General features: G+C 44.9%; 1 protein-coding gene across 1 annotated transcript; it reads left to right on the forward strand.

Annotated features, from left to right (window-relative positions):
- The first annotated feature begins 15,604 nt into the window (after positions 1 to 15,604).
- LOC311106589 (dual specificity protein phosphatase 10-like) lies at positions 15,605 to 29,375 on the forward strand. The gene is made up of 4 exons (XM_084148971.1): positions 15,605 to 15,880; positions 17,791 to 18,661; positions 26,284 to 26,670; positions 28,088 to 29,375. The coding sequence occupies exons 2-4, from the start codon at positions 17,839 to 17,841 to the stop codon at positions 28,351 to 28,353; spliced, it is 1,476 nt and encodes a 491-aa protein (XP_084005097.1). The 5' UTR covers positions 15,605 to 15,880; positions 17,791 to 17,838; the 3' UTR covers positions 28,354 to 29,375.
- The last annotated feature ends 42,714 nt before the right edge of the window (positions 29,376 to 72,089 follow it).

The raw sequence follows: 72,089 nt of genomic DNA on the forward strand, positions 1-72,089 counted from the left end.
ACCAGGTTCTGCCGTGTAGTTCTGGGCTGATCCCTCACCTTCCTCATGATCATTGATGCCCCACGAGGTGAGATCTTGCATGGAGCCCCAGACCGAGGGTGATTGACCGTCATCTTGAACTTCTTCCATTTTCTAATAATTGCGCCAACAGTTGTTGCCTTCTCACCAAGCTGCTTGCCTATTGTCCTGTAGCCCATCCCAGCCTTGTGCAGGTCTACAATTGTATCCCTGATGTCCTTACACAGCTCTCTGGTCTTGGCCATTGTGGAGAGGTTGGAGTCTGTTTGATTGAGTGTGTGGACAGGTGTCTTTTATACAGGTAACCAGTTCAAACAGGTGCAGTTAATACAGGTCATGAGTGGAGAACAGGAGGGCTTCTTAAAGAAAAACTAACAGGTCTGTGAGAGCCAGAATTCTTACTGGTTGGTAGGTGATCAAATACTTATGTCATGCAATAAAATGCAAATTAATTACTTAAAAATCATACAATGTGATTTTCTGGATTTTTTTACAGACCTCTACATGCTTTGTAAGTAGGAAAACCTGCAAAATCGGCACTGTATCAAATACTTGTTCTCCCCACTGTATATATATATATATATATATATATATATATATATATATATATATATATATATATATATATATATATATATATATGTATACAGTGGGGGAAAAAAGTATTTAGTCAGCCACCAATTGTGCAAGTTCTCCCACTTAAAAAGATGAGAGAGGCCTGTAATTCTCATCATAGGTACACGTCAACTATGATAGACATAATGAGGAAAAACATTTTTTTATGAATTTATTTGCAAATTATGGTGGAAAATAAGTATTTGGTCAATAACAAAAGTTTCTCAATACTTTGTTATATACCCTTTGTTGGCAATGACACAGGTCAAACGTTTTCTGTAAGTCTTCACAAGGTTTTCACACACTGTTGCTGGTATTTTGGCCCATTCCTCCATGCAGATCTCCTCTAGAGCAGTGATGTTTTGGGGCTGTCGCTGGGCAACACAGACTTTCAACTCCCTCCAAAGATTTTCTATGGGGTTGAGACCTGGAGACTGGCTAGGCCACTCCAGGACCTTGAAATGCTTCTTAAGAAGCCACTCCTTCGTTGCCCGGGCGGTGTGTTTGGGATCACGTTTCATCTTCAATGCCCTTGCTGATGGAAGGAGGTTTTCACTCAAAATCTCATGATACATGGCCCCATTCATTCTTTCCTTTACACGGATCAGTCGTCCTGGTCCCTTTGCAGAAAAACAGCCCCAAAGCATGATGTTTCCACCCCCATGCTTCACAGTAGGTATGGTTTTCTTTGGATGCAACTCAGCATTCTTTGTCCTCCAAACACGACGAGTTGAGTTTTTACCAAAAAGTTCTATTTTGGTTTCATCTGACCATATGACATTCTCCCAATCCTCTTCTGGATCATCCAAATGCACTCTAGCAAACTTCAGACGGGCCTGGACATGTACTGGCTTAAGCAGGGGGACACGTCTGGCACTGCAGGATTTGAGTCCCTGGCGGCGTAGTGTGTTACTGATGGTAGGCTTTGTTACTTTGGTCCCAGCTCTCTGCAGGTCATTCCGAGGTCCCCCCGTGTGGTTCTGGGATTTTTGCTCACCGTTCTTGTGATCATTTTGACCCCACGGGGTGAGATCTTGCGTGGAGCCCCAGATCGAGGGAGATTATCAGTGGTCTTGTATGTCTTCCATTTCCTAATAATTGCTCCCACAGTTGATTTCTTCAAACCAAGCTGCTTACCTATTGCCGATTCAGTCTTCCCAGCCTGGTGCAGGTCTACAATTTTGTTTCTGGTGTCCTTTGACAGCTCTTTGGTCTTGGCCATAGTGGAGTTTGGAGTGTGACTGTTTGAGGTTGTGGACAGGTGTCTTTTATACTGATAACAAGTTCAAACAGGTGCCATTAATACAGGTAACGAGTGGAGGACAGAGGAGCCTCTTAAAGAAGAAGTTACAGGTCTGTGAGAGCCAGAAATCTTGCTTGTTTGTAGGTGACCAAATACTTATTTTCCACCAAAATTTGCAAATAAATTCATAAAAAATCCTACAATGTGATTTTCTGGAGAAAAAAAATCTCAATTTGTCTGTCATAGTTGACGTGTACCTATGATGAAAATTACAGGCCTCTCTCATCTTTTTAAGTGGGAGAACTTGCACAATTGGTGGCTGACTAAATACTTGTTTTCCCCACTGTATATATACACATACATACATATATACATACATACATATCCTCTAAAAATATATATATTTCCCTTTATTACATTCCAACCCCACCATCCCCTCCCTAATTGGAGTAAACTAGTGAACAACAATGCTTAGGCCTTTACTTCATGCTTATACATACTATATACATTTTATGGACACAGTCACTAATTATATTTTGTCTGTTTTTACTCCTGAACTTCCTTTGATCATTTTCATGATGTCCATCTGGCATGCTTCTATATGCCATATCTTTCTAGTTGTGCTCTTTCACAAAAGCTCACAATATATAACCTATATACTTATTATGGACACAGCATGTCTTACACTAGTTATCTTGTTGTTATTAGTTGTTGTTATTAGTCCCATCATTCAGCTCCATTCAACACCTCCCATCTATCTCTTAACACCATCCATATTGGATTTCTATTTGCCATATATTTTTCAACTGTACTGTGATGTTTTACAAAAGTTCTGAACCTGTCTATTCTCATTGTTTCTACAGTTTGTGAATTGAAAATAAACATCTTTGCTAAAAGTATTATTATATTATTGATCGATTGACTATGACTTTTCAGATCACCCAGTAGTGCTATCTGCAGGGTCAGCTCCATGCAAATATTGCAATCCTTCATCCATTCCTGGACCTGTGTCCAGAAACAAGCTACAAATGGACAGTACCAAAACAAATGATATAATGATTCTGTCTCTTCACAGCCAAATCTGCAGAGCTGGGAAGATTGTATCTCCCATACAAATAACATTATATTGGTAGCAAGAATTTTATATAATAATTTAAATTGAACAATTCTAAGTTTTGAATCCGGCGTCGTTTTGCGTATCAGTTCATAAACACTATGCCATGGAATCGGTACGTCAAAAATCTCTTCCCCTTGAGCATGTTTGCGATGCTCTGGATCGACGTGTACGACAGCGTGTTCCAGTTCCCGCCAATATCCAGCAGCTTCACACAGCCATTGAAGAGGAGTGGGACAACATTCCACAGGCCACAATCAACAGCCTGATCAACTCTATGTGAATGACATGTGTCATGCTACATGAAGCAAATGGTGGTCACACCAGATACTGACTGGTTTTCTGATCCATGCCCCTACCTTTTTTTTAAAAGGTACCTGTGTTCAACAGATGCATATCTGTATTCCCAGTCATGTGAAATCCATAGAGTAGGGCCTAATGAATTTATTTTAATTGACTGATTTCCTTATACGAACTGTAACTCAGTAAAATCTTTGAAATTGTTGCATGTTGCGTTTTATGTTTTTGTTCAGTGTATATATAGGCAGTGATGACAGACCATACAGCCTTGGTGTTCCCTCTGTATCTCCAGTTCAGTTACACTTGACCTGCTGCTTGGAGAATGTGCTCTGGTCCACACAGCACACATACCTCAACATGGCTGCCATGTCTCCCCCTATGGCGTGGTTCCATATTGTAGTATTGGGTCTTGTTCATTAGGGCACACTGTAGCAAAATGTTTCAAGATGATTTTATTAGACAAATTGAGATAATCCCTCCCCGTTTAACTACATTTTCTTCCATTTTGGTGCCTTCTGAACACGATCCTGGTGTGCTGTAGAGGAGGAAAGCTAACAGCTGCTAGGCTAATGCTAATGCTAAAAGGGGCTAAGCCCTGAGGGTCCCTTGGAGAGATGGAGTAAGAAGGCCCCTGGCTCCCTCTCAGGCCTGCAGCAGGTGACCCCCTGTCATAGAAACAGTTGCTGTTTTTAGGTGATTAGCATTAGCGACGGCAGCGCAAGGAGAGAGTCATTGTTATTTATACTGTGCAGAGTTACAGTGCTGCTGCAGAGCCAACATCTCCCTGTGTTTGGTCCGTACGGCGGATGTGGTGTTTGTCGGACTGGTTTGAACTAAAAGTAAATACTAATATCTAATTAATGTTAAATGTAGCTTTTTTATTGGTAGGGATGAGTATAAGTATTAAAGTACCTCATGTAATATAATTAAGCAGTATGGCCCGAGGGGATGTGATATATGGCCAATATACCACAGCTAAGGTCTGTTCTTAGGTACAACGCAACGTGGATACAGCCCTTAGTCGTGGTATATTGGCCACATACAACAAATCCCAGAGGTGCCTTATTGCTATTATAAACTGGTTACCAACATAATTAGAGCAGTAGAAATATATTTTTGGTCATGCCCAGGGTATACAGTCTGATATACCATCAGCATTCAGGGCTCGAACCACCCGGTTTATAAGTACTGTTAATGCACCCATGTGTAAGATATGCTTCCATTCTGGGACCAGGTTACCATTAAAATGAGGTTTCCAATGTAGGCCGAATGATAATATTTGCTATTCTTAAGATTATTATCTTGTATTTCAACGGGGCATGAGCTAAAACAATATTGCACACCCAGATGTCATGGTATATACAGTATCCGTCCCTATATCAAGAGTCCATTTTAGGGCCCCATGCGTCATGGGCTTCATGCAAGCATGTGAAAGTGTTCGTGTGTGCGAGAGAGTGAGTCTGTGTGAGTGAGAGAGAGAGTGAAAGTGTTTTTTATTTTATTATAATTAACCAAACAATATTTAGCAGTTGCTAAGTGACTGTAAGGATGATTCACCCCCACTTCGGGCTAAAGGACATGCCAGCTTGAATGAATAATACTGAGCAGACCATGCCAACTCATTGAAAATAGGGTTGTTATGAATACAGTGATGGAGCTGCCTGGCTAAATGTAAACCATGCCTTTTCTCTGAAGTCTGTCGCAGACGTTGGCCTCTGCTCACAGATAACGTGACAGTGAAGCTCCGGGGGAGACATTTTATCCTTCAACAATAGCAAATTATTCATTACAGTTTTGTTTGAAACAAGAATGCTCAGCCACAATTCTGGGAGCTGCCAATACCACCTTATTCTCTGTTATCATTGGTGGTGATCTGATACAGCTTGGCAGTTATGGATCATGATTGATTGAGACTTGTTGTAAAGCCAGAACCTTACAAAATACTGTACATCCTAGTTTTAAACAGTGAAGGCCACAACCAAAGTGCTAATGAAAAGCCATGTCAAAACAATAGGTAGGATCAGATCTTTCTACAGTCAAAATGAGAGAGAGAGAGAGTCAGTGTGAATTAAGGATTTTGTTATCTAATAATTAAACCTATTAATTAAGGCTATAAAATATCTGACGTTGAAATATGATGAGGACCTGTAAGTGAATTGTTTGAGTGTCTGTAATAATTTGATTTCTCATATTTGTAGGTTTTGAAATGGATTGGAAACTACAATAAAATGGATAATGACCCCCATCGAGTTTCAGTAGGTTAGGTCATTTTTTGCCCGACACCCCTCCTCCCCACGACTCTCTTTCCAAATCCATTATCTGCCTCTTTACAGGAGTGCTGTGCTGTGCTATGTAAATTGAGTCTAATCGGATGAATATGCAGAGAGTTATGGGGCCATAGGTCAACAGACTGTTGAATCCTTGGCGCTCTCTCTCTCCCATCACTAGACATGTTGCTTTTCAAGCTGTCGAGTCTGCAGTATGTCCACCTGTGCCATTTTCTCCCAGCAACCCAAAAGCAGGAGAATCTTGCTATCTTTAAAAAATATAAGTTGGTGTTTCATGGCCAAAATATGTATAAAACATTTCTTAATTGATTTTGCCTTTAAATACATCTCACATTACACCATATACTTGTTTAGGCGAACATAAGGAGGATATACAGTAAAAAAAAGCAATGTAAGAAAACCTGTTTCTCGGGTTAACTAAAGAAATGGATATGTAGGACAACCTATTTCCAAGGTTACAAGAGGTTAAGTAGTGACAGAGCACAGGCTGCTCTTTAAGTGAACACAGGAAGTGTTTTAGCTTCTTCCTGTGCTTCAGAGCCAGCAAATACCACACGGTGAGCCTGCTGTCAGATTCTCCATACACAGAGCGAGTAACACGAACAACCCCACGTCGCCCTGTTCAGCATCAAAGTTTTGACATGATCCGGTATCATACGTGTCATCGGTCAACGAAGGAAACCTGTGAGTTAATTTTATCATGCGTTCCAAGCCTTGACATTAACAAAGCTCCCATTGAAGTAAGACACAGACTGAACCATATCTGCAGCCAAAGGTGATTTGGGCCTGAGAAATTGAAGATACAAGATACAGGAACATTCTTCTCCCAATGGGGACCTTCTGACATCATATGGTACATGGGCATTTCTTTAGTGCTGCTGTGTCAAATCATGGATCATCTATGTTCAGGACACATGAAGATTAGTAAATAGATGTACACTTAAATATAAATAAAATAATGTGAGTTGTCCTAAAAGCTAATGAAGTTCCCTTCCTAAAGATACTGAATACTGTATGCCATAGCGCTACTGTAAAAAAAAAAAAAACTCCATTTAGATATCTCCATTGTAAATTCAAAATTCCTGTCATGTAAGTATTATTATTTATGGAAACCAAGGTACATTTCGTTCTACAACATACACACTCATTTTTGTTGTTGTTGCTAGCTTACAGTGCAAGTCAAACTTTGGAATGAAAAGTGGGGTGAAATTCTCAAGATAAACTAGTTGAACAACTAAATGAAAAAAAATGCATGTTAACATATCAAGGACTTTCCAACATTTCATTTAAATGTATGTACATAAAGATATGGTCATAAAAATAGAAATGGGAACGCTACTCTCTTTTGGTTCAAACAACACATTATCTGAAGAGTAGGCTTTCAAATTGAAAATGAAATACCATGAATGTGTCTGATTTATGCAATCCTTTTTTAAATGTAATTTTTCAACATGACATTAGGTAATGTGACTAGTGTGACATATTTGTTTTACAAAAAGAACACAGACGGCATACTGAATGAAATGCTACAATAAAATGCACTGGCAATAAATAATTGAGTGATCTTTCAATGTCTGGTTAAATCATAGGACTGCGGTTCATCATGAAAAGTGACAAGACGCGAAACGCTACACACTAAAAAATGAGGGTTCCTCAAGGGTTCTTTGGGAAGGGTGGTGGTTCTATGCGGAACCATACTGACCCAAAGAACCATTTGAGCCCTTAACTTAAATGGTGATAGTGATAGTTAAAATGTAGGAGCGGTGGTACATTAGAATATTTTGGGGTGTGGTTTGTGCATAGCTCTTTTTGTGCAACCATGAGTGAAAGTGTCATTTCAGTTTATCTTATCTGTTGTGTTATGCTATTTCATATTATATACACTGTATGACTATGGCCAGTGATGGTGTTTTTGTGAAAGACTCACATATGGCCTCGTATCAATTGAGAACACTTGACTAAGTCAGTAGTTCTCAATTCTCTCCTCAGGGACTCCTAGCTGTTCCAGAGCTAGTACACCTGATTCAACTTGTTAGTAAACACAATAATAAAAGCTATTGAAATTTAACAATATAATATGGCTATTAAACCAGAATGAAAACCCTCTATGGTTCTACAAAGAACCTTTGAGATTGAACGAGGTTATTTATATAACCATTCTCCATAAAGGTTCTATAAAGAACCATAAAAAAGGTTAAATATACAGATGTAGGATCTTAATTTGATCACTCTTTTGTGCAGGAAATACAAACATGTAGCGTATTCAAGGCTATTTTAGGCTTCTAAAGTTTACAATTTCCACTTTAAAATGTCAGACTTCATTTACCCTAATGAGAAATGTATCAACCCCTACAAAGCATGTCCATTAATTATAATCCACATATTTATTGACATTTTCTGTTGCTGCAGGATTATTTCCAGCTGTAGAAAACTGGCTCAAATTAAGATCCTACATCTGTAGTCCTAAAAAGGGTTGTAGCCATAGCGGAACCCTTTTTTGGTGCTATATACAGTTGAAGTCGGAAGTTTACATACAACTTAGCCAAATACATTTAAACTTAGTTTTTCACAATTCCTGACATTTAATCCTAGTAAAAATTCCCTGTCTTAGGTCAGTTAGGATCAACACTTTATTTTAAGAATGTGAAATGTCAGAATAATAGTAGAGAGAATTATTTATTTCAGCTTTTATTTCTTTCATCACATTCCCAGTGGGTCAGAAGTTTACATACACTCAATTAGTATTTGGTAGCAATGCCTTTAAATTGTTTAACTTGGGTCAAACGTTTCGGGTAGCCTTCCACAAGCTTGCCAGAATAAGTTGGGTGAATTTTGGCCCATTCCTCCAGACAGAGCTGGTGTAACTGAGTCAGGTTTGTAGGCCTCCTTGCTCGCACACGCTTTTCAGTTCTGCCCACAAATTTTCTATAGGATTGAGGTCAGGGCTTTGTGATGGCCACTCCAATACCTTTACTTTGTTGTCCTTAAGCCATTTTGCCAAAATTTTGGAAGTATGCTTGGGGTCATTGTCCATTTGGAAGACCCATTTGTGACCAAGCTTTAACTTCCTGACTGATGTCTTGAGATGTTGCTTCAATATACAGTGGGGAAAAAAAGTATTTAGTCAGCCACCAATTGTGCAAGTTCTCCCACTTAAAAACATGAGAGAGGCCTGTAATTTTCATCATAGGTACACGTCAACAATGACAGACAAATTTAGGAAAAAAAATCCAGAAAATCACATTGTAGGATTTTTAATGAATTTATTTGCAAATTATGGTGGAAAATAAGTATTTGGTCACCTACAAACAAGCAAGATTTCTGGCTCTCACAGACCTGTAACTTCTTCTTTAAGAGGCTCCTCTGTCCTCCACTCGTTACCTGTATTAATGGCACCTGTTTGAACTTGTTATCAGTATAAAAGACACCTGTCCACAACCTCAAACAGTCACACTCCAAACTCCACTATGGCCAAGACCAAAGAGCTGTCAAAGGACACCAGAAACAAAATTGTAGACCTGCACCAGGCTGGGAAGACTGAATCTGCAATAGGTAAGCAGCTTGGTTTGAAGAAATCAACTGTGGGAGCAATTATTAGGAAATGGAAGACATACAAGACCACTGATAATCTCCCTCGATCTGGGGCTCCACGCAAGATCTCACCCCGTGGGGTCAAAATGATCACAAGAACGGTGAGCAAAAATCCCAGAACTACACGGGGGGACCTAGTGAATGACCTGCAGAGAGCTGGGACCAAAGTAAGAAAGCCTACCATCAGTAACACACTACGCCACCAGGGACTCAAATCCTGCAGTGCCAGACGTGTCCCCCTGCTTAAGCCAGTACATGTCCAGGCCCATCTGAAGTTTGCTAGAGTGCATTTGGATCCAAAGAACACCATACCTACTGTGAAACATGGGGGAGGAAACATCATGCTTTGGGGCTGTTTTTCTGCAAAGGGACCAGGACGACTGATCCGTGTAAAGGAAAGAATGAATGGGGCCATGTATCGTGAGATTTTGAGTGAAAACCTCCTTCCATCAGCAAGGGCATTGAAGATGAAACGTGGCTGGGTCTTTCAGCATGACAATGATCCCAAACACACCGCCCGGGCAACGAAGGAGTGGCTTCGTAAGAAGCATTTCAAGGTCCTGGAGTGGCCTAGCCAGTCTCCAGATCTCAACCCCATAGAAAATATTTGGAGGGAGTTGAAAGTCTGTGTTGCCCAGCAACAGCCCCAAAACATCACTGCTCTAGAGGAGATCTGCATGGAGGAATGGGCCAAAATACCAGCAACAGTGTGTGAAAACCTTGTGAAGACTTACAGAAAACGTTTGACCTGTGTCATTGCCAACAAAGGGTATATAACAAAGTATTGAGAAACTTTTGTTATTGACCAAATACTTATTTTCCACCATAATTTGCAAATAAATTCATTAAAAAATCCTACAATGTGATTTTCTGGAATTTCTTTCCTGATTTTGTCTGTCATAGTTGACGTGTACCTATGATGAAAATTACAGGCCTCTCTCATCTTTTTAAGTGGGAGAACTTGCACAATTGGTGGCTGACTAAATACTTTTTTCCCCCACTGTATCCACATACTTTTCCTTCCTCATGATGCCATCTATTTTGTGAAGTGCACCAGTCCCTCCTGCAGCAAAGCACCCCCACAGCATGATGCTGCCACCCCTGTGCTTCATGGTTGGGATGGTGTTCTTCGGCTTGCAAGCCTTCCCCTTTTTCCTCCAAACATAACGATGGTCATTATGGCCAAACAGTTATATTTTTGATTCATCAAACCAGAGGACATTGCTCCAAAAAGTACGATCTTTGTCCCCATGTGCAGTTACAAACTATTTGTTTATAGTGTGTAGGTTGCACAGCATTCATGCAGTATCTCTGAGCCATTTCTAGGTTTGACAAACATAGAATCTATACACATAAAGCTAAACCATTATATAGGATAAACTAGCCTTTCAAAAGACCTCACTAACATCAGTGTGACATAATCCTCCAACCAACGTTGACCTGTACTTTTATTCCACGGTTCGCAACCAGACTAAACCGGTTTAGTTTGCAAAAGCACATCAGCCACGCTGTCAGTGTTTGCATGGGTCTCAATGGGGGATGTAGATGAACCTGCTATGCTAAGTAGTTTGTTGTGGATTTTTCAGAAATCCCAGAGTACAACCGTGCTTTAGAATAGAATAAAATAACTTAATTTTTACCAGAGGAAACAGTTGTGGCTTTCACTAGCTCCTGACAAGTAGGCTGCATAGCCTTTGCTGTTCTGAATGGTGCACACAACAATGGGAGATCGTCATCATTAAGAATGGTCTGGTGATATTATTTAGGTTACTATTGGAAAATGTGACTAAGACGAATATTGATACATGGTTGGTGATTAATTGCTATGTTTATTCAACCTGGGACAATTACTATAAGTGCTTTCCATTAACATTAAAGGGGAATTTCACCCTGGCTCTGCCACAGCCTATAGTCATTATTATATTGAGAACATTAATATTTTGTCATAAACATCAACATTATCCAAACCAAAAGCTAGAAAGAGTACATTTTCATTTTAATGGTAGAATCGGGAAGTTTCAAATTCCTGTGTATTCGTCGGCTCATTGTGATCCACAGAGTTTTAATAACTGAGCGCTTTCTAAATTCAAACTGACCCCCTGCAACTGGACATGGACATTTTATGAGACTCCTGTTTCCACAAATCGAGAACAAAGACCTCATCAAAAATGTTGGGCTACACCAAACAGTACCTATCCTGTAACTCCCAGTAATGGATACCAAAAATCTTTGGTAAAATCACATTATCTGGTGTAACAATTGTGATCAGCAGATCATGGGAGAGGTGGTCATGATGAAATTGCCATTCCAAAGAAACATACAGTAAGTTCAGGGAACTAATGTACAGCTGTGGGAGGAGTGTGGTCATGATCAAACTGCCATTCAGCTCCTCTTGAGTCATCTTCTGCTTGAAATCCAGCATAATGTCCAATCCATCGAGAGGGATACAGTTCACAGGAGTCAGTTCTACAATGACACACGCAGGCAAAGGAATTATTTTTCTCTCTAAGAATCCTCTCTAGAAAGAAGCACAGTCACCACACGGTATTGTCTGTACGACAAAAAAGAAAATAAATTATACTCCATTGCACAGTTTAAATGACAGTTGAACTGTGCCAGTATAACACCATTAGGGTAGACTAGTTGAACATGCATACTGTACATGTGCATAGGCACAGCGATTACATTTAGAACAATATCTAGCCTAATAGAAAGAAATATGGCATAACCTTCAACCTTTGCACAGTGACCAGACAGTACAAATGTACCTAGGTAGTTAAGCAGACAGTATCTAGCTACAGCCATGTCTATTATAGTAAAACCGGCTTATCATTTTTAGAGATTTACAACATTTAAATTGCTGTATTATTTTTATCCTCACTGTTAGCTAGTAAATTTAGCTAGCTAGCATGCTGGATAGCCAATCATTGTTATTTACATATGTTTGGAATCCTATCTTGCGTCATGCCTATAATTTTGTGATTTTGAAATGTATCCACGGTCATTATCATAACCAATGTCAACCCTTGTCAATGATGTTACATAGCTAGCTAGTAAAGCTATTTACAGTTGCTGATGTTACACGTTTGCTAAAAAGTTACAAACGGGAGGCCTGGTGCATGGTAACAAGTTAGCAGGTGCCAGGCTAACTAGCTAGCCAACTCCAGTCACGTGCTAACGTTTTTTTGGTAAACCTAGCTTTAGGTGGCTGGTTGTAACATTATAGCTTGCTGTTTAGTAGCCATATCTACGACTAAAAAGAGAAGAGGTTTTACAATCGAGATACAATAGATCTCTAATTGTAAAACTCTTCTATTTTTTTTGTCATGGATATGACTACCTGTATTGTTTAGCTAACTTAGCTAGCTAGCTAAGTTAGCAAACAGAAAAATTATTTGATTTCCCCACTCGCACTAGTATGTTAGCCAGCAATACACAATATGGGTTTCAGTAGATAAACTAAAGTTAGCTAGGTGGCTTGCAGGAAAAACAACTTACTTAGCTAGCCACCGTATTTGTCATCTGCCCTCTTGGTGCTGGAATCGGCTGTAGCTGAGCTTTTAGCTAAATCTAACTCTTTGTTTCGAATCCTCCTTGCTATATTCCAGTTGAAACATGTATGGTTGAATGTCACCATGTAGCTAAAAAAAATGCTCCATCTTCGATGAGAGGAATCAATTGAAGCCATTGTGGTCTGGTCAGTTCTTTCCGTTTTGCCCAAAGGATTGTGTCCGCCTCCCTTTCAAAAAAGTCTGCCTTGGGGAGGGAAGGGGGCAGAGCACGAAGCACCGCCCACACGAGTTGTAGTCTTTCAGAGACTGGAAAAAATTTGTCAGCTTGTATATTTAGCAATGAATCTGCTGATAGGAACATCGCTGAAAGCTGTCCAATGGCTCCATCGAACAAGGACAACCATATCTACATGCACAAAAACGTATATTGCGATCAGCATCACATAGAGCCTTTGCGAAATGCCAAAAAGCAGGACTACATTTATTTTCAGATCTTGCCCCTCCCATCAATACACCGGAAGCCGTCATAGGTTGTATCATTCAGCGTGCGAAGCCCAGACCTGCCTTCCTCCTGGGCAATTATGTTTGAAACACATCTCACTGACCTAGAAATGCCTCGGACATGATGAAAAAAAGCCCAGATTCCCCCAGGGTGAAATTCCCCTTTAACAGTGACACATATTCAGAACAACACAACCTGGCTGTGATCACACCACCATCACCAAAACTGCCGATGCTATTTTAGCATTGACTATTAGTATTCATTTGAACGTTATGTAAATCTGAACATGTTGCATTTCCTGTATCTACACCTGCATCCATTTTTTGCACATTCAGCAACAACAATAACACCCAGAGTAGGTTACCTCCTTTAAATGTTGAGCATAATGTCAGGTGAAATAGTTTATGCGATCAACATACCATAACATAACATAACATAACATAACATAAGAAAACATCAACAACACCAATCACGCTCTCTATCAAACCATAATACCATGCACTGAATTGTGGACATTGACACGATTATAGCAGGGTCTTGCGATTCTTCATAGCCAGGGTCAAGCCTTAATTATGGGCAAGGGAAGCCTGTCCTTGCACCCTTCCTCCAAAATTATTCTGGAGTCTCAGATAATTCAATTTTGGATGGGACTTTGATCAGCTCCAACCACACATTATAAATACACCCACTGTGCAGCTGCTAAGAATAGAAGCAATAATAAATGTCCTGCATTGTTCAAGGCTGCCGACGGGTATAAATAGAGAGTCTCAGATGTTCTTTGGGCATTGATAGCGGTGAGACCCTCTCCCCACGACATGTGTCCTGTCATATGGGAGCATGTGTCTCAGCCAACTTGGCACTTTCTCAACTTACTTACCCCACCAACAATATTACCTCACATTTTTTACAGGCTTCAGGGGTCACTTTTGTTTGTTTGTTTGTGTGAGCAAGCAGCACCATAGCCCTATTTTCTTGGACAGGTTTTCAAAGTCTTTGCGTCGTTGAGCTGCTATCCCTTGTCAGAGTTGACTGGTTGGTATGGGCAGCCAACTTTGTGTAGTTAATCAAAACAAACTTAAAAAAGTTATTCTACTGTAATAACCCCCCAGCCTCAATTTGTTGGTCATGGTCTCTACAAGGTGTTGAAAGTGTTCCACATGGATGCTGGCCTATGTTGACGCCAATGCTTCCCACAGTTGTGTCAAGTTGGCTGGATGTCCTTTGGTGGTGGACGATTCTTGATACACACAGGAAACTGTTGAGTGTTCTTGACACAAACCGGTGTGCTTGGCACCTACTACCATACCCTGTTCAAAGGCACTTAAATATTTTGTCTTGCCCATTCACCCTCTGAATGGCACACATACACAATCCACATCTCAATTGACTCAAGGCTTAAACATATTTGTTTTACCTGTCTCCTCCCCTTAATCTACACTGATTGAAGTGGATTTAACAAGTGACATCAATAAGGGATCTTAGCTTTCACCTGGTCAGTCTATGTCATGGAAAGAGCATACTGTTCATAATGTTTTGTACACTCAGTGTATATCCCAGAAGAATGTATACAGGCTATAATGAACAAGTATATGTCCATATAACCTAGATGTGCAAGCCACACATCACAATATCTTGAGTAGGGTATTGGTTCAGGGTCATATATGCAGAGACATGAGCCTTGTCATACTATTTCTACTAGGGAGAACCCAGGCACGGCTATTCTGGAGCAGGACATCACATGACTATAATTATCCATGATACATCCCTAAATGAGCAATTTGTCAAGAGCATTTCCAATGAACATGTATCACAGACAGGCTAATTGAAGGCACCTGTGGCCATAACCGCATATAATAGGCTATTGTAATATTATGCATTACTATTGTAATATCATAGCCTAGCTGCATAATATGAATCACTATACATCAGTTTCCCCTGAAAAAACAATACCATGCATAATTATTAAACAATTCAATTGCACACAACTACTAGTTATTATGACTGCATTTTCTGCATAAATAGGCGGAGAAGAACGCATTAAAGACGGCAGGGGGCAACGAAACAGGATGAACGAATTTCTAATCTGAGAATGTTGTCGTCACAGTCTACGCTTGCTTCGCTCTTGCTCGTAGCGGCCTTTTGATTGGTTGCCAGTGACATCACCCTACTCTCATACATGGGACTCTGAGAATTGTTCATTCGACAGCTTTAGGATGAATCTCAATTATATTCTACTCGCGTCCTGTCTCCTCCCGCCTCGCCTCCTTCTCAAAATCCATTGGATGAGAAAGCCAGATGTCCCGCCCCTCTGATTTTCTCCTCCAATGGGTTTTGAGAAGGAGGCGAGGAGAGAGGAGAGAGGACACGAGGATAAATAATTGAGATTCACCCGTAGTCGATTTTTAAGACCCGCCGCGGAACACACGCTACGCGGTTGGCTCTCGCTACGCTCTCACTGTACAAAACGAATTAATGTAATATTAATGAAGTCGTTTATTGGCTCATACACGCGCCAATCCTAAAGTGCTACTTCTTTAGGTTGGCTGAACCCCTTGTATATTATTACTGGGGACCAGGCTAAAAGTAAAAATGTTGCGGATCCACGGCACTGGGAAAGGCTGAATGGAGTCAACATTGAGCGCAAATAAAATCCGTCTACATTCAACCGGAGCACACCAAATATTGTCTTACAAAAATGTAAGTAAACTTTTTTAATTCCTTTATTAGGCGACACTTCACGGTGTATATAGCTTACAAGTTGTATAGAAATGACCACCACGCTGACGTTATCAACATGAACAGACCATACTCAGCAATTTCAAGTCATAACAGTGCTAAATATGAACGATTTCAGATATTGGGAATTTCACATGAAACTATAGGCTATTTGATGTCTTACCATGACATTATCCTTTATATCGTTGTATGAACTAATTTCCTTCATGTAAACCTCTGACAGATGATAAACTGCTCTTCAATATCACTGTTAACAAATATCTCTGTTACCGGCTACAATGTTGCCAAAATTATCCATACTAAACTATCACTACAAATGATACAATGTTTCACTATATGAGATACATTTATGCAGTCCAACCGCGGCGTCTTTGAATTGAAGTTACATTTTTAATCTAATCAAACCGTGTCTGTACCGCCGAAGCCCTCCATACTTTTATTCTCAGCACGTCCTCATGCCGGTCTCTTCAATTAATGTACACCCTGTGATTTATTTTTTCCTTACCAGCCAGTTGAAACAGCTGGACACTAAATGCACTGGCCAGACGGCGCGACCATGAGCGTCTTTTGATGTGAAGACATGGCTTATTACATCGTTATTATTACAACGTTTGATGAAATTTAAGCAGCCTCTCGCGCACCCCATGACTGTCCCAGATGTGATTTGGAGGGAGAGCCCAAACTGCGGCGCAGCTCTACTACAGGTTGATGCAGTATTCCAGTCTTTTTGTCACACGAAATTCATAGGTTTATTGCACTGCAATGTGAAATTGACAGTAGCCTAGCTGCCTAGTCCAGACATTTGCTCTGTGAATTTCAATCCCCATGTGACCTGCACATATTTGTGAGGATTATATTATTTGCTCACAATATTCTCCACATATATCATACAGTCTATGGTTTATATCCACACTCACTAAATGGTCAGGAGGCTCTCTGTTTTACCTGCTTATTCCCATGACTGTGGAAGTTGCCCTGCAGATGTTTACATAGCAGATATTTGATGACTGTGTAGCTGTTTAGTACTATGCATGTTTGATTAAACATATACTTATGCATGCTATTTTCTCATTCACTGACCCCAGAGTCAGTGGCATTGGTCATCAACAAACCTCCATGTTATTCGATAGATGCTGTGGTTATTATTGATTCTGCACACGTCATAGTAGTCTATAGTAGAGGTCTTCTCGGGTCCAAAAAGTTGGACCCGGACCTGAACGGACCCGAGGACAATCAGACCCAGACCCGAATGGACCCAATCATTTTAAGAAAAGGGGGAACCGGACCTGAATGGACCCGAGAACAATCAGACCCGAACCCAAATGGACCCTGCAACAACTATATCAGACCCGATTGGACCCTAATGGGAAAATCCCCCCAGAATAGGTCTTTATATGTTGGCTAGGCCTTCTATAAGTGAACAAATTCACCTTATTACTGTCAAATACATATGCTATAGGCTATGCAGAGCCGTGGCCGGGTCCACTCGGGTCTATCAATTGCAGTTACATAGACCCGAGACCCGATGACAATCAAACAGGACCCGAGCCGAACCTGAGGGAAAAGTTAGAATTTTGGATCCGGGCCCGCTCGGGTCCTGGGTCTGGGCTCGGGTATTCGGGTTAGGGTGGACCCATGAAGACCTATAAGTCTATAGTGGAGTCCGTTGGTGCACTCACAATCTTGATCTAGGCCCGTATTCATAAAGCGTCTCAGAGTGCTGGTCTAGGTTCAAACCCCAATGTCAATGTAATCTTATTTATTATGATCTAAAAGGCAAAACGGATCCTAGATCAGCAGTCCTACTTTGAAACGCTTTATGCATACAGGCCCTGACCTTTTGTTTCTTCTGTCAATCTTTCCCCATGTAGACTGGCTTCTTGTAGTTCTCCGTAGACGTCCCGACCCTCAGCCTCCCCATGCCTCCATCTCCCCTTGACGACAGAATTGTGGTGGCGCTGCCAAGGCCGATCCGACCTCAGGAACTCCGACTGTGCCTGGACACCAGCTACCTGGACACCACCGTCACCAGCCCCGGCAGCAAGACGACGGTCATCAGCACCACGGTGGTGAAGATCCGGGCGACCAACCTCACGTATATGCCCTCATCCAACGGCTCCACGCGCTCCCTGTCGTGTGGATGCAGCAGTACCAGCTGCTGCTCGGTCACCACCTACGAGAAGGACAGCCAGCACAACCAGCGCCACCAGCAGAGCCACGTGAGCCAGGTTAGTGCCAGCAGCCCCAACCTCAGCTATGCTGGACCCGCCTCTTCCTCCTCCAACCCAATGGGCATGGTCCACCATGAGGCCTTTAGCGACCCCAGTCTCACCTCTGTGCCACCCAAGGCTCTAGGGTCCACCGTGCGGGTCATCCACCCCAATGAGCTGGCCAAGCGGATGGCCAGGTGCCCCATGGGCCACCCGGTCGGGCCAGTCCCGGTCATCATTGATTGCCGACCGTTCATGGAGTACAATAAGAGCCACATCCAGGGCGCGGTGCACATCAACTGTTCGGACAAGATCAGCCGGCGGCGGCTGCAGCAGGGCAAGATCACAGTGCTGGACCTCCTGTCGTGCCGCGAGTCTTCCGGCAAGGACTCCTTCAAAAGCATCTTCTCCAAAGAGATTGTGGTGTACGACGAGAACACCATGGATCCCCAGAGGGTGACCTCCTCGCAGCCCCTCCAGGTGGTCCTGGATTCGCTGAGGAGGGAGGGCAAGGACCCCATCGTTCTCAAAGGTAGGACGAAGTTCAGTGCTCATATTCACAAAGTGTCTCAGAAAAGGAAGTGTAGGAGTGCTGATCTAGGATCAGTTTTGCCTTTCAGATCATAATCTTGAGGTTCTCCGGAGGTTGTGTCGAAGCTTCAAAGAGTCAAAGTAGAAACACCAGGGATGTTAAATGGAATGGTTGACGGATGAGGGAAGAGGATGAGGTCTTTCATATAAAAAGCCTACAGGACTGTTTTAATTTTATTAATTTTTTTAGCTTTGGTTTGTCTCTGAGAGGATGAGAGAGATTGGTTTACATAGCTGTAAGTTGGTCCGTCCAAGTCCTTTTCCAGAGGCTAGTCTTTATGCTTCTGTTGTGAAGGAGATAGAGGTTTAGATGGCAATAGGCAATGAAGTTGGTAGAGGTGCAATGGTGATATTTGCTATTGAATGTATGTCCCTGATGAATAGGCTCATGTTAGGTGTAAAGTAGATGTAAGGACTTTGTCTTGTCTCCATTGTGTGTAAGCCTCTTACACTGTAACTCACACTGTCATTTACTGTGTACTACCCATATAAACCACAGTATGAAGCCCTAAGCTGACACTTCACACACGCACGCACGCACGCACACACGCACACACACACACACACACACACACACACACACACACACACACACACACACACACACACACACACACACACACACACACAGAGAGAACTTAATTCGGCAGGCAGCTCTAGTCCTGCCAGGGTATGTAACATGCTTTGGCTGTTGTGCAGAGACTAGGAGGCAGCTGTTAGTAAATACTGAGCCCTGTTGAGGCAGCAGCCTCTGGGTTAGTGCCATGTTTTCTATCTTCGGTTTGTGTGTGTCTGTGTGTGAGTGTTTGTGTGTGTGCAGAGCTGGAGCAGCAGCAGGCTGTGTTCTGGGTTGGGGGCTGGGACATGTGTGTCTGCCGTCTTGCAGGGAGATCATACTGTAGCACCTTGATGCCATCCCATCCTCCCACGGCTCTACTGTCCTCCCTCCTCTCCTCTTGACTTGATGGCTTCCTCCATTCCTTCCCCCTTCCTTCCTCCCTCGCCCTCCCTCTGCGTCCGTCTCTGTCTGCGGCGGTGGGGAAACGGGGAGCGGGCTACAGCCGAGCAGAATGTCTTGGTCTTTTTTTCTGATTTAATTCCCCTGAAAAGCAGGCATCTGCTGCTGCAGGAATCCAACGACTCAGCCTCAGCCCTGAGCTCCATCGACCCTGTATCTCCTGATATGTATGACTCTGTCTCGGCCGGTCTCAACCCCCACTACCGTACAGCAGAGAACACTGTGTGTGTGTCCGTGTGTGTGTGTGTGTGTGTGTGTGTGAAGGAACAGTGGTCATGTGGGTTTCCCAGCGTCAGTGTAATTTATAACCAGACATGATTAATTCTAATATTGATCATGGAGGGTCTTAGTGGTGAATGGGATGAATTGGATCCTGTAGAAGAGAGGCCTCTAACCATAGACATAGGATGCATCCCAAATGGCACCATATTCCATATATACTGGAATAGGGTGCCATTTGGGACGCAGTCCTAGTCTTTTTAGAGCCTTGAAAAATAAAAGGAACATGTTATTTTCTTCATCTTCTTTCATTCCTCTTCATTCCTCTTTTTTTTTTTTTTTTTTTTTTTTAAACTTTAGTCAAGTTTTGTTGGATCGAGAACTTGTGGGCATTTTTAATCAGTTATGACCCTGCAATCAAAAGCCAGAAATACACTACATGGCCAAAAGTATGTGGATACCCCTTCAAATTTGTGGATTCGGCTATTTCAGCCACACCCGTTGCTGACAGATGTATAAAATCGAGCACACAGCCATGCAATCTCCATAGACAAACATTGGCAGTAGAATGGCCTGTACTGAATAGCTCAGTGACTTTCAACGTGGCACTGTCATAGGATGCCACCTTTCCAACAAGTAAATTCTTCAAATTTCTGCCGTGATAGAGCTGCCCCGGTCAACTGTAAGTGTTGTTATTGTGAAGTGGAAACGTCTAGGAGCAACAACAGTTCATCCACAGGCCACACATGCATACAAACACACGATAACATATGCACTATACACACATGTACACATGGATTTTGTGTTATAGATATGTGGGAGAAGAGTAGAGGCCTGAGGGCACACACTTAATAGGTTGTGAAATCTGTTATGAATGTATTGTAATATTTTTCAAATGTATAATTAATTTTGCTGGACCCCAGGAAGAGTAGCTGCTGCCTTGGCAGCAGCTAATGGGGATCCATAATAAATACAAATACAAATACACAAGCTCACAGATTGGGACTGCTGAGTGCTGAAGTGTGTAGCGCGTATAAATGGTCTGTCCTTGGTTGCAACACTCACTACTGATTTCCAAACTGCCTCTGGAAGCAACGTCAGCACAATAACTGTTCGTCTGGAGCTTCATGAAATGGGTTTCCATGGCCGAGCAGCCGCACACAAGCCTAAGATCACCATGCGCAATGCCAAGCGTCAGCTGGAGGGGTGTAAAGCTCACCGCTATTGGACTCTGGAGTAGTGGAAACGCGTTCTCTGGAGTGATGAATCATGCTTCACCATCTGGCAGTCTGACAGACGAATCTGACCTGCCCCAATACATAGTGCCAACTGTAAAGTTTGGTGGAGGAGGAATAATGGTTTTTCATGGTTCGGGCTAGACCCCTTAGATCCAGTGAAGGGAAATCTTTACGCTACAGCATACAATGACATTCTAGACAATTCTGTGCTTCCAACTTTGTGGGGAAGGCCCTTTCCTGTTTCAGCATGACAATGCCAATGTGCACAAAGCGAGGTCGATACAGAAATGGTTTGTCGAAATCAGTGTGGAAGAACTTGACTGGCCTGCACAGAGCCCTGACCTCAACCACATCGAACACCTTTGGGATGAATCGCCCAACATCAGTGCCCGACCTCACGAATGCTCTTGTGGCTGAATGGAAGCAAGTCCCCGCAGCAATGTTCCAATATCTAGTGGAAACCTTCCCAGAAGAGTGGAGGCTGTTATAGCAACAAAGGGGGGACCAACTCCATATTATTGCCCATGAGTTTGGAATTAGATGTTCGACGAGTAGGTTTCCACATACTTTTGGCCGTGTAGTGTACATAGACTATGAAACAAATGCGATTGATATTTTTGACTTATAGTACTTTTTGGATTTCCTGAGAATTGTTCGTGAATTTTACAAATGGTATTTAATTTACCCTTAAGGAGGGATACCAAATGTTAGTTGCGATTTACTCATACATTAATGACATGTGAAAAACTGTTTTTGGATGCATCCCAAATGACATTCTATTCCCTAGCTACTTATTGCACTACTTTTGACCAGGGCCCATAGGGCTCTGTTCAAGAATCAAAAGTAGTTTACTACATAGGGAATAGGGTGTCATTTGGGACACAACCTCAGTCTCCGGTTTAATCATTGGTCTTTCTCCAGAAGAATAAGTAATGAAAGGCATATATCAATATGGTTGTTGGAACTTGGATGGCATATTTTGATGCAGAAAACAGCAACATTTCTAGTCCTGACTGACTAGTGACCCAGACCTAAATGTAGTAATGAGTTGTATACAGTGGGGAAAAAAAGTATTTAGTCAGCCACCAATTGTGCAAGTTCTCCCACTTAAAAAGATGAGAGAGGCCTGTAATTTTCATCATAGGTACACGTCAAATATGACAGACAAATTGAGAATTTTTTTCCCAGAAAATCACATTGTAGGATTTTTAATGAATTATTTGCAAATTATGGTGGAAAATAAGTATTTGGTCACCTACAAACAAGCAAAATTTCTGGCTCTCACAGACCTGTAACTTCTTCTTTAAGAGGCTCCTCTGTCCTCCACTTGTTACCTGTATTAATGGCACCTGTTTGAACTTGTTATCAGTATAAAAGACACCTGTCCACAACCTCAAACAGTCACACTCCAAACTCCACTATGGCCAAGACCAAAGAGCTGTCAAAGGACACCAGAAACAAAATTGTAGACCTGCACCAGACTGGGAAGACTGAATCTGCAATAGGTAAGCAGCTTGGTTTGAAGAAATCAACTGTGGGAGCAATTATTAGGAAATGGAAGACATACAAGACCACTGATAATCTCCCTCGATCTGGGGCTCCACGCAAGATCTCACCCCGTGAGGTCAAAATGATCACAAGAACGGTGAGCAAAAATCCCAGAACCACACGGTGGGACCTAGTGAATGACCTGCAGAGAGCTGGGACCAAAGTAACAAAGCCTACCATCAGTAACACACTACGCCGCCAGGGACTCAAATCCTGCAGTGCCAGACGTGTCCCCCTGCTTAAGCCAGTACATGTCCAGGCCCGTCTGAAGTTTGCTAGAGTGCATTTGGATGATCCATAAGAGGATTGGGAGAATGTCATATGGTCAGATGAAACCAAAATATAACTTTTTGGTAAAAACTAAACTCGTCGTGTTTGGAGGACAAAGAATGCTGAGTTGCATCCAAAGAACACCATACCTACTGTGAAACATGGGGGTGGAAACATCATGCTTTGGGGCTGTTTTTCTGCAAAGGGACCAGGACGACTGATCCGTGTAAAGGAAAGAATGAATGGGGCCATGTATCGTGAGATTTTGAGTGAAAACCTCCTTCCATCAGCAAGGGCATTGAAGATGAAACGTGGCTGGGTCTTTCAGCATGACAATGATCCCAAACACACCACCCGGGCAACGAAGGAGTGGCTTCGTAAGAAGCATTTCAAGGTCCTGGAGTGGCCTAGCCAGTCTCCAGATCTCAACCCCATAGAAAATATTTGGAGGGAGTTGAAAGTCTGTGTTGCCCAGCAACAGCCCCAAAACATCACTGCTCTAGAGGAGATCTGCATGGAGGAATGGGCCAAAATACCAGCAACAGTGTGTGAAAACCTTGTGAAGACTTACAGAAAACGTTTGACCTGTGTCATTGCCAACAAAGGGTATATAACAAAGTATTGAGAAACTTTTGTTATTGACCAAATACTTATTTTCCACCATAATTTGCAAATAAATTCATTAAAAATCCTACAATGTGATTTTCTGGAATTTTTTTCCTTATTTTGTTTGTCATAGTTGACGTGTACCTATGATGAAAATTACAGGCCTCTCTCATCTTTTTAAGTGGGAGAACTTGCACAATTGGTGGCTGACTAAATACTTTTTTCCCCCACTGTAGCTGTCAAACGTGTCGTAAGCAAACATCATTATTGATTTATGACTGTGGACCTTACAGTTGATGGATAGCACTGGAAAGTGGAAACTGTGAGAAGCCCTCAGAGCTTCAGAGAAGTGGTAATTTATGATTGAGGAACTGTGCTGGCGGCTTCTAAAAGTGAGAGACACTTGAAGGTACTTTCTTCCATGAGATTGTCGAAAGACACTTCACAGATCTCATCTCTCTCCACAATGTGCCAGAAAATTCTTCTGCCTTTCGTTCTCACTCTCACCTCTCAAAATAAGCTATTTACCAATTGAGCGCATCTTCACAAGAAAGGCGCCGCTTGAATATGTGCAATAGAAGAGAAGTTAAATTTTTTCAAAGATGATTTTGGTTGAACAGTTGGATTTGTTAGTTTGTTGAAAAATCCAGAAAGAGAAAGATATTTAATGCATCATTAGAGAATCTCGCCACACACACACACACACACACCTAGTAATGTCATAACAAGGTTGTGGTGGTCACTATGATTTATTCAACTGTAGTAATCTTCAACGCCTTTAGGACTCGTGTGAAGAGACTCTCATTGCATTATTTACTGTTGTGTAATTATTATAACAACATCCCCCTCAGAGCGAGCGTGAGAGAGTATTAAAAAAACGTTACTGGAGAAACATACCAGTTTAATTTGTTTGTTTAGTGTGGCCCTATCAGTTGGACTTGTTTTATGACCCTTTATGATAGACAACTGTCAGAAACAGCGACAGTGAAATGCGGTAGGCGAAGTCACACGCAGGACACGGAGCTACTGGAAATCGTACTTTAATATAAGTCGCCAGTGAAATGATCAGTCTCCAAACAACGGAGAAAACTAACAACCGGTACACCGTCGAAGACACAAAACAATACACACAACACACACACCAATGCACGACACAACATAATAGGGAATACAATACAACCACCCCCCCCCCCCCCCCCCCCCCCCCCCCCCCCCCCCCCCCCCCCAATAATCCAGCTAGTACTCCGGGGACGACGACCCCCCCCCCCCCCCCCCCCCCCCCCCCCCCCCCCCCCCCCCCCCCCCCCCCCACCCCCCCCCCCCCCCCCCCCCCCCCCCCCCCCCCCCCCCAACACAACAACCCCCAAGTTGACAGTTGATAGGAGATCAACACCCCCCCCCCCCACCCCCACCCACAACACTTGGTGCGAAAAGTACAAATACATTCCAGAACAACAGCAAAGGACCTTGTGAAGATGCTGGAGGAAACAGGTTCAAAATGATCTATATCCACAGTAAAATGAGTACTATATCGACATAACCTGAAAGGCCGCTCAGCAAGGAAGAAGCCACTGCTCCAAAACCTCCATAAAAAAGCCAGACTACAGTTTGCAACTGCACAAATGGGGACAAAGATCGTACCTTTTGGAGAAATGTCCTCTGGTCTGATGAAAGGAAAATATAACTGTTTGGCCATAATGACCATCGTTATGTTTGGAGGAAAAATGGGGTTGCTTGCAAGCTGAAGAACACCATCCCAACCGTGAAGCATGGGGGTGGCAGCATCATGCTGTGTGGGTGCTTTGCTGCAGAAGGGACTGGTGCACTTCATAAAATAGATGGCATCATGAGGAAGGAAATGTATGTGGATATATTGACGCAACATCTCCAGACATCAGTCAGGAAGTTAAAGCTTGGTCGCAAATGGGTCTTCCAAATGGACAATGACCCCAAGCATACTTCCAAAGTTGTGGCAAAAGGGTTTAAGGACAACAAAGTCAAGATATTGGAGTGGCCATCACAAAGACTTCAATCCTATAGAAAATGTGTGGGTAGAACTGAAAAAGCTTGTGCGAGCAACGATGCCTATAACCCTGACTCAGTTACACCAACTCTGTCAGGAGGAATGGGTAAAAATTCACCCAACTTATTGTGGGAAGCTTGTGGAAGGCTACCTGAAACGTTTGACCCAAGTTAAACAATTTAAAGGCAATGCTACCAAATACTAATTGAGTGTATGTAAACTTCTGACCCACTGGGAATGTGATGAAAGAAATAAAAGCTGAAATAAATCATTCTTTCTACTATTATTCTGACATTTCATATTCTTAAAATAAAAATCCTAACTGACCTAAGACAGGAAATTTTTACTAGGATTAAATGTCAGGAATTGTGAAAAACTAAGTTTAAATGTATTTGGCTAAGTTGTATGTAAACTTCCGACTTCAACTGTAGATACATCAATTGGATGGACATGGAATTTTTTTGATAGTTTAACACAGTAATATTTCCCTCCAATAGACACGTAGCAGACGTGTTCCTGTCAAACCTCCCCAACTGACCGTAGTAACCTGCCATTATACCTGCAGGCATTACGTTTATTGTCACATTTAAGTGTATTTGTGTTTCGCTGACTCATCCTGTTGTTGTCTGTTCTTTACCCAGGGGGCCTCAGCTCCTTTAGACAGAACCATCAGAGTCTGTGTGACCACTCCCTCCACCTCCACGAGAGCCTGGATGCCGGCATGGGCGTCAGTGGGGCCTCCGGCCACACGGGGGCGCTACCTCACTCCATGTCCCTGCCCTCCACGCCGGACATCGAGAATGCCGACCTGACGCCAATCCTGCCCTTCCTCTACCTGGGCAATGAGCACGACGCGCAGGATGCCCACACGCTGAAGCGCTACAACATCGGCTTCGTGCTTAACGTTACCACCCACCTGCCGCTCTACCATTACGACACGGGCCTCTTCAGCTACAAGCGGCTGCCCGCCACCGACAGCAACAAGCAGAACCTGCGGCAGTACTTTGAGGAGGCGTTTGAATTCATCGGTATGTGGGAAATTTCTCTAAGTCTAGTCAGTGCATGGCGGCTTGCCCCACATGAAAAAGTACTATAGTGTATACTATGGTAGGAATACTATAGTATTCACTGTACTGTTTTTGCGGACATTTCTGTAGTATTTACTATAGTATTCTATACTACAACATTCTATACTAAATACTACATATGATTGAGGGATACTACAGTGGCTGTATAGTATTCTACAGTATACTATAGTTTACTGTAGTATTCTATAGTAAACTGTAGTATTTTTATGTGGGTGTACAGTAGAAGTGTACACTGAGTGTACAACACATTAGGAACACCTTCCTAATATTGAGTTGCTCCCCCTTTTGCCCTCAGAACAGCCTCAATTCGTCGGGGCATGGACTCTACAAGGTGTCGAAAGCGTTCCACAGGGAGGCTGGCTCATGTTGACTCCAATGCTTCCCACAGTTGTGTCAAGTTGTGTAGCCTCCTGTAGCTCAGTTGGTAGAGCATGGCGCTTGCAACGCCAAGGTTGTGGGTTCGATTCCCACGGGTGGCCAGTATGAAAAATGTATGCACTCACTAACTGTAAGTCACTCTGGATAAGAGCGTCTGCTAAATGACTCAAATGTAAATGTAAGTTGGATGGATGTCCTTTGGGTGGTGGAACATTCTTGACACATACGGGAAACTGTTGAGCGTGAAAAACCCAGTATCGTTGCAGTTCTTGACACTCAAACCGGTGCGCCTGGCACCTACTACCATACCCCGTTCAAAGGCACTTAAATATCTTGTCTTGCCCATTCACCCTCTGAATGGCACACATACTCAATTGTCTCAAGGCTTAAAAATCCTTCTTTAACCTGTCTCCTACCCTTCATATACACTTATTGAAGTGGATTTAACAAGTGACATCAATAAGGGATCATAGCTTTCACCTGGATTCACCTGGTCAGTCGAGGTCATGGAAAGAGCATAATGCATTGTACACTCAGTGAATAGGGCAGAGCAGGGCGGGGATTGCAGTTGGTGGCAGGATCTCATTGAATCGATTCAGGCCACATTATGATCGGAGTTAGTCAGTGATTTAGCTTGGTTGATACATGTTCAAATGGCTTGTTTTTATCGATCAGAGGCTGTGTAGGTTGTCTGACTTTTTAAATTATGGATTTGTTAGCTCTACAGTTAGTATAAAGTATGCACAGTGTAGGTTTTGAGTGAGTGGACTGCAGGGAAAAATATGACACATTAGTTACATAACTAAAACATTAATGTGATGTTGTCGAAGTCTACTGCATGTTTTATGTTGCTATGATGAGTTCTATTCTAAAGAAACTAAAATGATTATCTTTTGCTGTTGAAGTCTATTTTGTACAATGTTTCATGTGCTTTAGCACTAAAACGCTCCTAAAACTCTCCTCTCTTTCCTTTCTTCAGAGGAAGCACAGCAAGCGGGCATGGGCCTCTTGATCCACTGCCAGGCGGGCGTGTCTCGCTCGGCCACCATCGTCATCGCCTACCTGATGAAGCACACCTGGATGACCATGACAGACGCCTACAAGTTCGTCAAGACCCGGCGGCCAATCATCTCGCCCAACCTCAACTTCATGGGCCAGCTGCTTGAGTTCGAGGAGGACTTGAACAACGGTGTCACGCCGCGCATCCTCACGCCAAAGCTCATCGGGGTGGAGACCATGGTTTAGGAGGACACCGCCATTCCTGCTTTAGGAGGACATCCCACAGGCTACTCTTAACAGGCCGATTCTGAGAGAGAAATCTTTATTTCAGAATCATGCTCTTTTGGGACTGTCACAGGAGTGCCAAAGTTCTGGGTCACCGGTGATGAGATACGCCAAAAAATCCCAGCTGTTCCGAACTGGCCGGCTTCCCGGAGGAACAGAAGTGTTGGGGGAGAGAAAATGGTCAGTTGGAAGCTGTCCGTGCATGACAACGGAGGAGCAAAAACATGGAAGGAAAGGAAAATAGATTAACTATTTAGAGAGAAAAAAACACCATGTTCTGTGGGGACTTAGCAGTTTAGCAGTTAGAGAAACTGAACTCTTCAGGCTCACACTATGCTGTGGCTCACGGTTAATGTTGCAGGCAGGCTGGGGCTGAGCTGGCCGAGGCGGTGCCTGTCAGAAAAGATGAAGACTTGTTTGGTGTGTTGATGTTCTTGTTCTATTTTTATATAGGGGTTTATGGAAGTGACCATGACAAGCCCAAAGTGGCTTACTGTGCAATAATTTCTGAGTGGAAATGCGCCTGGGAGCTCGATCTTATGTGTATATATGGGTATTCAATGACGATAAAACATTTCCAGCTCGCCGCTGATTTGACATGAAGTAACCTTTTTTTTTGTGTTAATTGTTGTTGTTATCGATTCCGTATTTTTTGGCACATACAATTGAGCTGTTACGTTTGGCACAAATTAGATAGACAAATTATTATTTTTTTTCCCGGTGTCTCAGTTGTCTGTGTATATTTGTTTAATTCTTTTGACTCTTCAAAAATACTATACATGAAAATATTCACGTTGTCTGTGTTTTTTGTTTTCTAACTGTTTTTCCATCGACCATCACCATACCATTTGTTTTTAGTAATACATTTACTGCCATAAAGAGCTTTGTACCACAAGTTTACTGAAAGCAGATATATTGCTCCTCAAACAAAGTGGTGGTTATCCTGTTTTAAGTATTATTTCAGTTGTAAAATAGATTTGAGGACTATTCACTGTTTCTTTTGAAATAATTGACCCTCGCTTCTAACTTGTCCCTCTTTTAATGTAGTGTCTAACCTCTCTAGATATATTTTGGTATAGTTCCCCTTATAGTGTCTGTTATTACATTTACCCTGTCTCTGAGTGTGACCGAGTATGATTTACCACATTACAAAGTAACACAGTTCTGAGATGACCGTGAATTGGGCCTCTGGCATCAAACGAGACATTGTATCAAGGGTCATGGTTAAAAGTCATAACTGCCATAGAAGCAAGGTACTGTAACCCCTTTCTAATATGTTGAAACCTCCCAGTCCTGCCTCTAAGCTAAGCTAACGGGGAGCTCTTGTTCTGCCACCTCGCTTAATGCCAAGCTTGGCTGTCACGTGCAGTACTAGTGCCTCTATCGATGCCTTAACTAACACCTATCTTTTCACCACTGGATCTTTTTGCGGCACTGTACAGTACAGGCCATCATCGCGTGCGGACAGAAGCAGCCGAGAAGGCTGGGGTCGACTACACGGCCTGCGGATACAAACCAACCCTTCAGCAGCAGCAGTCAACTCTGTAATACATTCAAACGGATATTAACGCAGTTTGCACACAGTTTCACTCCAAAGAGCCTGTCATAGAGCATTTGTTTTAAAACAAAATTTCACTAATGGAATCTGTGCTGCTTTGGTTTTCAAGGCACTTTGGACTATTAGGCCTTCAGATAATGTGTATTTTAATATGACTTTGATCTGGTGCTGAATCTGATATTTGAAAGGAGAATTGAGATCCTGAGCAACGTGTAGTCTAGGCCTATTCCGCACAGGCTGTGCTGAAGCAGAACAGTCTGTTATGATGGCTGTGAGAGTGTGTGTGACCCCGCGCAGAACTTTTGAATCTCAACAAAAGGCGAGTCACTGAAAATCCTTACATAATGCATGCTGTTTCAAACAAGGCGATGTGCAGCCACTTAGCTGCTAATTATGTTGATGCTCAGTTTTGGCCCCAGCTAGTATTTGCATTAGCGTTAGCGTTACAACTCAAACAATGGCAGAATAGACAACGAAAGAGAAAACAGGGTCGTATTCAGTAAGGCATGCAACATTTTAAAATGTTTGCAACGGAAAATGGAATTGAGAGTTTCTCATTGTATAAGAGGGTCCGGCCTGCGAGGGGGTCCAATCCGTCCCGGGGGTGGTTTGAGTAAAATAACTCAATATACTTTAAAATGACTAAAACCAAATCGAAACTGTCTAGAAATGAGAATGGACCTATATTTAAACAGTTTTCTGACTGTGTCCAGCTCGCTAATAATCACCGAAATTAAAGCTAGACAGTCAGGGAGTATCGAAAATTCAAAAAACGATGGATAGAGGACTATATTTTGCCAATTTTGACGGTGTGGAAATATAACACATTTTCAGTGCTGCACTCCGGACCTCGTTGAAGACCGAATGCAGCCCCCGGGGCAAAATTTGTTTGACACCCCTGATGAATACGACCCAGAAACAAAGACAAAACATGGAGTCATATACTAGTGTCTGAATAAATGAGGAAAAGTATACTTCTAGTTAAATACACTTTGCACGCGCAATCATAATATTTGTGTGGCAGTGTCCTTGTGGTTTGAACAGAAGTTACTTTGCGTATAGGTTATATACATACTGTTGCTACTGCTGCACCCAAAACCTCATGATTATTCAACGTATAGTCCTCTCAAGAAAGAATGAGAGAGTTGAGGGAGACTACAAGACAAAGTAAGCAAATTGAGATTCTCTTTAGGAGTTTGCACAGCTATAGAGAATACAAAGCATTTATCTATCCACAAAATATCTATGTAGAGGGTTAATAAATTATATTTTTTAGAATTCTCACCTATTCTTCCTGTCTTACAGTTGCTATGATCATTTACAGTACATTGGTGTATATTGGTGCTCTACAAACTCTGTACTTGGATATGACAGGTCTATAACAGTTTACCACACATTTGTAGCTTGTACATTTACAGTATATGAAATGATAACCATCTGCAAAAAAGTACACATCCTTCATCTGAGCCAATAAAGTAAAAAATATAAACCCCTATTTCTCTTCCACTGGTTCCTAAACCTATTCCCTAACGGCATATCTTGGCTTTTCATTTGTAATTACAGTCTGTGGTATTTGATTGATAAATGTAACTGTTGTACATTATTCTTCTTCTCTGGTTGGAAAACAAAGCATGTCTGTTGTGTGTCTCCGGTCAGTTCATGAAAGACGCTCATAACTCTCTACTGTCTGTCCAATGATACTCTCTCACTGTGGAGGTCAAGCTTTTATGCCTCGTTCCAAATGGCACCCAAAATCAGGGATTTTGGAGATTTTCGTTTTTGGTCAAAAAAGACTGTAAAATGACCAGGAATTCAGCAAAAAATGTATTTACTTTAGGAAAACTGTTCCCAAGTATTCCCACAAATAGAAAAAGAGACGTGATCGTATCTCAATGTAATCAATATATTAAATAATTGTTATTTTCAAATACAATCTCTGTTTGGGCTTAGTTGTGGTCAATTTGCAGTTTACAAATTACTATAATTATGTTCCGGCCCCCCAAAAATCGTCCCGTGGCTTAATCTATTTGCCTACCCATGCCCTACATAGTGCACTTATTTTGATTTGTCAAAAGTAGTGCACTAAATAGGGGATAGGGTGCCATTTGGGAGGCAACTTTTGTGTCTCGCCAAGGCGGTTTTGAGTGACAGCCCCCTGAAAGGGATTCCAGTGTATGACTTTTATTTGGAAAGACACCTCTGTATTAGAACCATATAAAACTGTCATATTTGATGTGGGACTGTTTATGGCTAGACCGGTTTATGAGTTTCTGCTTTGGGCTCGGAGACTCTGGGAAGAGCAGGGCGGTCACTATACAAGTGTACTGTATGTACTTTAACAGTGAGTGTCTGTCTATAGTTCCGCAGTTAAAGTAAATACTCTATATTCACGACTTTTCTATGCATATATCCATTACTATTTTTGCACTGACCTATGGATGGACAGCTGGATTTTATTTTTTCACAAAGGGTGCTATTATAATGGAGGCCTTCTCCCGGACAACACCTTTTTGCATGACCTGCTTAATATTCCCCCCTATGACGGATCTATGACTATGAACCTCTCCTCCTCTATTCTTAAACAGTTGTGGGTTAAGCACTGTAATTTTGTAATCCCTTCCCTACTTGTAAGGTTTGAAATAAACCGAGGCTAAAAGTTTGATCTGGGGTTACGTGTGTTTTTGCTTCTGTAAAAATGTTTCCATGTCTTCTTCCTTTTGATTCGATTTCCTGGTTGCATTGACTGTAAGCACACACATTTTTTGGTAAATATGTTATTGTTATGTACATTATAACCCAGCAACAACAATAACAACAACAGTTTCACCACAGTGTAACACCACCACACCTTCCATAAAGAGTGGCACTTTTCCCAGTTATCCCAGCCTTCTGAAATGCAAATAGCCACGTTGCCACTGCACCGAAGCAGAGTTGTGAATTATTTGCACTCATCCACTGAACCCTGTGTCACATAGCTGCAGGACTTATGGGCCTATATTTACTCCAACCCTGCAGGAATCCACTGCCACATGGCTAGGGGGTATAGGGGGGGTTTGACTAACACAGAGCGGGTCAAGTTCACTCCATAGGAGCAGGCCCAGAAATAGTTTTTTGTGTTGTTTCTAATTACAAGTGATGAGCGGCCCTGCCTCATTAATCCTTTCCTTTCAGCACTGGGCAGGCCGGCGGCACCAGAATAGCCCTGATCTTAGTGCTGCTGCATGCACGCCACTCCCTCGCCACTCCCCGGCCCTGGCTAGGCTTCATGGACGTATTAGGAAAGGTAGGTTCTCCCAGCTCTGTGCCCAAGAGGATGGCCTATCTCTTGTACACACACACACACACACACAATATACACTTACACACATACATTCTGTACACTTCCGTACTGTAAGTAGGCATATACACACAGAGACACACTCACGTACACACACACACACACACACATACACAGAAACAAACGCATGCACGCGCGCACACACACACAAACAAACTCACCCCCCACACACACACACTTACATACTCAAACACCCATAGCTACATACACGTACACAATAGGCGGCTGGTGGCACCTTAATTGGGGAGGTCTGCTCATAGTATTGGCTGAAACGGAATCAATGGAATGGTATCAAACACATGGTTTCCATGTGGTTGATACCATTCCATTTACTCCATTCCAGCCATTATTATGAGCCAACCTCCCCTCAGCAGCCTCCTGTGACGTACATACACAGTTGTATACACTCTGCTGCCTCCCAGCCAGAGGACTCAGAAATAAACCAGGGAGGATGTTTCAGTTTGAGCCCTGCTGCACTGGTAAGCTTCAAAACATTTTCCTGTGTCATAGGAGGGATGAAATCAACCTACTCGCACGCTATCCCTTCAAGCCTGGAAAAAAATACTGTAACACAAATACTGCAACTGCTCTCTAAGGTGTTGCTTGCCAAAGCTGAAATATGCTACCTAAAAACTAGAATGCTTCCATATTTTTACATTATGGCCTGATGAGATAACATGAGAACTGGTTGATTTATGCACATGTCAAATACAGGTTTTAAAGTCCCAGGCCACCACACAGGTTTTTGTTGGTATTTGTACTTCAGGGAAACATGTACATTGCCTTCAGAAAGTATTCATTAATTCCCTTCCATTTTATTTTGTGTTACAGCCTGAATTTTGTGTCACTGGCCTACACACAATACCCTATAATGTTAAAGTGGATGTATGTTTTTAGAAATGTTTAACAATTATTTAGAAACGAAAAGCTGAAATGTTTTGAGTCAATAATTATTCAACCCCTTTGTTATGGCAAGCCTAAATAAGTTCAGGAGTAAAAATTAGCTTAACAAGTCCCATAATAAGTTGCATGGACTCTGTGTGCAATAATAGCGTTTAACATTATTTTTAAATGACTACCTCATCTCTGTACCCCACACATACAATTATCTGTAAGGTCCCTCAGTCGAGCAGTGAACATCAAACACAGATTCAACCACAAAGACCAGGGAGGGTTTCCAATGCCTCGCAAAGAAGGTCACCTATTGGTACCTTTGAGCATGGTGAAGTTAATTACACTCTGGATGGTGTATCAGTACACCCAGTCACTGCAAAAAAAGTGGCAAAGAAATTAACTTTTTGTCCTTAATAAAAAGCGTTATGTTTGGGGCAAATCCAACACAACACATCACTGAGTACCAATCTTGATATTCTCAAGCATTGTGGTGGCTACATCGTGTTATGGGTATGGTTGTCATTGGGAAGGACGACAGAGTTTAAAAAAATATATAAATAGAAACGGAATAGAGCTAAGCACAGGCAGAATCCTAGAGGAAAACCTGGTTCAGTCTGCTTTCCAACGGACACTGGGAGACAAATATACCTTTCAGCAGGACAATAACCTAAAACACAAAGCCGAATATACACTGGTGTTGCTTACCAAGACGACATTGAATGTTCCTGAGAGACCTAGTTACAGTTTTGACTTAAATCGACCTGAAAATCTATGGCAAGACTTGAAAATGGCTGTCTAGCAATGATCAACAACCAACTTGACAAAGCTTGAAGAATAATGTGCAAATATTATACAATCCAGGTGTGCAAAGCTCTTAGAGACTTACATGCTGACCAGACCGGACGCTTCACATGAGCGAGCATTACAAAATAAATGTACACATACATGTTATTCAAACATTGCACCCACACTGCTCGCGAGCGTCTGCGTGGTCAGGTGCTAAAATAGAACTTGGTTCTATTTGTGACGCTCGACGCGCTGCAACAAGTCCTGCCTCTACCATCTCCTCATTGGTTTTTAGGAGCATATACCCACTTGGATGATTGAAAGATGAACTGAGGTCCACACTCCAGTCCAGTTGGTGGTGGTAATGCATCTTAAAGTTGGTTGCCAACCAACATATAAAGTCATCCTGACCACCTCTGGAGGTAGTCAGGCACGCATTGTGACTTGAGTACGTGAAGTAGCCAAACTATGAAGTGAGGGGAAAGAAAGAATGGAGATCCTAGCAGCAATGAAGGATAACACAATGTAGCCTAAGGAACGCATCCTCTTCCCTATGTACAAGGTGACGATGGGGTGAGGTTGTGTTTCTCTAAGCGAGAGGTAAGCTTGGCTTCTTCTTTATATGGTGTCGAGTAAAGCTTAAACCATGTATTTAGATTGTAGGTAGGTATTGTAGTTAGGTATTGTAGGTAGTTTATCTAGGTAGTTATTGTAGGTAATTATTGTAGGTAAATATTGTATTCGTCTGAGCCCGGTGAAGCACGAGGCTAGCTAACGCACTACCTGGACCAATAAAGCTAGCTAGCTAGCTGGTAGCTACTGGTAACTATTAGCAACTGTGGATAGTTGTTTCCAATGTTATTTCACGCTTAAGAGTACCTGTAATTATGCCAGCTAGCTACCTACCATTCAGCTGTTTTTCTAACCTCATTATCTGAAGCGTTAACGTTAGGTAGTTAGTAGCTACTGTACTCGAAATGTAGCTAGCTTGTTGCTACCTGGATAGCTAACTAAACAATAGCTGGAAAACTAGACTCCCTGCGGACCTGTCATCTTTTCACTCCCTCCTCTCTACATTCTCTTCCTCTGTTTCTGCTGCTAAAGCCACTTTCTACCACTCTAAATTTCAACCCTAGGAAGCTCTTTGCCACCTTCTCCTCCCTGTTGAATCCTCCACCTCCTCCCTCTCTGTGGATGACTTCGTCAACCATTTTGAAAAGAAGATTGACGACATCCAATCCTCATTTATTAAGTCAAATGACACTGCTGGTCCTGCTCACACTTCCCTACCCTATGCTTTGACTTCTTTCTCCCCTCTCTCTCCAGATGAAATCTTGCGACTTGTGACGGCCGGCCGCCCAACAACCTGCCCGCTTGACCCTATCCCTTCCTCTCTTCTCCAGACCATTTCTGGAGACCTTCTCCCTTACCTCACCTCGCTCATCAACTCATCCTTAACCGCTGGCCATGTCCCTTCCGTCTTCAAGAGAGCGAGAGTTGCACCCCTCCTCAAAAAACTACACTCGATCCCTCCGATGTCAACAACTACAGACCAGTATCCCTTCTTTCTTTTCTCTCCAAAACTCTTGAGCGTGCCGTCTCTAGCCAACTCTCCTGCTATCTCTCTCAGAATGACCTTCTTGATCCAAATCAGTCAGGTTTCAAGACTGGTCATTCAACTGAGACTGCTCTTCTCTGTGTCACGGAGGCTCTCTGCACTGCTAAAGCTAACTCTCTCTCCTCTGCTCTTATCCCAGTGGCGCAGCGGTCTAAGGCACTGCATCTCAGTGCTTGTGGCCCCCTGGTTAGATTCCAGGCTGTATCACAACCGGCCGTGATTGGGAGTCCCATAGGGTGGCGCACAATTGGCCCAGCGTCGTCCGGGTTTGGCCGGTGTAGGCCGTCATTGTAAATAAGAATTTGTTCTTAACTGACTTGCCTAGTTAAATAAAGGTAAAATAAAACATGTTACAAAATCCTTCTAGACCTATCTGCTGCCTTTGATACTGTGAACCATCAGATCCTCCTCTCCACCCTCTCCGAGTTGGGCATCTCTGGCGCTGCTCACTCTTGGATTGCGTCCTACCTGACAGGTCGCTCCTACCAGGTGGCGTGGTGAGAATCTGTCTCCGCACCATGTGCTCTCACCACTGGTGTCCCCCAGGGCTCAGTTCTAGGCCCTCTCCTATTCTCTCTATACACCAAGTCACTTGGCTCTGTCAAATCCTCACATGGTCTCTCCTATCATTGCTACGCAGACAACACACAATTAATTTTCTCCTTTCCCCTTTCTGATAACCAGGTGGCGAATCGCATCTCTGCATGTCTGGCAGACATATCAGTGTGGATGTCGGATCACCACCTCAAGCTGAACCTCGGCAAGACGGAGCTGCTCTTCCTCCCGGGGAAGGACTGCCCGCTCCATGATCTCGCCATCACGGTTGACAACTCCATTGTGTCCTCCTCCCAGAGTGCAAAGGACCTTGGCGTGACCCTGGACAACACCCTGTCGTTCTCCGCTAACATCAAAGCGGTGACCCGATCCTGCAGGTTCATGCTCTACAACATTCGCAGAGTACGACCCTACCTTACACAGAAAGCGGCACAAGTCCTAATCCAGGCACTTGTCATCTCCCGTCTGGATTACTGCAACTCGCTGTTGGCTGGGCTCCCTGCCTGTGCCATTAAACCCCTACAACTTATCCAGAACGCTGCAGCCCGTCTGGTGTTCAACCTTCCCAAGTTCTCTCATGTCACCCCGCTCCTCCGCACACTCCATTGGCTTCCAGTTGAGGCTCACATCTACTACAAGACCATGGTGCTTGCCTACGAGCTGTGAGGGGAATGCCACCTCCTTACCTTCAGGCTCTGATCAGACCCTACACCCAAACGAGGGCACTACGTTCATCCACCTCTGGCCTGCTAGCCCCCCTACCTCTACGGAAGCACAGTTCCCGCTCAGCCCAGTCAAAGCTATTCGCTGCTTTGGCACCCCAATTGTGGAACAAGCTCCCCCACGATGCCAGGACAGCGGAGTCACTGACCACCTTCCGGAGACACTTGAAACCCTACCTCTTTAAGGAATACCTGGAATAGTATAAAAGTAATCCTTCTACACCCCCCTCCCCATAAAACAAAGTGGTTGTCCCACTGGCTATCATAAGTTGAATGCACCAATTTGTCACTCTGGATAAGAGCGTCTGTTAAAAGACGTAAATGTAAATGTAAAAAGAAGAAGCCTGAACGAAGCCTGAACTTGGTTTACCGTTTTATCTGTGAATTAATTATTGGAGTAGAGGACCTTGTGCATTTCAGGTAAAATAATAACACAATGTTTATATCCAAGGACAAATTAGCTAGCAACAGCAAGCTAGCTAGCTAAATTGCCATAAATGTTTAATGCTTTTCGAGCTGTCCTCAAGTTAATGTAGCTGGTTCAGAGTTAGTTTTGATATTTCAACCTGTGTGTCCTGATTGCGTTTGGTGTGGGAGGACAAAATCTACATGTGCGCAATGGCGCACACTGCCGCACGCGCATGTGCGGTCTGGTCAGCATATTACCAAGAAAGACTCACAGCTGTAATCACTGCCAAAGGTGATTATAACATGCATTTAGTCAGGGGGTTGAATGCTTATGTCAAGATATATTAGTGTTTCTTTTATTTTTATTTTTACACATTTTTCAATTTTTTCATCCACTTTGACATTACAGAGTATTTTGTGTAGAACATTGACAAAAAATGACAATTAAATCCATTTTAATCCCACCTTGTAACACAATAAAATATGGAAAAAGTAAAGGGGTGTGAATACTTTCTGAAGGCACTGTACAACACGAAATTACCAAAAACATACACAAGACAAGGACAACAGAAAATACATACACAAAACAGTCCGCTCATCCTGGTAGGCGGTATAGTGTAGTCGTGGCTCGGTTACATTACGAGTCTATTTGGGTATTGCCACTGCTGCCCAACTGCCACGCCAATCCTGGTTCCCTTTCAGTTGGTCAACTCGGTTTAACACAGCTATGGGGAGTTCACGCGCCAGAGCCCTCTACTGAAGAACATTAGAATCACACCTGACAAGGCAATGAACACCGTGCCTCACCGGAAGACCCACCTTCCAAAGCTGATAAACCCGAGGCACGTATTAAGTCCTTCAGTTCTTTCGCTATTCACCTCGAGCTGAGCAGAACAATTTCACACATTTGTTAAAATAAACATGGGAATGCAAAATCTATCAGGCTTTACTGTCCCACTTAAGGAGGGGCGTGCTCATCCTTCTGGACATTGTGTGTTAAAGCTTGGTAACTGGTGTTGTGAGTTAAATTCCTATTGAATCTGTGAGTTATTCTTCTGCCTGTTTAGCCTGGCTAACTGTCTGAGTAAGATGGCTAATTCAACCAAAACGATGAAGGCTAACAAGCCTGGTTCGGGTTCAAGACCATGCCCAAATAAATTAAAAGATACTCATGTTTTGTTGTCTGGTATGTCTCGGCGCGGTGCATGCTCCGGCTGCCTCCGCTCGGGTCAGCTTGTCTGTGGGACATAGGGACGGTGTTATGTGGGCAGCTTGTCTCTCCCTTTTCGGTTTCCCTTCCTCCTTGTTTTGTCCCCTCTGTGTCTGTTGTATCTGTATGTGTGTTTGTCCCCTTGATGTGGGTGTGTCTGGAGTGGATCAGGGGGCGTGCTCAGGATCTGCCTCTCCTGTGCAGCTGCGGGTTGTTTCCAGTGATTCCTGCCTACGCAGCTGCATCCTATTCTCTCATCAACCTGCACTACTAATTCCGGGGCATGGCTCTTCACCGGCGCCAGATCGTTGTTCTTACCAGAGCGGTAACTTGGCTCACCAGTAAAGTTATTTTGTCTTTGTCTTCAGCCTGGCTCTCCACTCTCCTTAACCTGTCGTTTGTTTTGTCTTCAGTTCAGACATACCTCCCAACCTGCCTGCCGGTCTGCCTGCCTGCCTGCCTGCCTGCCTGCCTGCCTGCCTGCCTCAGCCTCTCCTTCCTCCGGAGCCGACTAGCCCACTCTGTTCCTTTACTTCAGTTGTTTTTGGACTAAGACAATTTGAACTTTTATTAAAATATTTTTGTTTCTTCCACTCCCTTTGTCGTGTTTGTTTCTCTGAGTGCTGGGTTGAACCATAGCCTAACAGAACGATCTGGCCATGGACCCAACAGAGAAACAGCACGGGGCAAACGAAGACAGCTTCCAACAAGCTATCCAGGCTCAAGGAACGTTGCTAGGACAGCATGACCAATTGATTCGGACTCTTTTGGAAGATAATCATCAACTGCTGAACCAGGTGACTCAGTTAACTACACAAGTCTCTAAATTGTCTGTTATCAGCTCTCCATCTCTCTCTGACCCCCAGTTTGATGCACCCCAAGTTGTTTCCTCTGACATTATGCAGGCTTCGTTCCATCGGGAACCCCCTGTCACGTCGCCTGAACCGTTCAATGGAGAATTGGACAAGTGCCGGGGATTTTTGCTTCAGTGTGACTTGATTTTTCGGCAGAGACCACTGTCGTTTTCTACTGATTCCTCTAAGGTACATTATGTTCTGGGGCTGTTAAGAGGGAGAGCTCTGGTTTGGGCTGAGGCTGTATGCTCAAATCAAACTTTGACTGGATTGACTTTCGCTGATTTTTCTGCTAGATTGAAGACTGTTTTTGACCATCCTGACCATGTGGGTAATTCCTCCAAGATACTTTTTAATTTGAGGCAGGGTTCTAACAGTGTGGCTGAGTACTCTATTGAGTTCTGGACTTTGGCAGCGGACTCCAAGTGGAACAATGTGGCACTTCAAGGAGCATTTCTAAACGGTTTGAATGAAGCCATCAAGGATGAACTGGCTGCTCGTGACGAGCCACATGATTTACATTCTCTCGTTTCCCTGTCCATTAAGCTAGACAACCGGTTGCGGGAGAGGCGTCGGGAGAGAGGCGGTCGGCCGCATCTAGGAGGACGAGTTCCCCAGCCTTCAACCACTCGAGTCTCGCCTCCCCGGAGCCGGCAGCTTCTTGTTCCTGATTCCATCCCGAGCACAGAGGAGGAACCTATGCAAGTGGGTCGAGCTCGACTACCTCCAACAGAGCGGCAACGGCGCCTCCAGGCGGGTGAGTGCCTGTACTGTGGAGACGCCACACACATTCTGGCTACATGCCCTAAGCGGCCAAAAGACAAGGCTCGCTCGTAACGGTGGGTCTACTTGCGAGCCCAGAGTTAGATCCTGAACCCATCATTCCCCGATTACAAGTACCTGTAACCTTACGTTTCCAGAGTCATTCCCTGCCACTCTCAGCTCTCATAGACTCAGGTGCAGAAGACAACTTTATTAGCCACCAGTTCGTTACACAAGCTCGTATCCCCATGGAGCCACTACCTACCCCCATTCGGGTCACAGCCCTTGATGGGCGCCTCCTCGCGGAGATAACTCATCAAACCACCCCCGTTTCCCTAGTGATTTCTGGCAATCATTGTGAAAGCATTCAGCTAAGAGTTATGTCTGGCTCAGCTACCTCCCTAATCCTTGGCTTCCCCTGGTTGGCTCTTCACAACCCACAAATTGATTGGACACGTCACACCATTCTCAGTTGGAGCACTAACTGCCATTCAGAGTGCCTTAGGTCAGCGGTTCCCCCCACCAAGTGTAACCCAACTCATCCCTCAGCTCCTCTTGATCTGTCATCTGTCCCCAAAGAATACCATGACTTAGCAGAGGTTTTCAGTAAGGACAAGGCTCTGTCTCTACCACCACATAGGCCTTATGATTGCCCTATTGAACTGCTTCCTGGTGCTCCCTTGCCCTCTAGTCGCTTATACAATCTGTCCCGACCGGAAAGAGAGGCAATGGAGCAGTACATTGGTGATTCTCTGGTCTCGGGCATAATCCGTCCCTCGTCATCTCCTTTGGGTGCAGGTTTCTTTTTCGTGGAAAAGAAGGACAAGTCGTTACGCCCCTGTATCGATTTCAGGGGTTTAAACAACATAACTGTTAAAAACAAGTATCCCCTTCCACTCATCAACTCTGCTTTTGAACCTCTGCATGGCGCCACAGTTTTCTCCAAGCTCGACCTCAGGAACGCTTATCACCTTGTCCGGATCCGAAAGGGAGATGAGTGGAAAACCGCTTTCAACACTCCACTGGGACATTTTGAGTATTTGGTCATGCCCTTTGGGCTCTCAAACGCCCCTGCTGTTTTCCAAGCCATGGTGAACGATGTTCTTAGGGATTTTTTGAACCGTTTTGTCTTTGTATACCTGGATGATATTCTTGTTTTTTCCAAGTCACCCGAGGAGCATGAGTCACACGTCCGTCAAGTCCTTCAACGGCTCTTGGAGAACAAGCTGTACGTCAAAGCAGAGAAGTGTGAGTTCCACAAACAGTCTACATCGTTCCTTGGTTTCATCATTGAGAGCGGGCAGGTGAAGGCGGACCCCGAGAAGATCCGGGCAGTGACGGAATGGCCCATACCCACCACCCGTAAGCAACTTCAACGATTTTTGGGCTTTGCTAACTTCTACCGTAGGTTCATTAAGGGTTTTAGTAAAGTGGTGGCACCCCTTACTAGACTCACATCCCCAAAAGTCCCTTTTCTGTGGTCCCCTGAGGCGGAGCAGGCGGTAGGGGTTTTGAAGGAACTGTTTTCCACCTCCCCTGTGTTGATACACCCCAATACCTCTCTGCAGTTTGTTGTGGAGGTGGACGCGTCGGACTCAGGTGTGGGAGCAGTCCTCTCCCAGCGCTCCCCCACTGACCAAAAGCTTCACCCCTGTGCTTTTTTCTCCAAGAAATTGTCACCCACAGAACGGAATTACGACGTTGGAAACCGAGAACTGCTGGCGGTCAAGCTAGCACTGGAAGAATGGCGGCACTGGCTGGATGGAGCTGAACTGCCGTTTGTGGTCTGGACAGACCACAAAAACTTGGCTTACATCCAAGCCACTAAGAGACTCAACTCACGCCAAGCCAGATGGGCCCTGTTTTTTAGTAGGTTTAACTTTATTCTTACATACAGACCGGGGTCAAGAAATGTTAAACCTGATGCTTTGTCCCGCCAGTTTGCTGACCCTTCGGAGACCAGCGAGCCTGAGGCAGTCCTGCCTTCCTCATGCGTCGTGGCGGCTGTTCAGTGGGAGATCGAGTCTCTTGTGAAGACTGCACTTGCCACGGACCCGGGACCGGGTGATGGACCTCCCAACCTACTCTTTGTTCCCGAGACGGTCCGGTCTCAGGTGTTGCAGTGGATTCACACCTCCCGTTTTGCTGGTCACCCTGGGATGAGACGCACGTTGACGCTGCTTAGGAGACATTTTTGGTGGCCTTCAATGGAAACTGACGTTCTGGCTTTTGTGGCAGCCTGTTCCACCTGTGCTCGGGGCAAAGCCTCCCATCAGTCCCCTTCGGGGCTGCTGCTACCCCTCCCAGTTCCCAGCCGTCCCTGGTCCCACATAGCCATGGATTTTGTCACCGGCCTACCCAAGTCTGAAGGTAATGATACTATACTTACCATTGTGGACAGATTCTCTAAATCTGTTCACTATATAGCATTACCAAAATTACCGTCTGCCAGTGAGACAGCGGACCTCCTAGTCCAACATGTATTCCGTCCCCATGGAATACCTGTGGACATCGTATCTGATAGAGGCCCACAGTTTACTTCCCGGGTTTGGAAGGTTTTCTGTTCTGCTTTGGGTGCTTCCGTTAGTCTGTCCTCAGGGTTTCATCCCCAGACCAACGGTCAAACAGAAAGAGCCAATCAAGACCTCGAAGCAACCCTTCGTTGTGTGGCTGCTCAACATCCATCATCCTGGGCCAAACATCTGCCTTGGATAGAGTACGCCCACAACTCCCTCACCACCTCTGCCACTGGTCTTTCACCCTTCGAAGTTACCATGGGTTATCAACCCCCTCTGTTTCCTGCTCAGGAGAAGGAATTGGCTGTTCCTTCGGTTCAGGAGAACCTCCGCCGCTGCCAGAGAGTGTGGCGCGACGCTCGGGAAGCGTTGCTTCGGACCACCGACAGGAACAAGATGACAGCGGATAGGAGCAGGACTCCCGCACCTGTGTTTCATCCTGGTCAAGAGGTTTGGCTGTCGTCTAAGAACGTACCTCTTCGTACCAAATCACGCAAGCTGTCTCCTCGGTACCTGGGTCCGTTTGTGGTGGAGTCCATCATTAACCCCGCTGCGGTTCGTTTGAAGTTGCCTTCAGCCATGAAGATACACCCTACTTTCCACGTCTCCCAACTGAAACCCGTGTCCTCCAGCCTTTTGTGTCCGCCGGCTGATCCACCTCCACCTGTTCGCCTCATTGACGACCATCCGGCCTACACCGTCAGTAGGCTCCTGGACTCTCGGAGGCGGGGTAAGGGTCTCCAATACCTAGTCGATTGGGAAGGTTATGGACCAGAGGAGAGGTCTTGGGTCCCTAAGCGTTTTGTGTTGGATCCTCAGCTGATCACGGACTTCCATCACGACAACCCTGACAGGTCTGGTGGGTCGCCAGGTGGCGACCATTGAGGGGGGGGTACTGTTATGTGGGCAGCTTGTCTCTCCCTTTTCGGTTTCCCTTCCTCCTTGTTTTGTCCCCTCTGTGTCTGTTGTATCTGTATGTGTGTTTGTCCCCTTGATGTGGGTGTGTCTGGAGTGGATCAGGGGGCGTGCTCAGGATCTGCCTCTCCTGTGCAGCTGCGGGTTGTTTCCAGTGATTCCTGCCTACGCAGCTGCATCCTATTCTCTCATCAACCTGCACTACTAATTCCGGGGCATGGCTCTTCACCGGCGCCAGATCGTTGTTCTTACCAGAGCGGTAACTTGGCTCACCAGTAAAGTTATTTTGTCTTTGTCTTCAGCCTGGCTCTCCACTCTCCTTAACCTGTCGTTTGTTTTGTCTTCAGTTCAGACATACCTCCCAACCTGCCTGCCGGTCTGCCTGCCTGCCTGCCTGCCTGCCTGCCTGCCTGCCTGCCTCAGCCTCTCCTTCCTCCGGAGCCGACTAGCCCACTCTGTTCCTTTACTTCAGTTGCTTTTGGACTAAGACAATTTGAACTTTTATTAAAATATTTTTGTTTCTTCCACTCCCTTTGTCGTGTTTGTTTCTCTGAGTGCTGGGTTGAACCATAGCCTAACAGACGGTGTCAGTAACAGTGGCTTGCCCGCGGCTGGCACTGTTCCCCTAGTCCATGGTGCACGCAAGTTCCCTTGGCAAATGTGTGGAATTCTTATGGCTTCCTCTCATGGGAGCCTGTACCTCGGCTGGGTCTGAATTACGAGACCTGGGGATGAATTGGGGCTTTGGATCAAATGTGTTGCCTGCCTTGGCTGAGGCATCCGAAAACTGCCCTAGCTCAACCCGGTTGCTGTGCGCTCTGTCGCTGTCTAAGGGTGGCGACTTGAAGGGAGAGGGCGGCTGGATCGGTGGGCACTCCATGCCGCCCTGTGCCTGCCTCGGTCAAGAACCGTTTACCTCTCTTCTCTGACTTGGTTGATGATCCGGCCTTATGTGGATGGGATGAGGCTTGCTAAACAGTGCTGCGTAGCGTGCTAGCCAGGTTAGCTGACTCGTCTAGGTGAGCTAGCTAGCGTACCGCCACTGGCAATTCCGGCCTCCCATGGTAGAATTGCTTGTGTAGCTCTCTCGTTTAGCATACCTAGCGTTCAGTCGCTGGGTTATTCTAAACAGAACATGCTGCGGTCAGAGAGATTCTCGAGACCAAATGAAGACTCCACACATTTTTCTTCGGCTAGCTTTGTGCTGGCAGTGGACTTGGCTAGTGCTAGCCTGTGGGGATAATGCCATGTAGCTGGCTACTGGCTTAGCAAGACTGAGAAGCTGCATGGCTGGTGTCAGCTAGCATACGGTACTGTGACAACAATACAGTCTGCAAAGGCACCCTCCGTGAGAGGGTTGTATGGATATAAGTGGCGTGCATTCGAGCTTTGGTGCCAAAATAAAGGAATTGTTCTTTTTCAGAGCTCTCTGGTGGACATTTTAATGTTCCTACAGGGGCTTTTCGAGCAGAGCAGTTCATTATCCACTCTGAAGGTGTATATAGCAGCTATTTCAACGTGTCATGTGGGAATTGATGGTGCCACTCCAGGGCCTCTCACCATCACGGTGCGGTTTTAAAAGGTGTGCGTTGTCTCAGGCCGGTTTCTAAACCTATTGCGCCAACTTTTGGATTTGGCTTTGGTTTTGGATGTGCTGTGTGAGGCCCCCTTTGAACCGATATGTATTTGCATTTATTAGGGATCCCCATTAGCTGCTGCCAAGGCAGCAGCTACTCTTCCTGGGGTCCAAACGTATTAAAGCACTTACATTACATATAAAACTAAATATAAAACAGTACATCATATGACATTATTACACCACTACCTATCTACAATACAAAATGTTTAATACCACCATACAACAATATCACAATGTGTGCATTAGCATGTGTCTATACCGTTGTTGTCACACCCTGGCTCTGGGACTCTATTTGTTGAGCCAGGGTGTGTTTATTCTATGTGTTTATTTCTATGTTGGGGGTTCTAGTTTGTTGATTTCTATGTTTGCCTGAGTGACTCCCAATCAGAGGCAACGAGTGTCAGCTGTGGGCTGGTTGTCTCTGATTGGGAGCCATATTTAAACTGTCTGTTTTCCCTTTGTGTTTGTGGGTTTTTGTTCCGTGTTCGGTCATTGATACCGTTGGACGTCACGAGTCGTTTCTTGTTTTGTATTGTGTTTAAACTTTAACTATTAAAGTATGTTTGTTCATCACGCTGCGCCTTGGTCCTCCTCCTTAGACGATCGTGACAGAAAAACCCACCATGCAACGACCAAGCAGCGTGTCCAGGGGCAGCTCTTGGGCTGGACATGGGAGGAAGCGCTGGGAGAAGAGACGGTGGAGGCGCGCCGTAGAGAGGAGCAACGGCGTGATCAGGGTCGTCGTCGGGCGGTCGAGAGGCAACCCCAGAATAATTTTAGGGGGGGGCACACGGCATGGACGACGAGGCTGACGGAGGCAAAAAAGGGGCGGATTCTGGAGGCCACCAGGTTACGGATACACCGCCCTGTACGTCCTGTGCGGATGCTTCACACAGAGTGTGTGAGGGTAGGCATTCAGCCAGGACGGGTTGTGGCCGCTCTTCACTCCAGGGCTCCTATCCGTCTCCACAGCCCGGTTCGGCCTGTCCCTGCTCCACGCACCAAGCCTACAGTGTGTGTCGCCAGCCCAGTCCGGACAGTCCCTGCTCCACGCACCAAGCCTACGGTGTGCGTCGCCAGCCCAGTCCGGCCAGTCCCTGCTCCACGCACCAAGCCTACGGTGTGCGTCGCCAGCCCAGTCCGGCCAGTCCCTGCTCCACGCACCAAGCCAGGGGTGCGAGTCGTCAGCCTGGTAAGGCCCGTCCCTCCTCCACGCACCAAGCCAGGGGTGCGAGTCGTCAGCCTGGTAAGGCCCGTCCCTCCTCCACGCACCAAGCCAGGGGTGCGCGTCGTCAGCCTGGTAAGGCCCGTTCCTCCTCCACGCACCAAGCCAGGGGTGCGCGTCGTCAGTCCAGCACAACCCGTGCCTGGGTCACCGGTGCCTGGTAAGGTACCGGTCAACTGCTCCACGATGGAGCTGAAGCTAACCGCTCCTGCTAAGTCCAGTTCGGCTCCAGCCGGCGGGGCCAGACTGGACCAGGGGCGCTATGGGGGGTGTATTGGAGGGTGGTGGTCAAGGCCGGAGCCAGAACCGCCGCCGAGGAGGTATGCCCGCCCAGCCCTCCCCTGTTTTGTTTAGTTGAGGCGCGGTCGCAGTCTGCGCCTTTAGGGGGGGGGGTACTGTCACACCCTGGCTCTGGGACTCTATTTGTTGAGCCAGGGTGTGTTTATTCTATGTGTTTATTTCTATGTTGGGGGTTCTAGTTTGTTGATTTCTATGTTTGCCTGAGTGACTCCCAATCAGAGGCAACGAGTGTCAGCTGTTGGCTGGTTGTCTCTGATTGGGAGCCATATTTAAACTGTCTGTTTTCCCTTTGTGTTTGTGGGTTTTTGTTCCGTGTTCGGTCATTGATACCGTTGGACGTCACGAGTCGTTTCTTGTTTTGTATTGTGTTTAAACTTTAACTAATTAAAGTATGTTTGTTCATCACGCTGCGCCTTGGTCCTCCTCCTTAGACGATCGTGACAATTGTGTGTGTCTCTTCACAGTCCCCGTTGTTCCATAAGGTGTATTTTTACCTGTTTTCTAAATCTGATTCTACTGCTTACATCAGTTAACTGATGTGGAATAGAGTTCTATGTAGTACTGTGCGCCTCCCATAGTCTGTTCTGGACTTGGGGTGTCACAAGCTGGGCTTGAACTCAGGTCTCAGATGTGGAGAGTTGGGTGTTCTACCCCTTAGCCACAGAGGAGGTATAGTTGGACCCAAATGAAACACCCAAGGCAATACTCCAGGCAATGTAGATTTAATGTAAAAAAAAGGTTCTTTGCACTTCAAAAATAATCCAACAAAAGTTCTTCTCAGAAAGAGGTATACTAACAGCGGTACAGTAAACAAAACAGGAGGAAAAACAAAATAACTCCACGAGGGGAGAAAAACAAACTAAAGATAACTTAGCAAAGCTTACTCGGAAAGACTCTGTGGGACAAAGCAGGAGACACATAGCCAGGACTCAAAAACCAAGTGAGGAACAAGGGGAAAAAACACAGCTAAAATACTCTAGGGGAAACAAGGCACAGGTGACCTGGATCAAGCTAATAAGGACACACGAGGAAGAACTAAGGCAGAGGGGAACACAGATGACCTCTAGAGGCCCGGAGACAAACAGGAGGCAGGAAGCTGACAGGACCCCCTCCTCTAGGAACGACTCCTGACGTTCCTTCCAGAACACCCTGGCCTCAGGGTGCGAAACTCTCGGATCAAACCTGGGTCCAGGATGTCCTTGGCTGGAACCCAGGAGCGCTCCTCTGGCCCGTAGCCCTCCCAGTCCACCAGATACTGCAGAGAGTTCTGGACCCTCCGGGAGTCCAGTATCCGGCGGACTGTGTAGGCTGGCTGGCCGTCAATGATCCTGGGAGGTGGCGGGGGTCTGCGTGGGGGGGCAAAGGGAGAAGACAAGACAGGTTTTAGTAGTGAAACATGGAAAGTGGGGTTAATTCTAAGGGAGCGAGGGAGAACCAAACGATAAGAAACAGGGTTAACTTTTCTTGCTATGCGGAAAGGGCCGATGTATTTCTGGGAAAGCTTCTTGGATTCGACCCGGAGGGGCAGGTTCTTAGTGGCCAACCAAACTCTCTGACCAGCTCGGAAACTAGGGGCCGTCCGGCGGCGGCGATTAGCCTGACTTTGGTATCTCTGGGAGGTCCGAAGGAGGGTACGCCTGGCCTTCTTCCAGGTCCGCCTACAGCGTTGGACAAAGCGCTGGGCCGAGGGAACACCAACTTGCGCCTCTTCCTCTGGAAATAATGGAGGGGTGTAACCGAACTGGCATTCGAAGGGGGACAATCCGGTGGCTGAGGACTGGAGGGTGTTGTGGGCATATTCAGCCCAAATGATATAGGTGGCCCAAGACGTGGGATTACTGGCCGCCATACACCGCAGGGTGGTCTCCAGATCCTGATTAATCCGTTCCGTTTGGCCATTAGACTCTGGATGGAACCCCGACGATAGGCTGGCTGTGGCCCCAATAAGCCTGCAGAAGGCCCCCCAAAACCGGGACGAGAATTGGGGACCTCGGTCGGAGACAACGTCCAGGGGAATTCCAAATATCCGGAAGACATGGTTCATGAGGAGCTCAGCAGTCTCCTTGGCCGAGGGCAGCTTGGGCAGGGGAATAAACCGGGCAGCCTTAGAGAACCGGTCTACCACCACTAGGATGACTGTGTTGCCCTGGGATGGAGGAAGTCCCGTAACAAAGTCCAGAGAAAGGTGTGACCATGGCCTGCGAGGAACAGGTAAGGGATGGAGCAGTCCCTGGGGTCGCTGACGTGTCGACTTTCCCTGGTTGCACACAGGGCAGGCCTCAACATAGACCTGCACGTCCTTCTTGATGGACGGCCACCAAAACCGCCGTCGGAGGAATTCCAGTGTGCGAGCACTACCTGGATGGCATGTCAAGGGCGACTCATGACCCCACTGCAAGACGCGGGCCCGAACAGAGAGAGGAACGTACAGGCGACCGGCAGGACCACCGCCTGGATCGGGCTCATGGACAAGGGCCTCTCGTACCCCTCTTTCTAGTTCCCACTGAAGAGGTGCGACGATCCTAGACCTCGGAATAATCGATGCCAAGGGCTTCTCTTGTATCTCGGGAGAATAGGCTCGAGACAGGGCATCCGGCTTGACGTTCTTGGTGCCAGGTCTGTAAGACAGGAGGAACTGGAATCGATTAAAGAAAAGGGACCATCGTGCTTGCCGAGGGTTCATCCGCTTAGCCTGTTGGAGATATTCCAGGTTCTTGTGGTCTGTGAGAACCTGGAAAGGATGCTGAGCCCCCTCAAGCCAATGGCGCCACTCTTCCAAGGCCAGTTTTACCGCAAGCAACTCTCGATCCCCCACGTGGTAGTTGCGCTCGGCCTCAGACAGGCGGCGAGACATGAAGGCACAAGGGTGTAATCTCCCATCCTCACCCCTCTGTGACAGGACGGCTCCCACCCCCACCTCTGAGGCGTCCACCTCCACCACGAAAGGTCTTTCTGGGTCAGGGATCACCAGAATCGGAGCAGAAGTGAAGCGGCGCTTGAGATCCTCGAAGGCCCCTGCTGCTTCCGGACCCCAGTGAATCTTGGTCCCTCCTCCCTTGGTAAGCGTCGTCAAGGGGGCTACCACAGAGCTGAAATTCTTAATGAACTTCCGATAGAAGTTAGAAAAGCCAATGAACCGTTGAACCTCCTTGACCGTGGCAGGTGTGGGCCAGCTGTGGACCGCTTTGACCTTCTTGGGATCCATCTCTAGGTGGCCGGGAGTGACAATAAACCCGAGAAACTGAGTCTGGGAAACATGAAATTCACACTTCTCAGGTTTAACGTAGAGGTGATTGTCAAGGAGCCTCTGGAGAACCCTGCTAACATGCCCCTCATGCTCCTTCAGTGACCTCGAGAAGATGAGGATATCGTCCAGGTACACGAAGATGAACAGATTAAGCATATCCCGGAGAACATCATTAATCAGGGCTTGGAATACTGCGGGGGCATTGGTGAGCCCGAACGGCATCACCCGATATTCATAGTGCCCCGTGGGCGTGTTGAACGCCGTCTTCCATTCGTCTCCTTGCCGGATCCGCACGAGATGGTAAGCATTGCGGAGATCCAGTTTAGTAAAAATGGAAGCCCCTTGAAGCAGCTCAAAAGCAGTGGTCATGAGAGGAAGGGGGTATCGATTCCGAACCGTGATCTTGTTGAGTCCCCGGTAATCAATACACGGCCTAAGACCCCCGTCTTTCTTTTCAACAAAAAAGAAGCCCGCCCCAGCCGGGGAAGTAGAGGCACAGATGAGGCCGGCTGCCAAGGACTCCTTAATGTAGGTGTCCATAGCTGCGTGCTCGGGGGAGGATAAGGAAAAGATCCGACCTCTAGGAGGGCAGCAACCAGGGAGTAGATCAATGGCACAGTCATACGTGCGGTGAGGCGGTAAGGAAGTAGCCCGGGCCTTGCTGAACACTGCCTTGAACCGATGGTAAACACTGGGGACTCGGGAGACGTCAACAGACTCTTGAAACTGGGTACTAGGGGCTGAGGGACTCTGAAGCATGCAGGTGAGTTGGCAAGTGGGACCCCAGCTTAGAATGGTGCCAGTAGGCCAGTCGATCTGGGGATTATGTCTGCATAGCCAAGGGTGACCCAGGATAATAGGATACTCGGGAGAGTCAATGAGATAGAAGGTCTCCTCCTGCTGGTGTTGAGAGATGGTAAGTCGCAGGGACTGAGTCGCCTCTGTAACCTTTCCTGGTTCCAGAGGTCTGCCATCTAAGGCTGTAACTGCCTGGGGTTGAGGAAGTAGTTGGGTAGGGATCTTAAGTTCCTTAGCCAAGGTTAAATCCAGGAAATCACCTGCGGCACCGGAATCGATCATAGCCTGGACCCGATGCTGGTGGCCCTCCCAGGACAGAGTGGCTGGAATAGCTAGGACAGCGTTAGTAGGAGGAGCTCTAATTTTCCCCATCACAGCCCTCCTGTAGCTAGGCGGGGACAGGCGTTTCCCGAAAGCTCGGGGCAAGTGGAGCGGAAGTGGCCGGCAACCCCGCAGTAGAGGCACCGACGCTCCCTCATGCGACGTTCCCTTTCGTTGGGAGAAAGCCTGGAACGGCCTAACTGCATGTTCTCCGGGGAATCCTGGAGCAGTTCAGGAGCCGGGGAAGCTCTGAATGACGGAGCCCAAACAGGAGAAACAGAGCTGCTCAGAGGAACTTGGGACTGAGACACCTGGCGGCGAGCCGTTCTCCGCTCTCTTAGACGATTGTCCAGGCGGATGGCCAAGGCTATGAGGGACTCGAGATCTCCAGCTGGTTCTCGGGTGGCTAACTCATCTTGAAGGGGCTCAGATAACCCTCCCTGAAAACAGACCCTCAGCGCTTCATCATTCCATCCGCTCCTTGCTGCTATGGTCCGGAATTCAATGGCAAAATCTGCCGTGCTTCGGGGACCCTGACGGAGAGACAGTAGGCGCTTGGAAGCTTCCCGCCCACTGACAGGATGATCGAACACCCGCTTGAACTCTTCTACAAATGCAGCGTAGGAGTCACAACAGGCCTCCTGGGACTGCCACACCGCAGAGGCCCAGGAGAGCGCCTTGTCTGAAAGAAGGGTAATGATGTAGGCAATCTTGGAACGGTCTGTGGGAAAACTTGAGGGTTGGAGCTCGAAGGTGAGGGAGCATTGGGTGAGGAAACCCTGGCAAGAGCTTGGATCCCCAGAAAAGGGCTTGGGAGGTGGTAGTCGGGGCTCCGCCCCTGGAGAAGGCCTGTCGTCACTGGGGGGTGACCTGGAGGAAGGGAAAGGACCAGGGAGGCGTTCAAAGAGCTGGCGGAGGGAACTCATCATTTCGGCCAGGAGTTGAGAATGACTAGCCATCAGCTCTTCTTGTCGGCTGAGAACGGCTTCATGGCGCTGGAAAGATGCCTCATGTCGAGTGATCACCGCCAACAGGTCCTTGGAACTGAGTGTTTCTGGGTCCATGATTGACTTGGTTTTTCTGTCACAAGCTGGGCTTGAACTCAGGTCTCAGATGTGGAGAGTTGGGTGTTCTACCCCTTAGCCACAGAGGAGGTATAGTTGGACCCAAATGAAACACCCAAGGCAATACTCCAGGCAATGTAGATTTAATGTAAAAAAAAGGTTCTTTGCACTTCAAAAATAATCCAACAAAAGTTCTTCTCAGAAAGAGGTATACTAACAGCGGTACAGTAAACAAAACAGGAGGAAAAACAAAATAACTCCACAAGGGGAGAAAAACAAACTAAAGATAACTTAGCAAAGCTTACTCGGAAAGACTCTGTGGGACAAAGCAGGAGACACATAGCCAGGACTCAAAAACCAAGTGAGGAACAAGGGGAAAAAACACAGCTAAAATACTCTAGGGGAAACAAGGCACAGGTGACCTGGATCAAGCTAATAAGGACACACGAGGAAGAACTAAGGCAGAGGGGAACACAGATGACCTCTAGAGGCCCGGAGACAAACAGGAGGCAGGAAGCTGACATGGGGACTGTAAAGAGACCTCTGGTGACATGTCTTGTGGGGTATGCATGGGTTTCCGAGCTGTGTGATTGTAGTTTAAACAGACAGCTCGGTACATTCAGCTTGACAACACCTCTTACAAAAACAAGCAGTGATGAAGTCAATCTCTCTTCCACTCTGAGCCAGGAGAGACTGACATGCATGTCATTAATGTTAGCTCTCTGTGTACTTTTAAGGGCCAGCCGTGCTGCCCTGTTCTGAGCCAACTGCAATTTTCCCAAGTCCCTCTTTGTGGCACCTGACCACACTACTGAACAGTAGTCTAGGTGGGACAAAACTAGGGCCTGTAGGACCTGCCTTGTTGATACTGTTGTTAAGAAGGCAGAATAGCGCTTAATTATGGACATACTTCTCCTCATCTTAGCTACTGTTGTATCAATATGCTTTGACCATGACAGTCTACAATCCAGGGTTACTCCAAGCAGTTTAGTCTCCTCAACTTGCTAAATTTCCACATTATTCATTACGAGATGTAGTTGAGGTTTAGGGTTTAGTGAATGATTTGACCCAAATACAATGCTTTTAGTTTTGGAAATATTCAGGACTAACTTATTTCTTGCCACCCATTCCGAAACTAACTGCAACTCTTTGTTAAGTGTTGCAGTTATTTCAGTTGCTGTAGTAGCTGACGTGTATAGTGTTGAGACATCTGCATACATAGACACACTGGCTTCAATTCAATTTGCTTACCGCCCCAATAGATCCACAGATGATGCAATTGCCATCACACTGCATACTGCCCTATCCCATTTGGACAAGAGGAAGACCTATGTAAGAATGCTGTTCATTGACTATAGCTCAGCATTCCACACCATAGTACCCTCCAAGCTCATCATTAAGCTTGAGGCCCTGGGTCTGAACCCTGCCTTGTGCAACTTGGTCCTGGACTTCCTAACGGGCCGCCCCCAGGTGGTGAAGGTAGGAAACAACATCTCCACTTCGCTGATCCTCAACACTGGGGCCCCACAAGGGTGCGTGCTCAGCCCCCTCCTGTACTCCCTGTTCACCCATGACTGCGTGGCCAAGCTCGCCTCCAACTCAACCATCAAGTTTGCAGACGACACAACAGTAGTAGGCTTGATTACCAACAATGACCAGATCACCTACAGGGAGGAGGTGAGGGCTCTGGGAGTGTGGTGCCAGGAAAATAACCTCTCACTCAACATCAACAAAACAAAGGAGAATGTCGTGGACTTCAGGAAACAGCAGAGGGTGCACCCCCCTATCCACATCGACGGGACCGCAGTGGAGAAGGTGGGAAGCTTCAAGTTCCTTGGCGTACACATCACTGACAAACTGAAATGGTCCACCCACGCAGACAGTGTGGTGAAGAAGGTGCAACAGAGCCTCTTCAACCTCAGGAGGCTGAAGAAATGTGTCTTATCACCTACAACCCTCACAAACTTTTACAGATGCACAATTGAGAGCATCCTGTCGGGCTGTATCACCGCCTGGTACGGCAACTGCACCGCCCACAACCGCAGGGCTCTCCAGAGGGTGGTGCGGTCTGCCGAACGCATTACCAGGGGCAAACTACCCACCCTCCAAGACACATACAGCACCCGATGTCACAGGAAGGCCAAAAAGATCAACAAGGACATCAACCACCCGAGCCACTGCCTGTTCACCCCGCTATCATCCAGAAGGCGAGGTCAGTACAGGTGCATCAAAGCTGGGACCGAGAGAATGAAAAACAGCTTCTATCTCAAGGCCATCAGACTGTTAAATAGCCATCACTAGCACATTAGAAGCTGCTGCTGCCTATTGAAATCACTATTGAAATCACTGGCCACTTTAATAAATGGAACACTAGTCACTTTAATTATGTTTACATATCTTGCACTACTCATCTCATATGTATATACTGCATTCTATTCTATAATATTCTTCTGTATCTTAGTCCATGCCGCTCTGTCATTGCTTGTCCATATATGTATATATTCTTAAATCCCATTCCTTACTAGTTTTGTGTGTATTGGGTGTATGTTGTGAAATTGTTAGATATTACTGCACTGTCGGAGCTAGAAGCACAAGCATTTCACTACACCCGCTATAACATCTGCTAAACATGTGTATGTGACAAATAAAATTTGATTTGATTTGATTTGGCTTTACTCAAAGCCAGTGGCATGTTGTTAGTAAAGATGGAAAAAAGCAAGGGGCCTAGACAGCTACCATGGGGAATTCCTGATTCAACCTGGATTATGTTTGAGAGGCTTCCATTAAAGAACACCCTCTGTGTTCTGTTAGACAAGTAACTCTTTATCCACAATATAGCAGGGGGTGTAAAGCCATAACACATACGTTTTTCCAGCAGCAGACTATGATCGATAATGTCAAAAGCCACACTGAAGTATTTTTATCATACATTTCTCTCAGCCAATCATCAGTCATTTGTGTAAGTGCTGTGCTTGTTGAATGTCCTTCTCTATAAGCATGCTGAAAGTTTGTTGTTTAATAGCATTGTATCTGGTCAAACAATTTTTTTCTCCAATAGTTTACTAAGGGTTGGTAACAGGCTAATTGGTCGGCTATTTGAGCCAGTAAAGGGGGCTTTACTATTCTTAGGTAGCGGAATGACTTTTGCTTCCCTCCAAGCCTGGGGGCACACACATTCTAGTAGGCTTAAATTGAACATATGGCAAAAAGGAGTGGCAATATCGTCTGTTATTATCCTCAGCAATGTTCCATCCAAGTTGTCAGACCCCGGTGGCTTGACATTGTTATTAGACAACAATACTTATTTCACCTCTTCCACACTCACTTTATGGAATTCAAAATGACAATGCTTGTCTTTCATAATTTGGTTAGATATACTTGGATGTGCAATGTCAGCAATTGTTGCTGGCATGTCATGCCTAAATTTGCCAATCTTGCCAATTAAAAAAATATTAAAGTAGTTGGCAATGTTGTCACCTTCTCACCAAGCTGCTTGGCAATGGTCTTGTCGCCCATTCCAGCCTTGTGTAGGTCTACAATCTTGTCCCTGACATCCTTGGAGAGCTCTTTGGTCTTGGCCATGGTGAAGAGTTTGGAATCTGATTGATTGCTTCTGTGGACAGGTGTATTTTATACAGGTAACAAACTGAGATTAGGAGCACCCCCTTTAAGAGTGTGCTCCTAATCTCAGCTCGTTACCTGTATAAAAGACACCTGGTGCCAGAAATCTTTCTGATTGAGAGGGCGTCACATACTTATTTCCCTCATTAAAATGCGAATCAATTTATAACATTTTTTACATGCATTTTTCTGGATTTTTTTGTTGTTATTCTGTCTCTCACTGTTCAAACAAACCTACCATTAAAATTATAGACTGATCATTTCTTTGTCAGTGGGCAAACATACAAAATCAGCAGGGGATCAAATACTTTTCCCCCTCACTGTAATAGACAGCCAAGTGGTAAATTGTATTTTGTTTCAAAGAAAGGACAAAGCTTTTTGACAATGCACTCAAAACCAAAATGACTCTACTAGTTGTATCTGCTTGGCTGAGGAATTAGCCTACTATACTGAACAAAAATATAAACACAACATGTAACAACTTCAAAGATTTTATTTAGTTACAGTTCATATAACGAAATCAATCAATTGAAATAAATTATTTAGGCCCTAATCTATGGGTTTTACATGATTAGGAATACAGATATACATCTGTTGGTCACAGATACCTTTCAAAAAAAGGTAGAGGCGTGGATCAGAAAACCAGTCAGTATCTGGTGTGACCACCATTTGCCTCATGCAGCGCAGCACATCTCCTTCGCATAAAGTTGATCAGGCAGTTGATTGTGGCCTGTGGAATGTTGTCCCACTCCTCTTCAATGGCTGTGCGAAGTTGCTGGATATTGGCGAGAACTGGAACACGCTGTCATACATGTCGATCCAGAGCATCCCAAACATGCTCAATGGGTGACGTCTGGTGAGTATGCAGGCCATGGAAGAACTGGGACATTTTCAGCTTCCAGGAATTGTGTACAGATTGTCGTGACTTTAACATTAAACTGAAGACTGTTTTATCTAATTAACTAATTAATCATGTAACAATTAACTCATTAGGATCTGGGGCACCACGAGAGCGGTTCTTTAAAGAGTTACCATCTCCCGAATTAAACTCTAAAAGGTCTTTACCTATCACATCTATAAACAGTCAACTTATTAATCATAACCTCATATTATATCATCATTCTGAACAGTCGTAACCTCCTTGCATCTGCAAAAACCCGAGACTTACTTATGATGCAGTACTACACAAATTGGTTTAATAATTTATTTACTAGCTAATTAAATGGGAACCCAGAATAAACATACACACTCTGCACCGGTTATTGACTGGAGAAAACAGGTCCCTAGCGGAATGACAACAACATGGCTGCTAGTTAAAGAAGAGATGGAGAGGTAGGGACAGAGACACTTAACATTGGTACATTCAGAAACTACTCTCACCTACAGTAACAATATACTTGGCACACGAACCGCCGCCCGCTTTGAGTAAGAAATCATGAATGTATTTACGTGAAATGCCTGGGTTTGCCGGGCATCTCTCGGTGGACAGGGCAGCCTTGGAAAGGGTGTTGGGCCTTTTCACGGCATGCTGGTAAGTCTCTGATTGTCCAAAATGGTTCCAACAGTCTTCTCCTGTTGTCCTTCTTCATAGTTGTCCGGTATCCGATAACTAGTCATGTAGTCCTGAACAGAACTACAGAATTGATTTCCTTCCATTCGCTCTTAAAGTTGCTTCTTTGAAGATAGGCTAGCCAGCCGTATCGATGGTTCCCAAGTGAGGTTATGAGAGTAGCGTAATACAATGGTTTGAGCAGAGTAGCAGTTGGTCCTACTTAAATTCGCTTTCCAAGATTCCTTACTTAGGACAGCTAATCAGCCGTACCAGTGATTGTCCGGGAGGTGAGTTTATTTTCTTCACCTCGTGTTGAGATTCAAAGTTCCAACCATTTTAAACGTGTAATTGCCACTTCACGCTTTTCTGGTCTGATGTGTTTTTTCTTAACCCATCATTTATACATTTTGGTTGAAAGGGGCGGTTCCGGCAGGCTGGCAGGCTTTCTGGGGGGCGATTACACACTGTGCAAAGTTCATGGAAAACAATTATCTCTCACATCCCTCTCTTAACAAAAATACTTTCATCATTTTTCATATTACATGCACAACGCATAGTATGGAAACTTCATACATGTAGTGGGTATACTTTCCAAGTTACAGTAATTCCTTTATAACATTTTTAATGACACAAAATAACAAACAAAATGAAATATTGTTCCAGTATTCACTTTTGATCGTGTTAGAGTTTCAGCGGGAAAAAGTCTATTGAAACAAAGAACATTCCTTTGGTGAATCTTGAGAGGGAGAGCCTGGATCATCTCCCTTGATTTACAACAGGACGTGAGTTGTTAATACCTACTATAACTTTCCTTCCCCCTCAACGGGTGAGAGGGTGTCTGATTGAAGTTATTAATTGCAAACCTGATCTGACCTATTTGGATTCTCGTCCACAGTCATGACGAGATCCTTGTGACATTGGGCCGTGCATTATCATGCTGAAACATGAGGTGATGGCGGCGGATGAATGGCACAACAATGGGCCTCAGGATTTCATCACGGTATCTCTGTGCATTCAAATTGCCATCAATAAAATGCAATTGTCTTCGTTCTATGTAGCTTATGCCTGCCCATACCATAACCCCACAGCCACCATGGGGCACTCTGTTCACAATGTTGACATCAGCATGCCAATGGCATTGTGTTATGTAACAAAACTGCACATTTTAGAGTGGCCTTTTATTTTCATGCTGTTTAATCAGCTTCTTGATATGCCACACCTGTCAGGTGGATGGATTAACTTAGCAAAGGAGAAATGCTCACTAACAGAGATGTAAACAAATTTGTGCAATTTTTATTTTAGAAATAAGCTTTTTGTGTGTATGGAAAATTTGGGGGATATTTTATTTCAGCTCATGACCAACACTTTACAGGTTACATTTATATTTTTGTTAAGTATAGTTTATCAAGCCGGGTATGTTTGAATACATCTTTCACATTAGACATAACACACATTAACTGTCGTTGATGATGAAGCCGTCTGGGTTATCAGGGCAGTAACTCGTGTCACTGTAAGAGGCCTTATGATGTTGTGTCCTTTTCATAGGAGTCGAGGGAGACTGGAAACAACGGAGGTGGTGTCACAAGGGAACTTGTGTTGCATGACACACCTTTATTATGAGGTCTTGCCTGACAAGCTGTGAAAATAGCAAGTGAACAGAGAATTAAATTACTTTTGGAGGTCATTAAACCATTGCAATCACATTGCTGGACATGCTATGATACCCACCTTTGCGCCTTCTGGTAGGTCCAGGCATCCGTTCATGACCATGGGATCAGTCTGGCACCCAACTGTACACCGTCTAACAGAAAAACAGGGTCAACGATTGTCATCATCCCACAATTATAAACAAAGCTCGAGAAATAACGTAATCTCGTTTGGAAGCTAATTCTATGCTTTACAGATGTAGACTGATGGGTCCAGATTGGATGAGATTCAGGCCGGTGACGCCGTTACACTATGCAACCAACTGTGACATGTTTTGCTATGGCCCTAGGTTGGTTTGAGTTTGTTGCTGCTAGTTAGTACACTGTTGTAGTTAGACATGAGTTAGCTAGTACCACCATAGCTGCATCCAATATTTATTTGTGCCCTAGACATGGGTTGCACCTCGGAGGCTAATATGACTGTTTAGACTAAATTGCACTAACTTAGAGTGGCATGGAAATACGATGACATTGCTAAAGTAGGAAAATTATTAGTAGGGAAGAAACTGCCATATTATGAGGTCGTCAAATTTACTTTAGAGAGATGGCAATGTTGTCATTACTGTTGCTAGCAAAGTTAGTCAAAAATAGCTAGCAATGCTAATGTTAGCTAGCTAAAATACAGTGGTCCTGTCAATTTTAGTTAGCTGGCTAAAGTTATACTGCATCTAAATTCAATCTTGCGACATCACATGACAAGAGGTTATCTGGTCCCGCTTTAAATGACGTGCAATTTATAAAGATTTCATAAAGCCTTCATAAACACTACATAAATGTGTTACAAATAATCTATAACCGTATGTCATGCTTTATAAAGGGTTCATAAATGTGGCATAACTGTGTGACATAACCCACTATGTAAAATATGACATAAACCTGTGCTTTATAAAGGGTGGCATAAGCACCGCTTAATAAAGGCCTTATAAATCATATTAAATTGAGGCTTCACAAAGTATTTATAACCCTGTCATGCATCTTGGTGTAGCATTGCAAAGGCAGGATATTGGGTTCGATTCCAGGGACCACCCATACGTAAAAATGTATTCACGCATGACTGTAAGTCACTTTGGATAAAAGTGTTTGCTAAATTGTATATATGATATTATATTTCATTCAAACATTTCTAGGATGGCCCAACCTCTTTCCCTCTTGGGTGCATAGTCAATATTGGACCTGACCTCAACTTCCCCCATAATGCTGTGCTGCAGGATGACACACTCTAAAGTGCAGTCATCCACACCCAAAAAAATTGATAGGGCCTTTTAAAATCAGTTCATATTTTTTGCCTACTTGTTTTTCCAGGTTTCGGATTTCCCCCATTTTTTCTGGTTTACCTGTTTTTTCACACTTTTTCTTATAGAAACAACAAAATCTGATTTTCTGTGTTCACAACAATGCTTAAACCATATCAGGGGATGACTTTTGAGGTCTGGGAAAGTTCTAAGAAACTTTGATTTTTTAGTGTAGTTGCCCTTTAATTCAGTGAGTATGCCCTGCACTGTTGTTTGGTTAGCGGATTTTCTGTAGTGCAGTAAGCGCACAAGTGATGTGATTCAGACGAAAATGGAATGGGTGGAGAGCTGACTGGGCCCAGCACCGCCAGGAATGGCTCGTTTTTGTTGTGTGCATGTTTGTGTACTGAGGATCATGTAACTTGGTTCCAGAAGAAAGACACTTTACATTTCTTTAGGTTGGGGGCTTTCATCAAGGTAACTGTTTCTTGGTGTAACGTCGTCCCCAGGTTATTGCACACAAAGCACATATAAGCCTGGGATATCAACCATTCAAAGTTGGCCTTAGTGGGAGTGACCATAGAATTCTATAGGAGTGACCTTACTGAGTAAAGTATTTGTCATCGTCACTACTTAACACAGTCAAAAAGTCATAGTTATTGCCAAACCCTGCCCATTTCCACAATGTATCTTCTTAAAATGTGATTTTAAACCTAACCCTAACTAATGAACACCAAGTTTGATGCGTTGGTCCACCAGACGTTCCGCGCATTTGGGCGGAAGTGTCTGGGAATGAGATTAGGTGTAATGTGACTAACATGACATCACTATGTAGTGCTTATGAAGGAATTATGAAGGCTTTATGAAGCCTTTATAAGCTGAATGTCATTTAAAGCAGGATTTTGCCTGCTAATAATTTGTTATCGTGTTTCCAAGCCAAATCCGAGTTGTATTGAAGTAGGCTAATGTTGGCCAGCTAGCTAGCTAGTTAGGTAACTTAGCTAGCTAACATTAGCTATGCTAGTGATGATAGTGATAATCATTATCAAATTATACATAACCAGGTAAATAACCAGCAGTCTATGGTCTAGCTACCGATATACGCACCACCACTGGGGACCAACAAACTCCAACCCCCTATTCTGCATGATAGGGTCCTTTGGCTGGGCATGCAAACCATAGTTGGTCAATCTGTATTGGGCTTTTCAGTCTCAAACGGCCGTGATCCTTTGAACGCGTTGGGGGCGATCTAACAACGGAGCCCCATTCAATGAAGGGAAGCGAAGTGGGCGGAGGGGTGATTTGCAAGTGGAGTTTGGTAAAAGGGGGCATTAGTCCCCTGTAGCTCAGTTGGTAGAGCATGGCGCTTGCAACGCCAGGGTTGTGTGTTCGTTTCCCACGGGGGGCCAGTATGAAAATGTATGCACTCACTAACTGTAAGTTGCTCTGGATAAGAGCGTCTGCTAAATGACTAAAATGTAAAATGTAATGATTTGTTGACAAATTGTAATCCAAACCCAACATTCATTTACTCGAGGTTCCAAACTCCGTTTTAGACAAGACTGACTTTATGACAAAAATGATCCTATTTTGACACTAGAATAAATGTTTTTGACTCACATCGATGCTACATAGGTCGTTTTCAAAGAGATTAGTTGGTTTTTAGGGGAAGTCGCTCTTTAACACTGGGACAGGACAGGGTCATTAGTCAGCACACAGATTTTGCAATACCCGGGTAACACAGTTTTTCCTTTCGGGTTCGAACTCTGGGTGGTCTGCTGTGGGCCATTTCATTTAGTGTCCACTGGGGTCAGTTTGGGGCGTGATTTCATATCCCCATAGCTGTGTTTTACCGAGTTGACCAACTGAAAGGAAACGTACAGTTATGACTATAACTACTGTTCCCAGAAGGAGGGAAACGAGGTACAACACCTTTTCAGTCCCTCGCAGCCCAGCTCTGGGCTCGGTGAAGAGCGGTACTGAATTGAAGGGATGAATCCATGCCTCGGGTTTATCACCTGTGGAAAATGGGGCTTCCGGTGAAGCACGGTGTTCATAGACCTTGTCAAGCATAATTCTAATATTCTTCAGTCCAATAGCTGTGTTGTGCCTCGTTTCCCTTCTTCAGGGAACAGTAGTTATAGAACCAAGGAAACTTCAGGAAAGCAACAGGACCCTGAACAGCTTCTACCCCCAAGCCATAAGACTGTTAAACAAGACTGATAAATAGCTAGTCAAATGGCTACCCGGACTACATGCATTTAACCTTTTCTGCACTAACTCTCTTGCGCTGATTCTATGGACAGACACTGGACTCTACCCACACACTCACACATGCTTACCCTGACACCCCAGCACACAAATACACACACTCACACACACACACACACACACACACACACACACACACACACACACACAGTCTTGTACAGCTAACCTTGTGGGGACACACAATTCAGTCCCATTCAAAATCCTATTATCCCTAACTCCTAAACCTAACCCTAACCCGTACTCTTACCCTAACCCTAACCTTAACCCCAAAGCCTAACCTTAACCCTAACCCTAAACCTAACCCTTGCTCCTAACACTAACCCTAAAACTAACCCTAGCTCCTAACCCTTAACATAATTCTAACCCTAACACTAATTCTAACCTTAACCCTAAACCCCCTAGAAAAAGCATTTGACCTCGTGGGGACCCAGTTGGTCAAATTTTTGTTTGTTTAAGAATAGTTAAACGTGTACACACACACACACACACACACAGACACACAGACACACACACTGTCTATTCTCTATCCTGTTGCGTAGTGTGGCAGCCCAGGTGAGTCAGAGGTGAAACTCACAATAAAATAAGACAGCGGGAGACCGATTTGTGGTACTCACAAAAAGTAGTTATTTAATAAAGGTCGGGGGGAACGGGGAGGGGAGAAATACAACTGAACGGCCTCCCAGGTAAATGGTGGGTCACTCTGTGTCCAGTGTGGCGGCTCCTTGGACCGCCTGTTTTCATTAACAAAACAAAATAGAGAGAGAGCAATGAGTCCGGGGTTTCAATCCTTGCACTCAACTTGTGCCGTGTGGCGTGCTGCCCGGGAATAGGTCCTCTTCTCCGGTTCTTCTGTGGACTAGGCGTACCCACCCGACCGAGTGACTGCACCACTGCTTATACCTATTTGGGGTAACGAGGGATAGGTGGGACCAATTCCAGATGCCAATTGGCTGCAGCACCTGGACTGGATAATATTGGTGTTGAATCACCAGCCCCAGTTGGTGCCTGTAGAGCTGTCCATGGTGCTGACTCACCTTGGCCTCTCTAGCCCTCTGGAGCTGACCAAGGTCCTGCTCCTGCCTTTGTAGCTCCCTGCTGGCCCCCAGGTTGCCACAGTAGTCACTTTACCCCTACCTATATGTACATACAGTGGGGGAAAAAAGTATTTAGTCAGCCACCAATTGTGCAAGTTCTCCCACTTAAAAAGATGAGAGAGGCCTGTAATTTTCATCATAGGTACACGTCAACTATGACAGACAAATTGAGAAAAATAAATCCAGAAAATCACATTGTAGGATTTTTAATGAATTTATTTGCAAATTATGGTGGAAAATAAGTATTTGGTCACCTACAAACAAGCAAGATTTCTGGCTCTCACAGACCTGCAACTTCTTCTTTAAGAGGCTCCTCTGTCCTCCACTCGTTACCTGTATTAATGGCACCTGTTTGAACTTGTTATCAGTATAAAAGATACCTGTCCACAACTTCAAACAGTCACACTCCAAACTCCACTATGGCCAAGACCAAAGAGCTGTCAAAGGACACCAGAAACAAAATTGTAGACCTGCACCAGGCTGGGAAGACTGAATCTGCAATAGGTAAGCAGCTTGGTTTGAAGAAATCAACTGTGGGAGCAATTATTAGGAAATGGAAGACATACAAGACCACTGATAATCTCCCTCGATCTGGGGCTCCACGCAAGATCTCACCCCGTGGGGTCAAAATGATCACAAGAACGGTGAGCAAAAATCCCAGAACCACACGGGGGGACCTAGTGAATGACCTGCAGAGAGCTGGGACCAAAGTAACAAAGCCTACCATCAGTAACACACTACGCCGCCAGGGACTCAAATCCTGCAGTGCCAGACGTGTCCCCCTGCTTAAGCCAGTACATGTCCAGGCCCATCTGAAGAGTGCATTTGGATGATCCAGAAGAGGATTGGGTGAATGTCATATGGTCAGATGAAACCAAAATATAACTTTTTGGTAAAAACTCAACTCGTCGTGTTTGGAGGACAACGAATGCTGAGTTGCATCCAAAGAACACCATACCTACTGAAGCATGGGGGTGGAAACATCATGCTTTGGGGCTGTTTTTCTGCAAAGGGACCAGAACAACTGATCCGTGTAAAGGAAAGAATGAATGGGGCCATGTATCGTGAGATTTTGAGTGAAAATCTCCTTCCATCAGCAAGGTCATTGAAGATGAAACGTGGCTGGGTCTTTCAGCATGACAATGATCCCAAACACACCACCCGGGCAACGAAGGAGTGGCTTCGTAAGAAGCATTTCAAGGTCCTGGAGTGGCCTAGCCAGTCTCCAGATCTCAACCCCATAGAAAATCTTTGGAGGGAGTTGAAAGTCCGTGTTGCCCAGCGACAGCCCCAAAACATCACTGCTCTAGAGGAGATCTGCATGGAGGAATGGGCCAAAATACCAGCAACAGTGTGTGAAAACCTTGTGAAGACTTACAGAAAACGTTTGACCTGTGTCATTGCCAACAAAGGGGATATAACAAAGTATTGAGAAACTTTTGTTATTGACCAAATACTTATTTTCCACAATAATTTGCAAATAAATTCATAAAAAATCCTACAATGTGATTTTCTGGGAATTTTTTTCTCATTTTGTCTGTCATAGTTGACGTGTACCTATGATGAAAATTAAAGGCCTCTCTCATCTTTTTAAGTGGGAGAACTTGCACAATTGGTGGCTGACTAAATACTTTCCCCCCCCACTGTAGCTACCTGAATTACCTCGACTCGGTACTGGTACTCCCTGTATATAGCCAAGTTATTTTTTACTCATTATTGTTATCGTTATTTACTGTGTATTTATTCCTCGTGTCACTATTTAATTTTTACTTGTAACTTTATCTTTAACTCTGCATTGTTGGAAAAGGACCTGTAAGTAAGCATTTGACAAATACAATTCGATTTTGATTTGATTTGATTGTATAGTTTTTTAGGGCACTACTGTATTAGCCCGGCTAGCATTTGCCTTGAAGTATAAATTACCCAAATATTGAAATACTCAATAACTTGAAATAGCTAACAGCAAGAAACTTCACAAATGTGGGTCTTTCTCGCCAACATTTGACAGAGTATGGCATATCTGTGACATTCCTCTCAGTGTAATGTAGTCTTGCTGTACTAAATGAGTTTTGGCCTGTGTTTCTGTACAGTCAGCACTTTGTGTGTGAGTATTAATTATTCTCCACCTGAGAGTGAGAGATATAGGTAGAGAGAGAGAGAGAGAGAGAGAGAGAGAGAGAGAGAGAGAGAGAGAGAGAGAGAGAGAGAGAGAGAGAGAGAGAAAAAGCGAGAGAGAAAGAGAAAGAGAGAGAGAGAGAGAGAGAGAGAGAGAGAGAGAGAGAGAGAGAGAGAAAAGCGAGAGAGAAAGAGAAAGAGAGAGGAGAGAGAGAAGAGTAGAGGAGAGCAGGGTCATGGCCCATTTCACACGGGTCCACCAAGGAGATTACAGCCAGATCATCAGGCTTGACACGGGCACCATGACGACTCCTCTATGCAAATTACACATTTGTCTATGTGAAAGTGAAGAGGACAGGGAAGGACAAGGAGAGTTAAGGCCATACACCTGAGGAAGAGACAAGTTTTCAAGACATATGAGTTCATCGATTATCTGTCATGTTTACAACTGTCTATCGAATTGGCCAAAACAGCGATCATCTAGGTTGATGAGGCTTTATTGATGAAGCTTTACAATGACAATATGTTTTACAAATGTTGTCAGACCTAGGGGCTAAATTCAATCCGTTCTGTCTTAACCCGCAATAACAGACAACTGCATAGAAGTTCATTGTTTTTATTTAGGTGATGTCAAGCGTCTCCCGGGTGTTATACCTATTGCGGACATTGCCATTGGATGCGTCAAGTTACATTAGTAATAATCCCATCCAACCTTGTTACAAGTTGGAACACTGGAATGTGTGTTGTAATCTACACCTTGATTAGGCTGATTTCAATTCCTATTATTTTGTTTGATGATTTTCAATTTGAGTGTCATTATTTCTATATAGCCTACACTTTCTCATTCTGCTATATAGCCTACACATTCTCATTCTGAACTTCTAACGTGAGTGTCGTGGACTGTGAGCTCTCGTTCTCCGTGGCCGATGTGAGTAAGAGATTTAAGCGTGTTAACCCTCGCAAGGCTGCCGGTCCAGACGGCATCCCTAGCCGCGTCCTCAGAGCATGCGCAGACCAGCTGACTGGAGTGTTTACAGACATATTCAATCTCTCCCTATCCCAGTCTGTTGTCCGCACTTGCTTCAAGATGTCCACCATTGTTCCTGTACCCAAGAAAGCGAAGGTAACTGAACTAAATGACTATCGCACCATAGCACTCACTTCTGTCATCATGAAGTGCTTTGAGAGGGTAGTTAAGGATCATATCACCTCCCCCTTACCCGACACCCTAAACCCACTGCAATTTGGATACCGCCCCAATAGATCCACAGATGACGCAATCACCATCGCACTGCACACTGCCCTATCCCACCTGGACAAGAGGAATACCTATGTAAGAATGCTCTTCATTGACTACAGCTCAGCCTTCCACACCATAGTACCCTCCAAGCTCATCATTAAGCTTGGGACACTGAGTCTGAACCCCGCCCTGTGCAACTGGGTCCTGGACTTCCTGACGGGCCGCCCCCAGGTGGTGAATGTAGGCAACAACACCTCCACTAAGCTGATCCTCAACACAGGGGCCCCACAAGGGTGCGTGCTCAGCCCCCTCATGTACTCCCTGTTCACCCATGACTGTGTGGGCACGCACGTCTCCAACTCCAACACAACAGTGGTAGGCCTGATTACCAACAATGACGAGACAGCCTACAGGGAGGAGGTGAGGGCCCTGGTGGAGTGGTGCCAGGAAAAGAACCTCTCCCTCAACATCAACAAAACGAAGGAGCTGATTGTGGACTTCAGGAGAAAGCAGAGAGAGTACGCCCCATCCACATCGACGGGGTCACTGTGGAGAAGGTGAAAAGCTTCAAGTTCCTTGGCGTACACATCACTGACAATCTGAAATGGTCCACCCACACAGACAGTGTGGTGAAGAAGGCGTAACAGCAACCTCAGTAGGCTGAATAAATTTGTCTTGGCCCCTAAGACCCTCACTAAATTCTACTGATGCACCATTCAGAGCATCCTCTCGGGCTGTATCACCACCTGGTACGGCAACTGCACCAAACACAACAGCAGGGCTCTCCAGACTGTGGTGCAGTCTGCCCAACGCATCACAAGGGGCACACTGCCTGCCCTCCAGGACATCTACAGCACCTGGTGTCACTGGAAGGCCAATAAAATCATCAAGGACCTCAGCCACCCAAGCCACGACCTGTTCACCCCGCTACCATCCAGAAGGCGAGGTCAGTACAGGTGTATCAAAGCTGGGACCGAGAGAATGAAAAACTGCTTCTATCTCAAGGCCATCAGACTGTTAAATAGTCACCACTAGCCGGTACCCTACCTTGAACTTTAGTCACTGTCACTAGCTGGCTACCACCCGGTTACTCTAGCATGCACCTTAGAGGCTGCTGCCCTATGTACATAGTCATGGAACACAGGTCACTTTAATAATGAAACACTGGTCACTTTAATAATGTTTACATCCTGTTTTATTTACTTCAAATGTATATATTTGATTCTAGTCAAGGCCTATCAAATTTAACTATTGCTGTACATATACAGTACTATTCTATCCTACGTATTCTTCAGATATACTACTTATTATATCCATATACAGTCCATATTGTCTATACATCCCATCACATACACTATGTATACACAAGTATGTGGACACCCCTTCAAATAAGTGGATTCGGCTATTTCAGCCACACCCGTTGCTGACAGTTGTATAAAATCGAGCACAGCCATGCAATCTCCATAGACAAACATTGGCAGTAGAATGGCCTTACTGAAGCGGTCAGTGACTTTCAACGTGGCACTATCATAGGATGCCACTTTGCAGTTCGTCAAATTTCTGCCCTGCTAGAGCTGCCCCGGTCAACTGTAAGTGCTGTTATTGTGAAGTGGAAACGTCTAGGAGCAACAACGGTTGAGCCGCGAAGTGGTAGGCCACACAAGCTCACAGAACGGGACTGCCAAGTACTGAGGCGCGTAGCGCGTACAAATAGTCTGTCCTCGGTTGCTTCACTCACAACCTAGTTCCAAACTGCCTCTGGAAGCAACGTCAGCACAAGAACTGTTCGTCAGGAGCTTCATGTGCAATGCCAAGCGTCGGCTGGAGTGGTGTATAGCTCGCCGCCATTGAACTCTGGAGCAGTGGAAACACGTTTTCTGGAGTGATGAATCACGCTTCACAATCTGGCAGTCCGACGGACAAATCTGGGTTTGGCAGATGCCAGAAGAACACTACCTGCCCCAAGTTTGGTGGAGGAGGAATAATGGTCGGTGGCTGTTTTTCATGGTTCGGGCTAGGCCCCTTAGTTCCAGTGAAGGGAAGTCTTAACGTTACAGCATACAATGACATTCTAGACGATTCTGTGCTTCCAACTTTGTAGCAACAGTTTGGGGAAGGCCCTTTCCTGTTTCAGCATGACAACTCCCCCGTGCACAAAGTGAGGTCCCTACAGAAATTGTTTGTCGATCTGTGTGGAAGATCTTGACTGTCTTGCACAGAAACCTGACCTCAACCCCATCGAACACCTTTGGGATGAATTGGAACGCCGACTGCGAGCCATTCCTAATCGCCCAACATCATTGCCCGAACGAACTAATGCTCTTGTAGCTGAATGGAAGCAAGTCCCTGCAGCAATGTTCCAACATCTAGTGGAAAGCCTTCCCAGAAGAGTGGAGGCTCCTATAGCAGCAAAGGGGGGACCAACTCCATATTAATGCCCATGATTTTGGAATGAGATGTTCAAGGAGCAGGTGTCCACATACTTTTGGTCATTTAGTGTATATATATATTTATATCAATTCTATTCTTTTACTTTTTAGATTTGTGTGTATTGTTGTGTATTGTTAGATACTACTGCACTGTCGGATGCTAGGAACACCAGCATTTCGCTACACCCGCAATAACATCTTTATCTTGGCCAGGTCGCAGTTGTAAATGAGAACTTGTTCTCAACTGGTTTACCTGGTTAAATAAAGGTGAAATAAAAATAAAAAATAAACAAAAAAAATAATCTGCTAAATATGTGTATGCGACCAATAAAATGTGATTTTATTTTATTTTATTTGTGGTATCATGACAATGACCACACGAGCAGCCGCTCAGATTTTACACCTCCAACACCACCAAAACACCAGCTATGCGGGTGTCAGCTATCGCTGGTTAACACTTGATCGGATCAAATCTAGGTCAAAGTCGTCTTGGAGCAGTATCTTTGATCTTCAAATAAAATGTTATTGGTCACATACACATGTTTAGCAGATGTTATTGCAGGTGTAGCGAACTGTTTATGTTTCTAGCTCCAACAGTGCAGTAATATCTAACAAGTAATATCCAACAATTTCACAACAATACACACAATACACACAAATCTAAAGTAAAGGAATGGAATTAAGAATATATAAATATTTGGATGAGCAATGTCAGAGCGGCATAGACTAAGATACAGCAGAATAGTATAGAATACAGTATATACATATGAGATGAGTAATGCAAAATATGTGAACATTATTAAAGTGACTAGTGTTCCATTATTAAAGTGGCCAGTGATTTCAAGTCTATGTATATAGGACAGCAGCCTCTAAGGTGCCAGTGATGGCTATTTAACAGTCTGATGGCCTTGAGATAGAAGCTGTTTTTCAGTCTCTCGGTCCCAGCTTTGATGCACCTGTACTGACCACGCCTTCTGGATGATAGCGGGGTGAACAGGCAGTGGCTCGGGTGGTTGTTGATGGTCCTTGATGATCTTTTTGGCCTTTCTGTGACATCAGGTGCTGTAGATGTCCTGGAGGGCACGTAGTATTCCCCCGGTGATGCGTTTGGCAGACCGCACCACCCTCTGGAGAGCCCTGTGGTTGCGGGCGGTGCAGTTGCCGTACCAGGCGGTGATAAAGCCCGACAGGATGCTCTCAATTGTGCATCTGTAAAAGTTTGTGAGGGTTTTAGGTGCCAAGCCAAATTTCTTCAGCCTCCTGAGGTTGAAGAGGTACTGTTGCACCTTCTTCACCACACTGTCTGTGTGGGTGGACCATTTCAGATTGTCAGTGATGTGTACGCTGAGGAACTTGAAGCTTTCCACCTTCTCCACTGCAGTCCCGTCGATGTGGATAGGTGGGTGCTGGTGTCTTTAATAGCAATTTTTTTTAATCTCTAATTGTAGTATGGTACAAATGGTGCTGTTGGCTCTCTGGGTCTAGATGTGTATTAGCCACACACACAGAGTCAGCCCAGTGCCCTGACCAGTCCGACAGATAGGCGAGGGGCCAGTGGCACTGAGCACGATGATAAGATATCTCCATGTAGCTGTCTCACAAAGCTGAACCCCCCGCATGCAAATATATATACAGTACCAGTCAAAAGTTTGGACACACCTACTCATTCATGGGTTTTTCTTTATTTTGACTATTTTCTACATTGTAG

Source organism: Coregonus lavaretus (assembly GCF_964263955.1).
Source record: "Coregonus lavaretus genome assembly, chromosome: 31".
In the NCBI taxonomy this organism is placed as follows: Eukaryota; Metazoa; Chordata; class Actinopteri; order Salmoniformes; family Salmonidae; genus Coregonus; species Coregonus lavaretus.

Bases quoted from the DNA above. Each gene is read 5' to 3' on its own strand.
- LOC311106589 (XM_084148971.1), top strand. From the start codon at position 17,839: ATGCCTCCATCTCCCCTTGACGACAGAATTGTGGTGGCGCTGCCAAGG. The intron at 18,662-26,283 runs GTAGGACGAAGT...TTCTTTACCCAG, and splicing joins GGACCCCATCGTTCTCAAAG to GGGGCCTCAGCTCCTTTAGA. The intron at 26,671-28,087 runs GTATGTGGGAAA...TCCTTTCTTCAG, and splicing joins GGAGGCGTTTGAATTCATCG to AGGAAGCACAGCAAGCGGGC.